Here is a 66,115-nt window from a genome sequence, read left to right as displayed (position 1 = left end):
TCAAGATCATAGGGAGTTGCTGTCCCTCCAAAGCTTTTTTTTTTATATAAAACTAATATAACCTAAATGTTTGAATTTTCTATGTTGGATTTAACTGTGAAAATAGTGTCTATACATTTTTACTATAATTCACACATTCTCATTCATTAGGTAACTTTTGCTGCTTCTGTTTCTTTTCTTTTCTTTTCTTTTCTTTCTTTTCTTTTCTTTTCTTTTCTTTTCTTTTCTTTCTTTTCTTTTCTTTTCTTTTCTTTTCTTTTCTTTTCTTTGTTTGGTTTGGATGGTTTAAATCTTGATGGTTTGTGTCCATTCATGCAATTATGCTGATGTCCAAAAATGGCCAGTGGGTGTTAAGAGAGACACTCATTGGCCACTTCTTATTTTGGAAGACATATTTTGCACTGGCTGTTGAAGAGACCTGTTGAAATTACCTTTAAAAGGCAGTTTCCTATTATCACACTTTCTCAGAACAGCAGAAATGATTAGCTCCATGGTGAGTGTGTCTCTCAGCTAGTCACGGCTACAGAAAGTACTGAAATTTGAAAAGACAACTGTGTTTTAAAGACACAAGCAAAACTATCTAGCTGTTTTTGTTACATTCTCCACATCCTTGTCCTCATGTGGCTGTCTGCTACAGAATGAAGTTGATTACAATAGTTACGATGGGATTCAATTTCAAAGCTTTAAACATTCCTGTGTTTTTTAGGCAGTGACTCTCATTGCAGGTGGATTTTGAATACAATGCTTCCCTTATTATGACTGCAGTGTCTGTCATCTTTCAAGATTAGTTTCCTTTGAAATGTAGCATGAGCTTATTTCTCCTGGATCTACTGAATTAGAACAGATAAAAGCTGCTTCATTGGAAGCATATCAGACTGTATGTAGCTCAGAGAGGCAGACAGTAAAAAGCAATCGGAAAAAAAGGACTAAAAACCCTTTTATCAAAATGCTATCATAGTGTTTATGAAAATTGGCATGCTGGTTTTGACTGAGCATGCTATCTGCCTTGATGTTCCCATCTGGGTCAAGATAACTGTATATCCTTGGGCCTCCCGGAATGTTACCATGTGACCACCTCACTGATTTAGCTACGAGGTGACGAGTACATGTGTCTGCATGGATTTAATGCAATTATATGCTTGTAGAAAGATGCTTTGAAGATGCAGATAAAGGGAGATGTGCTATGCGGTGGAACTACAGTAGTGTGTTCACAGTGCTTTAAACTGTATGGAGGGCTATACAGAGAATCTGCACTGCATTTATACTTTGGTTTTTACTGATTAAGTTGCCATAGAGCAAAGTTTTGGTGGCATGCAGAATTTATTAGTTAAATTAGTCCTGCCTTGTGTAACTTGACAGATGACATTTAAATTTTATTGGTCTACTGATTATGATTATAATTATTGATGTCTAGTTTGGATGTCTAGTACTCAATCTGGCAAGAAAAAACTTTTAAAAAATTAGAAATGACATACAGTTACAGAGGCATTGCTGACTTGAACTGACTACATACAATATATTAAAAACTCAAACTTTTAAGTCACACTCATGAATGAGCTCCTTATGGTGATCACTGCAGTTCATGAGTTGTTATGAGAACCTAATCCTCTTTTTTCAAGCCACATTTGCTTCAATTGCATCCATGATTCAACCAATTAAATTAAACCTGAGGCATCTTCCAACAATAATAAAACTGTTTGCTGGTTTATTTTGATGTTTAATCTTGTTTCGTGCTTTTTGAACAGCATTGCCTTTAAAAAGAGTGTTTTGAGAAATAAATGGCAAAAAACAAGGAACTAATGTGGGATTTCCACAGTGAAGTTCAGTGTGTTGTCTGTGTGACTCCTGAGTCAGCTGCAGTCACACAGATAATACACTGACTCCTTATGGTCTGTGTGAATCCTGAACCACACAGACCAATGAATTACAAAGGGCAAAAAGTAAGCACCAGCTATAGCAGCATTTGCTTCCCATTAAAGAGTTACAGACATGTCTGGTCTTGTTATATAACAGCTGAAAATTTCTGGGAAATCGGAAGACTTCTGTTGCAATCCATACTGGTAAACAGGCTGGAATGAATAGTAACAGTGACTTCAGTGTAAATCTGTTACAGAACAAGGGGATGACATGGCTTTGAATCACACTGGTGTTACCTCATGATGACGGCTATAGACTGGCCAGAAATCAGGCTCACCAGTTGAACATTCCTCTTCCTCTTTGCCTTTTCATGTTCACTGACCTTGGCTATAAGCACATCCACAAGCACACAAGGCCATGTTAGACAAGGACAAAACAGTGATAACACCAAAAAGGGATTAATCTCATATTCATGTAATCTGTCTCATTTTGTAGTCATAAGAGTGGCCATTATAGATGAATATTACTTTAAAATGACCCTGGCTATTTCAGCTGCTCTGTTTGGTATCAGAAATAGAAGTTTTCTTATGGTCTATTAACTTCCATGTTTATTTGAATGTGGACTGCCTGTTGCAACCTTCACTTGAGTCAGACTTTGCCTTCATCTCCTGGAAGTCAGCCCAGGAACAATGATGTGTAAAGTTTGCATAGACTAGTAAATGATACTCCAATTCACAGAGGTTGTAGTACTTGTTTGCCGGTAACCTTACAGATTTTTCTTTCTTTCTAGAGTTTCCTTCTTGTACTTCCCTGTTTGGCATTCCCAGACTGATTCACAGTGACAGCAAAAGAGTGCAGTAATATAAATACTGAAACAAGTATTTAACCCTAATTATGAAAAGCTGGAGTTTTCCCAAGTTGAGGCACAGTTTACACAATAAACCAAGAACAGCTGGCCATTTTAGATGGTGCTTTCCGTTCATGTTTAACTCTGGTGCACGTGAGCTTCGGTCCAGTAAAGCGTTCCATTCGGTGTTTGTGTTTTTGCACGTTTGCATGGCGAGAAAGAGGCAGCATTGTTATATTTACAGTATGAAAGTGTATGTTAGTGCGTGACAAGAGGGGCTGATGAACGGATAACAGCCACAGCAGCAGATTCTTGGCTGAAGTCAGTCATTCCATTTCCTCCCTGTAGGCCAAGGAACACATCATTCTTCAGCAGTAGATAGTAGGTCTGCTGATAAAAAGCTCCCATTAAACAAACACGTAACTAAATCCCTTATTACATTGCAAAATAGCAGGTGTGTGTTAATGTGGTGACATTAGTTTGACATTTGAATCAATAAAAGTTATTTTCAGCAGGTTGTCATCATAAACTGTTTGCTAAACCACATGTGGTCAAACTGCACTGTGAGTTGTCTGATAGCATTGTGGGTTAAAAGGCGGTAACTTCCTGACTTGACTTTGTTCTGCACCCTGTGTGTGCTTCTCCGTGCTGACAACTGATTTCTATATTGTTCAGATAAATAAGAAAAAGACACTGAGTCTAACCCGTGTTTTCATCTTTATTTGTGGGTCTGTGAATCATTTCCTGAAAGTTCTGTTTGGGTGTTGCATCTGTGTGGGCAGCAATCTTCATTAGTGTCCCTCATTTGGTGCTGTCTGGTTTAAAAGGATGCAAAAACAAGGAAGTCAGATGGGAAAACAATCGAGTGAGTTTCCTGAAATTCCTTCAAGCCATCACAAAGGCGAGGGTAGAATACTTCCCAGAAGAAACTTTGTTAGACACATGAGTTATCTATTACAAAAGCTGTGCTAAAATGCTTTATGATCGATCTTAAAATAAACTTTAGTATTTGCAAAACAAAATGTGCAAATTTCTATATTTTAAATAGCTTTAATACACAGACCACTTTAATATTCACAATCTGTTTTTTTCCTGTGCTTTGAACCTGCCCACTTAGGATGATATTCAATGATATTGAATTGCTTCCTCATAATATGATTGAGAAAAATAATTAATTTTTAATAGTTGCTGAACATGCAACACTTTTTTCTGTACAACACTGAGGTGAGATAGTGTTATTATGTCGTGGATGGCTTCTCCAGTCACATTTGCATGGCTTTTATACACAGTATAAAAATAAATAAAAATGCATATAAACCAGTGGGTTTTGCACTGGTTTTGGTCAGTCTCATTGCCTTTAGGCCAATCAGTTTTCTTAGTGCAAGCAAAGGTAACATGCAATCTGTCCCTTAATAAATTTTTTATACACAGCTTTCAAACTCAAAAGTCTGTTTTATATTATGTTTTTTTAAATAGACATTTTGACTCTCCAATCACTGTTAAAGACCTACAGTCTTCATCTCATCTACTTTATATCTACAGCAATTTTTTTTTTTTTTCAGATGTAGTTTCCTGTTTGCCAAGACAACCCCTGCTGTGACAGACAACAAACGCAGTGGTGCAGACAAATGTAGCAATGATAAAAAGTCAAGTCGATTTACCAGTCTTCACATTTCCTCATTTATGACATGCATTGCTGTTTCGATTTTGTATCTAAAAATAAACCACTCCATTCATCTGGTATTCATTGTTGTGACTGCTTTAAAGCTAAAGAACAATGAAGAAAAATTCCCCGTTCCGGGATGTTAGGCTCTTGGGAGTTGGCAGGCTTAATGCATGGCTTTAAAGACCTGAACAAGGAAGATGTTGAAGGATGCTTGTCCACTGTGTGAAACTACCCTGCATGTTTAAAGAGCTTTAAAACAAGATGGATGTGCAGCTTTCTTCCAAAAGAAGCCTGTTCCTGTGAACTACAGTTTGTTATAGGGCATTTATATGCTGTCACCAGCTGACAAAGCAAGCATGACAAATAGTTGTGAGCGAAATAAATGCTTGTTTTGCAATCACTCAGTAATACTGGTCAAAAAGACAAAATGGTTATGATAAAGGAAGCCTTAATGACATTTTCTGTACTTGTTGAATAAAATACCAAAGGAGGAGGAACTTAAATTAAGGAAATAATGACAACAATGTCATGTTTTGGTTTTAGTCAGAATGGTTTTGATGACTTTCCATCTATGCATCCATCCATCCATCCATCCATCCATTCATTCATTTTCTTCTGCTTATCCTGTTCATGGTTGCGGGGGGGTGGGGGTGGGGGTGGGGGGGTGTTATCCCAGCTGCCATAGAGCGAGAGGCAGGACACACCCTGGACAGGGCCAAGAGAGAGCGAGACAGACAACCATTTGCGCTCACAATTTTTTGATGACTTTAAGAAGCTAATTATTTTAAAATGGTAACATTCAAATAGTTCATATTCAAATTACTGAGTCTGTCAACAAAACTGCTAATCAGCTGAGTTAAGGACACCTGAGTTTTATATTTGTATCTTCACCGCAGGATACCTTAACCCATACCACAACAAAAAATCCAGTTATAAGAGTCAGTAAGCCTTCAGTTTGAAATGCTCAGCTGAGAAAAGCTTAGCAAGACTTTATGCACTGGAAAGCCAAGCCATAGTAAAAAATGAATTTAAAATAAATAAATGCAGCAATCTTTAGAGAAACAAAAAAACTTAATAGCTATTAAAGTTGACAGTGGATCCAGCTCAGCGTTTACACAAAGGTGAACTCTTCATTTTGTGGTCTAAGGCTATGTGTCGCTCACTTGTGTAATTAAGATGCAGTGTGCAAACAGAGAGAGCTGGAGCTGTTGAAACTTTGCATGTGCTAAGCTAGCTGTTGCCCCATGCTTCCAGTTCTTGTGTTAAGGTCCCCACAGCTTCCCCTCTACTTTGTATCAAAAGGTACATTGTTTGACCTGAAGGCCTATTTCAAAAAAATTTGTATACAAAAACAAATGTTCATAGCACAGAAAAATCACATGAATCCTGGCGAGAGCATTGGAGGATAAGATTAGATTTAAGTTGGAGTCGAGAACGCCATGAGGTAAAACAGACCCCATTTATAAAAACATCCTCCCGCACTGAAAAGGAAACTTTGCAGACAAAGCTCTGATTATGAGTGACTATCATACTTCCCTTAAACAGTACAGAGGGCGGCTCTGTGCACTGATAAGACACGCTCAGTTTTCAGATAAATACCTGAGCGTTTCTGCCTTATAAACTTGAAGTGCTGCTGTTTGATTTTCTCTATCACATAGGTGAGATTTACGTGTGTGTGTGTGTGTGTGTGTGTGATTTAGGGTGTGCTGAGTTTAAGAATGTAGTTGTGGTGAATTGGATGTCAGGTTTTGTTTTTGTTTCTCTTCCTCCTTCCTTCTCATCATAGTCTTCAAATACCGGAATCTAAGAGATTTACAAGGTGATGAAATAAGTGCTGCTCCCATATGATACATACAGTCATAAACATAGTAATGGGTTGCATTACATGATAATTCTTTATCAAGAGAGGGCACTGTTGGAGTGTAGTGCAGTATTATTGTAACTAATTATCTACAGACAGTAAACCCGTGGGTGTCTCTGAATGTGTGAGGACTGCGGGAAGCCAAAATGATTTCCTTGTTGTTTTAATTAAATTCATTAAAGCCTTAAAACTGATGGAACCCAGCACCTGTTTTTATTGTAGTCCACTGTAATAATTTAACTTTAACTGAATGGGTCACTGTGTCATAGAAAATGTATATATAGTCAAATCAGATAAATAAATGAAAAGATTTTGCTGACTTTGCCCCAAAATAAGTTGTTTAAATTTTTTTTTACTCCTGATGTTGTACTTCTACTCTCATCATTGCTTCTTTGTTTCACTTCTCTCATAGTTTTTCATTTTTTTTGAGTGCTTTTCTCTGCTACAGCTCAGTAAAGTGCCTCACATCTTTACTATTTTAGCAAGTTCTGAAAAGACATTAAATAAAATAATCAGCCAGGCTGATTTACAATTTTTAGACACATTTCACTTGGGCGACCAGCAGACGCACTGTCTTGCTTTTGTGATTACACTTTAAAAAAAGAAACATGACAACATACTTTGAAAATAGTATGAAAACAACATAATTATAATTGGTAAAGTTATGTAAATATGGGGTGATATATGTGTAGCATTACTGGTTTTTGTGGCTGGCTATGTGACAAACCTTATGGCTGAAACAGACCATGGGGGATTTAGTTAAAGAATGGGTTTGTATAGACACTGAATAGGTCAGCAGAGAGGAGTAAGTCTTAAATGAATTATCCTTGAAGAATTCCTCATAAATTTTGGTCTATATGTTTGATTTTTTTCTACAACAATCTGTTCTAAATCTTTGCATCCACGTGCTCAGTTTAATCTGAATGATCTGACCTGTTTTCAGGAATGTAACTTCTGTCTTTCAATGATAACATGTCTCATGTATATGGGCAGAAGTGATGCACAGAGCTAGATTAACTGGTTTTTTTTAGCTGGTTTGCACCATCAGGTATGAGCTGACCAAGATCTCAAGTGGCATACCACGTCTTAAGGGCCATTCTTAATCATGGTTTCTAGATCACCGGTTATATTTAATTCATTAGTTATATTTATGTTCATTATTTCTGTTAAGTGCATCGATGTTGCATTTTTCTAAATATTCTATATGTGTGTGTGTAAAATCTTCATGATCTGAACCTTAAAAAAATTTCACATTGTGCCGTGCCACAAAGCCACAGGTGTGATTACATAATGTGTTTCTGGGATACCTGAACAGGACACAACCGTTCTGATTGCAATTTGGAATATCTGCCCTTTTTCCACAGTGTTAAGTCAGAATGTGGCCTGTAGCTCAGCAGACTCTGTCAGAGGGGGCAACATATAGTTTTTAGGCAAGTTAGAGGCAATTTTAACAGCTTTATTTGTTCACGTACAACAAATAAATGCATTATATGGTATAGACAGCTAGAAATCGTGTCAGATCAATGTATTGGAGCAAAAGAGTGCAATACTTAACAGGAAAATTTGATGGAATAAAATGGAAGTGGGGTGGCACGTAGTAGGGCGGTTGGCACAGTTACCTCACATCCAAAAAGTCCTGGATTTGAATCCATTCTGGGCTCTTTCTGTGTGCAGTTTGCATGTTGCCTGCGTGGGTTCTCTCGGGGTATACCAGCTTCCTCCCACAGTCCAAAGATATACACGGGCAACTGTTGATTCTAAATTGATCGCAGGTGTTGATAGTTGTCTTCCGTGTGAGCCCTGTGACAGATTAGAAGCCTGTCCAGGCTGATATGCAACTTCAGTGCACCACTGCTGACACCTGGTGGCAAACACGACTTACTGCGCTTTATAAACGGCCTAATATTAAATTCACTTTTGTATCTTAATTTAACAATTTGATTTTATTCAACTATACTTTATTGTATATATAACATTATTTAATATAAGCGGAAGAGAATGGATAAATGTATAGATTATTAGCGAAGTTTTTGTCGACAGAAACGTCGTTAACGGCATGACTTCCCCTTTAAGAGCGGTGAGCAGCTGCTCAGCGCCCAATCGCGGCGCGTAAACTGAACTTTGTTGTTGTCAGCAACTAACAGCTAACAGTTAGCTAACGTTAGCCGGACGCCGAGCTAACAGGAACATATCGTGTATCCCATTCGTCCTAATAACGGAGCAGAGTACGGTTATATTTAGGTCGTAACGACCACATCCGTAAGAAGTCGCCTTCATCGGTATTTGGCCTCCGATACCACATAAAAATGACATCTGCACTGGTAAGTTTAGGTTGTTACTCGAGACACTGAGCTGAAGTTCGTTTCTTATTTGTAGTCTCCACATTGTTGGCTGATTTATCTATAGATTCATACCATCAGATAATGATTTTTGTTGTGATATGGACCCTCTCCTTTTGCACGTCGTCTTAGCTTTATTTGTATCAAGAGTAAATTCTAAATGCGGGTAATTTTACGCTAAGTCTGTATGAAATGTCTGTAAAGTCTGACCGTGTTTTGAAGCACAAGTGAAAACTGTAAGTGATAAGTCTCTGAACAGAATCGGGCCATCATACACTGATGTGTCAGACAAAGATGTACACATTAACCGTGTGTGACATGACAAAATTATATATGAACTTTTGTTTTCTTTTCACTTTGTTGTGCCTCATAGTCTAAGGTGAATCATTGCTCGATGTACTATGTATTCAGTGCAAAATATAATTTACATTTATACTAATGTAATAAACACCCTGTGTAGTCATGACATCCACATAGGTTAAATTGTGCAGTTGTCTGCTAACAGCTGAGGCAAAGAGTCTGGTTTTACCATACCTAACAGAAGTCTGCATCTTTCTTTCGTTTTTTTTTAGCCTTGTGTAAACTAAACCTCGCTTAAAAAAAAGAGAGAGAATTCCACAGGCTCTTTGCTGGGCTCCAAATTTTTTATATGCATGAACAACCCTGTAAAGATGTCACTGACTCCTCACCCCACTCTGCTCAGCTGTGAGGCTTCTATGCTGCATGTTCTGCAGACAGAGCTGGCGGTATTGGCAACAGTAGATTCGGGCCATCTTTGGACAAACTGTATGATGACACCATATTTTTAAAAGACGTCTTTTCTACATATTTTTTTCTTTAAAAACAGGCATATATATATATATGTATATGTGTGTGTGTACGTGTGTGTGTGTGTGTGTCAAATAGGATGGGATAACTGGTTAGTTGACTGAATGAATTAGTAATAAAAAATTAACTCAGGTTGCTTTCATTTATAAATCATTTTTGCATTGGTAAAGTGACCATTGGGGTGGACTGGACAAAATTAGCTTGATTTACATTATGTGATTCCTGCTGAACATTCAATATAAATGTTAACTAAAATAATTTTATTAAACTCTTACAATTACATTAAGAAACATTAAGTCACACAACTTAAAACCCCGCTTAAAAAAAATCAAAAGCAAGTAAAATCTGAGTGTTTTAGAATAATGTATTTACGCGAGCAGCATTAAATGTGGCATAAATGTAGATGTAGCTACTGAGGCATTTTTTTTCTTATTTTTGATATGACATACAAATCAACAAGAAACCAACTTCGGCAAGAGAGCAGTTTCTTTATTTACATATAGATGTGTATAAAAAGCGCAATTTAGAAAAAAAAAAAGGTACAAAATTCTGCTAAAAACTAGTAACCAGAATATAATCCGTAACAGTTTCTATGTATTTTTCTTTTTTCCATTTCAACATCTCAACTCTCGACGCCATATTTGTCAAAGTGTCTCATGATAATGCCCAGCTCCAGCTCCACAGTCCCCATGGCTTCGGTGTGCAGTCTGTATCTGTCCGCCCCGCTGTAGATAAGGTCCGGGCTGCGGAGCTGGGGACCTCCGCCGACAAACATTTGCGCCAGCTGCTCTTGCCAGGAGCCGAGCGGCCTCCAGGTCGCACAGTTTATTCGGTGATGTCCAGGGCTGGAAGGGACGTGGCAGTACCCGTAACCATACAGCTGGCACCGTCCGAAAGAATCCTGGTGCCATACCTGTAGGTGAAGCTTCGGCCAACCTTGCAGCCCCTTGGACGCGTAGTGCAGATCGATCGGGTGGCTCCAGTACGCCATGTCTCCGGTTTGGGGGCTATCCACCTGGGTCTGACCCTCCTTCAACCCGGATAGAAGACGCCATGCTCCTCCCGTATGAACTCCCCACTTGCAAAATAGGCTGTTTTGCGGGAAACCACTGGCACCGATGATCTGCCCTATAATGTGTAGTTCTGCCATGTCACAGCGGTCCTCTTTAACCGGAACATGCGGCACCAAAAGTCCTGTTTTGTCTCTCCGATGCTAACTGCTAGTTTAGCGGGTAGCAAGGACTAGCTACACAGCTAACTGTCTCCTTGGTAACTGCCTGCCCTGATTTGAACACGGGAACAGTTCACCCTGAGTCAGGCCTCCCAGGCACCACTTCCTGTGCGAATCCTGCCCAACATTATGAAATAATATTTAGACAACCGAAGCCTCACCTTTATAGAATTGTTGTTCGTTAATAGCAATGTTGCCAGCATTATTCCTGAAGGTCATTATGTGATCGATGAAGATGGGCTGTTGTATCACAAAGGAGTTGCACACTGACAGGTTGAACGCAGGGTATAAAGTAGTCCTTCGGCACCGAGTTGTTTACGGTTTTTGACGTGTTTATAAACGCGCATTTATGTTAATGTCTCATAATCAACTCGTGATGAAGGCTTCAACTTCACTGCATGAAATTTAAACAGTCTTTGGATTCTGTGAAAAACGACATTGTGAAACAGCGCCAGCACGCGGCTGCAGTTCGGCCAGACTGGTATTTTTATAGCTGACAGTTCATCAGTATATAGTCAAACGCAGTTTTATGCTCTGTGGAGTAATTTGAAATAAATCTGAGGCTAAAGATGTGTATGATTTAATTTTTCTTACATGTTGATTTTTATATCGGGGGTAGGCTTTACATAAGCTTTAGCTTCAGCCTACACCTTTCGTCAATTGAATAAAGATAAATGAAATGAAGCATGTTTTACTTTTAGATCACATTATAATTTCAGGAACATATTTGCATTTACTCCATTTATTTGACATCTGTAATGACATTTTATTTGACAAAATTAAGATTAAACATATGAATTTCTTGTAAAAATAGGATTCTGTGTTTTAAATCACCGCCTGACAGTAGAGTTGAATCGACTAACATAAATAATAAATAAATAATTGATAGATTTAACTTGAACTTTAATCATAAAGCTGTGCATGCAATTGGTACCTAGTGTTAATGTTTTAATATATTTAATCATTCATGGTAAGGTATCGTGTGCTTGTTTAACAAAACTACGTTCTTTCTTTTTCTATCTTCTTTTTTTTTTTTTTTACAAGTCAAAGTTGCCAGTACCCCTTATGAAAGTTAACTTCAGTTACTTTTCTTTGCAAGATTGTTGTAGATAATTATATTTGTCACAAGGATAATTTTTCTGCATAAGTTCCTTTAAGTTTTAGACCTGTAAGCACAACATTCTTAATACTGCTATTTTACTTATAAATATGAAGTACTAATAGAAGTACTCATACTCAAGTAAAGTACTTGGATACAGTTATGAAAATTATGATGAGACCAGGTTTACCTTGGTCAAGAGACACAGATGAACAATATAAAATATAGATACCTTTATTACAGGCTGTCAAAGACTACAGCAAGTATTGTTGTCCACTTCTGGAGTTTTAAACTTGCACAGAGTTTCATATGCCCGCTCCTACGTCTAAACTCCAGATAAGGAAACACTGTGTCTCTGCACTAACAAGCAGCCAGGCTGTCATTGGGGCCCACTATAGAGCCAAAATAAACAGCGCCAAACAGAAGGCCTCCCAGAAATAGTGAAACTTTACTGTATTCTGTGAGCCACCAGATTTTGAGACCTGATTAGGGATTTCTGGTTCTTTTTTTCATCCTAATTTTATTTCATATATATATAACTGCTGCTGAGTCATTTGCTAGTATCATGTAATATTTATAGCTCTGTAAGATTCTGTGACAAGAAAAAATGTTTCAATATGTGAAATTAACACAAAAAAAACCCCAGCTATATACATTTTTGTCCCAGTCTAAACACAATAAGAGTCAGTTCAGCTAAATAAATGTATTTTTCCAGTCACTGAATCCGCGGAGTGTAACAATGGGCCGCATGCTTTTGCGTACATATTTGTCAACAGCTGTTTCTCGTAAAGTCTTTTCAAAAGCTTTCCCAGAAGAGCGGAGGCAGCTATGGTAACATATTAATGGCCAATGGTTTTGAAATGAGATGTGTGGGTGCTTTTCACAGCAAACTTTTTGACTAGCAGCCCAAGTGTTACTAATAACAAACACGGACTCTTTTCCGTTCATGTGTCATAGCACAGTGAACCAATTCCAGGAGCCTAAAACCAAAAACAGCTTGTTTTTATTCAGCCAACAATTTGATTAACACCTCTTTATGTTTTTTTGGTGTGAAATGTCAAAAATATCAAAAGCTGAAAGAGCTTTGATTGAGTGAACCCATGCTTTGCTTTGGTGTCATGTATATACTAAACCTCATGTATGTAGTTTTTAGTTTGTCTTTTTTACCAGTTAGAAATTGACTGTGTTATTTTCCCAGAGACTGTACTAAATACAATGTAAAAAGAGTAACTGCACAAAATCAGAGGACATCATTATTTTAACTACAGATCATAATTGTGTGGTTCCTTGCTTCTGTTTCCAGGCCAGTTCTACTCACATCGAACACCCACATAATCGTGATGAAGGATTACTACTTCTTCAGTGATACGCTCTTAAATAGCAAAACAGTTTTGTTGTTATTTTTTTATTTTTATGTTTTTTTAAAATGTGTAACTTGTTTATTTACATTGACGATTTAATGTTTTGGCGGGCCTCTGTTTCTTCTTAGTCTGATCCAACCCTAGAAAGACATTTCAAGGGTCACAGGGACACTGTGACGAGTGTGGACTTCAGCTGCAGCATGAAACAGATCGGTAACTATCTGTTTGTCTGCAAATGTACCTGTTTGCTATTGACTTTGTTTTTTTTCCTGTGGTCATATGTAATATTCTCACTGTCATCTGTGCTTCATCCTCTCCTAGCCACAGGCTCCATGGACTCCTGTGTGATGATCTGGAACATGAAACCTCAGATGCGCGCGTATCGTTTTGACGGACACAAAGACGCCATCCTTTCTGTCCACTTTTCTCCGTCGGGCCATCTGGTGGCCTCTGCCTCCAGAGACAAGACTGTACGTCTTTGGGTGCCCAGCATGTAGGTTTTAAAGTAGCATCGTTCTCTCTTTTCTGTTACACTGTATTTATTTTATTCCACCACAGATTTACTACAGAGGACAATGACGCTGAGTCATAAAAGCAAAAACTACTGAGGGCTGTTTATCTCCTTCTGCCAGCATGGAGGAAGGCACACATTGCTGAACACCTACTGGGTTTTGTTTGTTTGCTTTAAACTTAAGTGATGACTTGTGTGCGTACAGGAAGGCCGAGTCAACAGTATTCAGGGCTCACACTGCCACCGTGCGCAGTGTTAACTTTTCTGGTGATGGACAGACTCTGGTCACAGCCTCTGATGACAAGACAATCAAAGTGTGGACCGTCCACAGGCAAAAGTTCCTGTTCTCTCTCAACCAGCACATCAACTGGGTCCGCTGTGCCAAGTATGAGACACACATTTAACACGATATAATACATACATTTGATTATATTTCCACTTATATCTGACTTTTTAAGTACAATGTAAATTGAGCATTTAACATTTACATTTTTAAACTTTTCTTCCAGGTTTTCTCCAGACGATCGCTTGATTGTGTCATCTAGTGACGATAAGACCATAAAGCTGTGGGACAAAAACAGCAGAGAGTGCATTCATTCTTTCTATGAACATGCTGGGTGAGCACCTGGGGCCTGAATGATGAATAGGACGAACTAGGAATATTTATATTTTTGTCAGTTTTTCTGCTGGTGTTTCTGTAAGGTCAGAAAAAATACAAGTACCGTACTGAAAGAATCTGACAGATTTGATCCCCTAACCATTTTTTTATCCTGTTAAAGTGGTTATGACGTAGGTACTGAACACCTGCTCAGTCATTACATGTGTCCCTTATTCCCTTGTACAGTGTACACTCTGTTACACTGTGACGCTTTAATGTGCCTGTCTTTGATACATTTAATATTAAATTTTACTTAACTTTTTTCATACTTATTTCTGCCTTTATTATTTTTTATTTAGATTTTTACATATTGAGCTTCTTTTATGCAGTTTCTATTTTATTATGATGAGATGAGAAATACTTTATTTATCCCATATTTGGGAAATTCTTTTGTTACAACAGTTGAAATGATGATGAAATAATAATAATCATGGTTAGCCATGATGGATCACAGCTTCTTCAGTGATCACCTCTCCACCACAGCTTCAAAAGTGTCCATATTTTTAAGGCAATTCTAGAGCCAGCCTTCCTGATCAGTTTATTTAGTATGCTGCAGAGCTGCTGCTGCAATGTCCACTGCACTCACCACAACTGAGTGATGGAAAATTTCTCTTCGTTTAAAGCATCTCAGATTCCTTAGAAAATAGAGCCTGTTCATCACCTTTTTGTATAGAGCTTGTGTGTAGGTCTTCCTGTTAAGCCTGTTGTCGATGCGGACAAGTATGGGCACACGCTGGGAAAACGGTTTGGATGGTGACAAAACTTAATTTATTTTGGGTGCTACATGCCACCACAGGAGAGTAAAAAAACAAATTGTCCAAAAAAAAATAAATTTCAGAACTTTTGGGATAAGAAAATTCACAAAACTCTTCAGATGTTAACTGTTTTAAATGAGTTTAATCTGTTACTAGAAACCTTAAATCTTACCACTAATGTTTAAAGCTTCTGTATTTGTCAGATTAACCTTCTGGAATAATTAAGTTTCAGTCAACACTTGTCCAGATGCCTCACTTTTTACTAATTTTCTTTTTTTTTTTCTTCTTCTTCTTTTCAAAAGTTACGCAAACCACGTGGATTTCCATCCCAGTGGAACATGCATTGCTGCGGCTAGTACTGACAACTCTGTCAAGGTGTGGGACATCCGGTCCCATAAGATGCTACAGCACTACCAAGGTAAAGATGCCCATAATATGTAAAACCATAATCATTTTCTTTTTTTTTTTTTTTTTTTTTTTGAAGGAATAAAATCACAATTTACACCCAAATGTGGCATGTTCTTAGATTTATACCAAAACTTTTATTTGGATTAATTTATGACGAGAACATCAATCCTAAAGACATTAAGGATTTATTGGAGTGTTTAAACATTTAAAGAATCACAGTACCAGTCAGTGTTTGGACACACTCACCCATTCATTTGAATAGGTGAATCATTTTTGTGTGTGTGTGTGTGTGTGTGTGTGTGTGTGTGTGTGTGTGTGTGTGTGTGTGTAGCTAATATAAAGGTTTATTCTGAAACAGCAGGCTTAATCATATGCTAAATCTTTCCTGTAGAAATGACACAAGACTACAATCCCAAGCAGTGTTTTGTTTTTGTTTTTTTGTTTTTTTTTTATGTATGACACTTTTGATAAATAGTCAAAGTTTAGGCATTTGCTGGCAATAGATTGCAGTATAGCCAAAGTACATTTGGGTGATTAGGTTAAAGAGAAATAACTGAAATCACAGTCAGACAAATTCATATTCCTGGTAAGCGATATTATTGATCTTTTGCATATTCATTAAACTTAATCTTGATGCCTTTTTGTCAGTCTGCCGCTCAGGCTGGCTGTCCTAATTGCCTCTCTTAAATGGATTTCAGTTGTTAGATCTAATAATGGATAATTGCATCTGTCTGAGGAGGTTTGGTGTGAAGATAAAAGCTTCTCCTCCTCCTCTGTTTTTCACTTTTTTCTAGTCCTACTTTACATACTGGAGTTATTTTCACATTTTGCCAGCTTAAAGTGTAAAAGTGGTGAGCAGTCAATGTTTGACATACATGGGAATGAATAATCAGATGCTTAATGAATATAATGAATAGTTTAAGCTGCCTGATTAGAAAACCTTTAGTTAAAATTGTTTAGGAGAGCGCAAACCTCCACCGAGGCAGCTCACTATCTGAGCAGCATTTACTTTTAAGGGAATTGTATTTTGTTTTCTTTGTTCTTTTTAAACATTACTTTAAGAAGTTTGGAGTGCAGTAAAAATGAGATAAGGGGAGCTCAAGCTTATTATATAATATTATCCTACAGTATGTTTCTGACTAGCTAGGCAGCTCATTCTCTTTCTCTCAACAATGCTTTCTTTAAAGATAGAACACATTTTGAGGTCCACTTGAAAGAAAGGCAGATGTGAAATGTAAAAGTGAGATCAGAGGTGATATTTGGATGCAAACTATAATGTGATATTTAGAATTCCCATATCAATCAACCTATTGACCTTGAAGGAGAGGTCAGAGGTCAAATGTGGCATGATATTTTTAAAATTTTTTCACAGTACTTTCTATATGTTGATGATACACACCACAGTTTCTAAGCTATCAGGCTTTTTGTCCACTTTCAACCAATGATAGTTTACCTTGAAGACTTTGGTGGATGCAAGCCAAATTTTAATGGATTGTTAACATGACCCCACTCTGCACCCCTACAGAGTTTTATCAGAATTTATTCAACACTTTTCGAGCCATCGTGTTTGCAGACAGAATGACGACACACGCACGCGTGCAAACACTATCAAAAACATCACCTCCCTGGCAGAGGTAATAACACAGCCAGTTACCTAATCGCAGAATGTAATCTTTTAATTTAACCATCTTTACGCATTGCTTGGAACTGATTTGGGTTTAATTTGGGTATTTATAATGTTCTCTATGCTTCCATGCCATATGATAGAAACACCCTAGGTTCTGTGCTTGTTTGCAGCTATTCAGCATCTTTTCCCAGCTAGAGGTATCGCTGTGTGCAAATGTGTCATACCCTCTGTAAGCCAGGAGAGGGACCTATTGATTGTTGAATGTCGTCTGTCCTCAATTTGTCAGCCGCTCATTCATGTACAGCGGGATAGTTTAAGTCTAGCGAAGTCGTGATTAGTTTCTTAAGGCAGGTTGATATATTAGTGTGTGGTATGATCTGACAAGAAACAGTCATCCACCCACTCACCACCACCCTGCCTTTTAGAGCAGTGAAGGCCAGATGAACAGGAATGATGATGAACATTTAGTGTTATATATTTTTTGACCATCAGTCAGCATTGACCCTGTTTATCAGTGTTGCACTGAAGACCATCTGTAGTGTTTCTTTTCTTGCTCGCATAAGCTTTTCCTTTCTCTCCTTCGCTGTCATGCTGTCTGTGATTCTGACGCATTCATCGTGACAGGTGTAAAGTTACAAAACCACTGACCTAACAAACAAATTGGCTCACTTTTGAAGTAGAATTACAGTGAATGAATTAACCTATTTTTAACATATTTAATGGGTTTATTTTTTGCACTGAATGCATTTGGTTTTTGTTTGCTCTCAGGTAAATGCAGGCTGTGTGTTTGACTGTGCCTGTTTAAATCCAGCGCATTTCCATATTTAATGTTTTTGAAGTGTGAAATGAGTACCCAAAAAAAAAAAAAGGAAAACCCGGATCAATCAGAAAAGGTGATTGTTTTTACGTCTAAAAACATGTATGAGGTTTAGACCCCTTCTTCAGGTTTGAGCCATGGGTATTTTTCACTGTTATAGCATCTGTTATAAGTTGTATAGATCACATATTACCATTTTCATGATTTTGATCAGATAATCTTTAATTATTTATTGTTTAAGATACAGAAAAGGTAAACATGTAAGAACCTAAAATGCTTTTTTTTCCCAGTGACTTTTTGTTCTACAGTTTCAGTTTGAAGGGTTTGAAGGGTTTTTACAGTAACAAAAGGTCTGTTGTAGTCCTGTTATAAACTGTGTGTGTTTGTGTGTGTTTTCCAGTTCACAGCGGTGTGGTGAACAGTTTGTCTTTCCACCCAGCTGGTAATTTCCTAATCACTGCGTCCAGCGATTCCACAATGAAAGTACTGGACCTTGTAGAGGGCAAGCTGCTGTATACGCTGCACGGACACCAGGTAGACACACACACACACACACATGCGACACATAAATGTTGTTTAGATGTCCTGGAGGCTTAGCTGTTCTGTTTACCCTCTCATTATCATGATGGGTTACTTCTGCTGTTTGCTCCGGTTTTCTGTGTGCGCCCATGTGTATGTGTGTGTGTGTGTTTGGAGACTTTGGTGTGAACATTTATGTGTGAGAGTGTTTGACATCTCTTTTGTGTATGTCTGTGAGTGTGTGTGCGTATGATGCCTTTTTTGTATATGGGGTATTTTAGTAGTTGCCTGGCGAGCAGGCAGCCCACTCATCATGACTCATTCTTGGGTTGCTGGAAGGAAACACTACTGTGTTTCTGCCTCCGTTCTTCTGGATTTTGTTCTCCTTTTCTTCTCGTCCTTCTCTTTTGTCCCATTGTTCTTCTCATACCTCAGCACACTTCTTTCTTTGCCACCATCAAAATCAAACTCATTTTTGTTCTTTTCTTCCCATTTTTTCTTTTCTCTCACATCTGATTTACTCACATTTTGGTTGGCAGAGCCACCTGGCCAGACAGCTCACTGACTGTATCTGTTTGTTTAAACAGCTGATGGACTGGCTTGCTGGCTAGTTGTGGAAATCGGCCGTTTGCCAGCACCACATGTGGTCCATCTGTTTATCTCTGTCTCTGCTATGTCTCTCATTCTGTCTTCTCTGTTCCACCTGTGTGTCTTTCCAGGCACTTGCCAAGACTCTTGTCTCTGTCAAGAATAAATAACTTTCATTATCTCTCTTTACGCCTCCAAATTTGTCATCTCTTATATTGTGTCTCAGTTTCTGTTGTTGTTCTTTTTGGCTCCGTGGTGACACCACCAATCTGTTGGTGCTAGGAGACTAAGAGTGCTAATTGTCTCTCCAATCGCATAGCTAGAGATGGGAGAGACCCCCATCTGTTCAGTGTGGGTGTAAAGGTTTGTGCGTGTATGTGTCTGCTTGTGCTGTGTATTTGTGTAGGCCTGTGTGCATTCACCATACGTGAAAACAAGTGTTTTGATGCTGGATCTGACGAATGTGTTGTTTACCCAGCCTCAGGAGGACATTACCTGACTGGTTTGAATTGTGTTAATTTAGGTTAATTTGTCTCTCTGCTTCACTCTCTGACAACTGACTTTCACAATGCATTCCAAAACTTTTCATAAAGTAGGTCTTCAACTAAATGCCTGAGATAATTTTGGATTTTAAAGACCTCGCGGACAAGATGAGTTGCTTGTCATCCTTAATGGCTTAATCTGCTTGAAACTGAGTACACTGTGGGACATCATGTTGTGTGAGAATCGATTTCAGAAAATAAAGTAACTGCTGCACAGCAGCATATTAGTACCCTTTATAGCTTTTGAACAGCTGTTTAAAACTCTTATAACTGCACTATGAAGACTCAAAGACAGTGTTTTGTTTTGTTTTTTAACATTGTATGCTAATTACTAGCAGTCACAATGTAATATACAGTGTTATATTTTGACAGAAGAGAATAAATATTTCAAAATATTTTTTTCTACCTACCAGTTTTTTTCATTGTGTTTTCAGTAATCCCGTGATAACAGACTAAAAGCAATCTTAATGGCAAATTTATTTTAAGGCTTTCAGATAGGACAGAAGGAGACTTACAACTGACTGGCAATGATGCCAACCGACAGTGCACTAGCACGAAGAGGAGTGTGTTTGCGTCTTTTGTAATATTAATGTACACCAATCAGCCACAACATGAGCTGTCAGGTCTGCAACAATGTTTAGCAGGGTTGTACAGGTAAATAAAATCCATGTGAATGCCAGTACGCAAAGTTTTTGAATAGAACATGGCAGTGTAGTGAGATGTTGTTATCAAAGTGTCAGTAGTTTTTATGTTTTGCTTAATACATGTAATATGGGAAACACCTCTCTGAGGAAGTGTACATTACTTTTCCATCACCCCTGCACCACAGATGTTATAGGACGGTTTAGAGAACACATGCAAAACTTCATGTCTTCATGTTACTGTTACTAATGGTAGTTCAATAAGGAGAGTCTATTGAGATGCATACTTTGAATAATGGCAATTAGATTTCGATGACCCAACATAGCAGAACAGAATCCCCCCAAAATAGTATAAAGTAGGACAGGACCCTCCCGAGTCTAGACGCTGATGGTGATAGAGATGAGGCAGATGGAGGCTTGATGAGGCTCTTTGAGTTACCAGACTGAAGTGGAGATGGGTAGGAGGCAGGTTGCACAAATAGGAGAGAATGACAGAAGAGCATGGCGATTTAAAGCACACGGAATAGAAGCTGAATGGCTCACAGAAGGCGGGCAAGAAAATGATTGGACTAGAGTAATGATTACAGAATAGAGTTTGACAGCTTGGGAAAGCAGAAGTGATGTAAATAATAGACTGGAAGAAGATGAGTGAATACAGATCTTCCTTATTGAACTTATGTTTAAGATTAATTTATAAGACAAATGCAGAGCTTATTGTGGGCTTTTTATAATGGCTGAATTTGCTACAACTCATCCCAAGCTGTGTTGGGGCCTTCTACTTTTGTGTGTGTGTGTGTGTGTGTGTGTGTGTGTGTGTGTGTGTGTGTGTGTGTGTGTGTGTGTGTGTGTGTGTGTGTGTGTGTGTGAGAGAAGATGTCAGACTTTTGCTATAGAACTGCACAAAAAAGACCACATGTGTGATGAAATACTTCTCAAATTTTTCCCAGTGTACCAAATCTGACATGTAAACCTCAGTGCACTGTTTCTGCTCTTTACGGTTTCTCAGTTAAACGTCTGTATATTTGTAATGGTGTTAAGACTGCATAATTAAGGGGGACTAAAACAGTTTTTCATGCTGATATGTAGTACTTTACATAAATGAAAATGTTTTCAAACTGCACTTAAAGGAGAATAAAAAAAAAAAAACCTTACAAAATAAAAGCGGTAGAAGTGTGTTGCAATGTTTGTTAGTCATGCCTTTATAAAGAGCACCATATGGGTCTTGTCTGGTTTCTGCTATCCCTGTTCATTTATCAGAACATAAAATGTACAAGTTAAATGCACTGCTCTATGTGTGTGTGTGTGTGTGTGTGTGTGTGTGTGCGCGCGCATGTGCATGTGTCTGGCCATGGCAAGTGCCAGCCTGGCAGCAGGCATTAGTCAGAGCACAGACAGAACATGCTGTCTGTCAGGCCGTCGCGTTGCTATAGTGACACTGTCTGCTTCTCTCAGGTGCTTCTGGGAAACCATTCCTCACCCAAACCAGCCTGTCTGGGTGCCAGCCACAGGACACAGCTCCTTTTTCTTCTCAGCAGACTCCCTGTCCGTTTCTTTTCCAGCTCTTTGTATGTTCTTTCCTTCGTCCCATCTTTGAACGCAGTCACAGGGCTCACGCTGAGATCGTTGACCCCATTTTGCATCATGAGGTGGTGGTGGGGGGAGTAAACTGAAAGGGAACATGATTTCTGAGTTTTGTTTCCACACATACACACACACACACACACACACACACACAGGTTACCAAAGTCCTGATCCGTAGGTGATCCTTTTTGGCTCTGACCATGTGTGACCTCACACCACCTGAGTCTCTGCTTTTTGTTATTGATTGCTCTGCTATAGCCCCACACACCCACCCCCTCCTCCACAAACACCCACACACGCACATACATGCGCACATTCAAGAGGTTCTGTTGTGGGCATAATTTTGTTTTCCTCAAACTGTTTAAACACAAGGGCCTTGAACACAAAAATAAATGAACTGTTTCCACTTGTCTTTTATTTAATTTTTTTGTTTGGTTTTGGGTTTTTTTGAGTGTGTTCCTGGATTCTGTATTGTGTTGAATTAACCCTCCTCCCCATTGTTTACACTTGCACCTACATTTTTATTCCAGCTGAGTTTTTTGGCAGAAGATAAATAATCTTAGTCATAATATTATAAGTTACTATATATGGCAGCACCATTTTCACATGGATTTTGCATCATTATACAGAGTCTGTTCAATTTATAAAATATTGCTGGACCAAGGTAATGTTTGACATTTGTATATGAAAAAGTGACTTTGGATGAATGAGGCAGCCGTTAAAGTAGTTGCTAGACATGCAGACTTTTAATTGGCTGCTCATTTTAACCTGTGTCCCGATCGTGATTCTTTCAGCTTAAGCAAAGAGTTCATGTCTTGTAGTTTGAGGATTATTTTAATTGTCAGAAAGATATGACTTTACTGTATCATCAGATTCATTTTCCATCTTTTTCACTTTTTACCTCACACCAGGGTCCAGTCACCTGTGTGGCCTTCTCTAGGACAGGGGAGTACTTTTCCTCTGGAGGCGCTGATGAACAGGTAGGTGATGGCAGTCTTTTGATTCTAAATAACCAGACTGAAGGTTTATCATTCTTCATTATCACTTTCATGTAGTATTATTACTTAACAGATTTATATGTGCTTCACAGGTAATGGTGTGGAAGAGCAACTTTGACTGTGTTGAATGCAGTGATGGCGTCAGACTGCAACATAAAACTGCTTCCAGCTTGCAGACACCAACAACTACCTCCACTGCTCACTTCCCCCTTAACTCACATACATCTATATTACGCAGCAAGGTAAGTCCAGACAGTAAGAACATACACTCCAACAAGGCAGGTTTTTTTTTTTTTTTTTTTAGAGCTTTTCTTGCCTTTATTCAAAAGCTGAATAAAGATAGTTAGAAAAAGTCAAATAGTCAGAAGTCAAGGTTCAGCCAGTAGGGTCAAACTCAGGACTCATTTTAACCCTCTGTGGTATGTCCCCTTAGCACTTGGCCATTGAGTGTCACCAAATAACAGCACTTTGATCCAGAATTATGCATAACTGTACAGTGTTGTGCTAAGCAATGAGAATTGAGCACTGTTTCCCTGACAGTTGTGCATTTAAAAAGAATAACAGTACGGCGCCGGGGTGGCTCAGAGGTTGAGCAGGCGGCCACATATATATGCCGCATAGTGGTCCGGGCGGCACAGGTTTGAGTCCCGGCCTGTCGCCATTTCCTGTGTGTTTTCCCCCGGATCTCTCTCCTCCCAATTTCCTCTCACTCTCCACTCTTGATAAAAGCCAAACAAAACAAAACAAAACAAAAATAGAATAACCATAAACTCGTTCTATACTGCGCTCACACTCAGAGATAATGAAGGAGTCAGATTTTTGCTGAAAACCTGTGCCTGTGTAATTTATTTCCACACATAAAGTAGTTCTGGAATCAATAAGGAAATCTATAAGAAATCAGGCGTGCAAGAAGAGTCTGTAATTGTGTTGGAACAATAAAAACTTATCAAGCTCTGTCCCTTGTGTTTGGTTAATTAGTGATTCTAAATTACCTGCAGGTGTGAATGTGATCAGGAATGATTGTACGTGACTTTGGGCTCGATCAGTTTACAAACGCACCTGCCTGTATGATATGGGCAATTTTCCATTCACAGACTTATTTGCAAATAATTTAGTGTGTACTGTATTTTTAGGGCCTTTTTTAACATTAAAAAAGAGCCTTAGCTTTCTTTTTTTCCCCATCCGGCTAATTAATTAGCTTATGCTAACAGTGGTACTGATCACCTAAGGGATCTTCATTTAAATTGTGCTTCAGGTCAAGGTCACATTTGTTGTATGGGGACTTTTCCATTTTCACAATATTCACTCCTCCTCCTACGGTTTTGGTCAGATTTTAGTGAAACACACAGTGATCACCCAAGAAGTCTTCACTTAAATTGTGTTCAAGGTCACATTTGCGGGCAGTAATCTGTGAGTTGTGTTGGCTCATGAGCTGAATGAGCCATTACATCCCTGGTATTTGGGTTAAAATATTTCTAATGCTAAACAGTGGCTGCTATACTTCTATAATACTGTTATACTGCTGTAATACTATGTGGCCATGCATAAGGGTGGTCGTCTGTTTTAGTAGTTTTTCTTCTGTTTGTGATTTCAGGTGGAGAAAAATCCACTTTTCTTCTTCACATGAACAAACAAAGTTTAGTTTTTTACAAGCTCCAGTTTGAAGTGTCTGTTTTAGACTTTTGTAGAGCAAAAATCTAAAACAGACATTATTGGATACTTTGACAGTGGAAATACAGACATAAAGGTTAGCTGCAGTTTAATGCTTTGCCACTTAACCAGTCATGCATATGTATTTTTCACCAGATTTTGGAGTGTTAAAATGTTTTTTTTCTTTTTTTCACGCCCAAGACTTCAGAATACAAATTTTAAGTTTTGTGATAAATAGATAAATGATATTTTACAGCTTTACCCAAATATGTCTACCATAAATGTTCATATTGGTACAAATCTGAAACAGTTGTGTACACACGTTTGCATGCATGTGTGCTGGCCAGCTGAAAAATAAATACGGAGAGACACAAACATGTGCACAGATGCCTCTCAGCTTATTTTCTCCTTGCATATCCTTCCTTTGAAGTTCTTAGGTTTGGCCCAAAGCCACATTCATATCCCACATGCAGGGCAGGAAATGCCTGCTTATTCACAATCTACACTTTGATATGGAGGATGTTCTTTTTCCTCGGTATTTCTGGCCTCTTGAAATAGGGGAAAAAATAAAGATAAATTGGATTATGCTGCAGGTGACTTTTGAAAATGTCGATGATAATGACAAATTCTGGAAAGTGAAAACAAACAAGCAGTCATGAAATATGATTGTACTCACTTATCATAGATCACCTTGCTACAACCTACTGTAATTATCTTTGAAGAAATTTAAAGTACACATTATGCTGCATTTGTGTTTGGATATGTTTATATTTTGTTTTCCTGTATTGTGACTTTATTTTTTATAACTCATTAACAAAACACTTAATTTCATTAGTACACTGCACTGTGCTGGTTCATACTGTTTTTATTTCATTTGACAGCTAAGAGGTTTTGGATAGTATCCTGACAGCCAATCAGTGTCACTTATATTATTTTAAAAAACAGCCTTACTGACTCTTAAGTCCATTTTGTGGGAGTGTCTTCTTCAATTTCATGAGTGTAATTTAATAAAACGTAGTTCTTTGTTTTTTCCAGTCGGAGCCTCTACTCACTGTTATTCCACCACACCCTGTCTGTCTGATGTTCTTGTCCGAGAAGAAAGTGTAGCCGATTGACTGTTAAACAGCTGCTAACTGTAACTTTTAAAACTGCAGAAAACATGCATTTGTAGTGCCATTACTGGGCATTAGTTTCCATAGCAAGCTAATTCTTCAGACTGGTGTCTTATTCAAAACCAGGAACAATGGACATAAATGAATTAGTGATGGAATATTGAATATTGCCCTTTCTAAAATTGATTATAAATGTTAATGTTAGTGACCACCTGTTAGAGGTGTAAAAAAAGTTTACCATCTTAAAACATAAATACCTTTACAAAACGAAACCACAAAGTCATTGTATTATACTCACTATAGGGAGTACCCACTAGCAGCTGACATTACTACAACCAGTTCATTGACTTATTGGACTTCTCTTAGAAATGTAACTTCTTTCTGTTTTGTTTTTCCCTTTTTATTTAATCAGATTGCCTCAAACATTTTGGATTCCTCGATTTTCACACAACAGCAAATGCAGAATTAGGATATTAAAAAAAAAAACAATTAGGTTTATAATACATGTGCATAGCTCCAGATGGAGTATAAATTAAAAGAGCACCAGGGTGTTTTCAGAAAAGCAGTTATGGCTGTGACAGTGGGAGGGGGTTGAAAATTACTTGTTCGGGACTGGATTAAAACCATAGGAGGAAGGTGATATTAAAACAATCAACTGTAGAGCAATGTGACTTTTGTTCCACTTAAGTTTGGCTGGAGCAAAACTTGGATGTGTGAGCCAAGGATAAATGAGAAACAAAGGCAGCAGTGCTGCCATTAGTGATGTTTAAATATTAAAAGCCCTGAATGTGTCAGGCACGCGCACAAAGGAGACGAGTGTCACTGGCCGTCTGGGAAACCCCAGGGAAACAGTTTGGATTTCAACCTTTTTGACTTCTAGTGTTACTTACATCAACAAGGGCACAGCCTAGGTCTCTCTCTCTCTCTCTCTCTCTCTCTCTCTCTCTCTCACTCACTCACTCACTCACTCACACACACACACACACACACACACACACACACACACACACACACACACACACACACACACACACACACACACACACACACACACACACACAACCTCACTGTCTGCTGTTCTTTCTTCTAGTGATTGATTTGCTAGAAGTTTGGATCCATTGGATCCATCCACAGTGAAGCTACCTCGCCTTTATACTTCAGAATCCAGTCTGGCAAATTTCATAGTAAACAAATTAATGTCAAAGGTGAAAAAATAAAATCTGTGTGAAATTAAACCAGTACTGTTTATAATTTCCATTAGAAAAAAACCCATATAAACACAAGGTCCTCAGCATGTTATCTCACTCGCCAGGGTTTCCACCAGTCTATTCTGCCAGTCTCAACAGCCCGCTGAGTCTAAGATGACCCCCTGCTGGGCCGATGCTCTGGCGATCTATATTTTTTCAGACAAACGGAAAAATCTGTGAAGTTTGCTAATGTATTCATTCATTTTCTTTATTTCAAGAAAAAAAAACAAGTCTGCTGTTTATATGTTTACTGTTCCTGTGAACCAAGATTACACATAAAATGAGCCTGAAAAACTTTGAAGATGCTAAAAAAGGGGATTAAAAAAAAAACAGGCACTTAAAACATTTATTTTTATCCATCTGTTCATCCACTTATATCCACTAATTAAGGTAGGGTAAACTCAGTGTGTCTCTCTCTCTCTTTGTCTTCTTCTTGCACTTTGCAATTAGCATTATAGTCTTATATGAATGAAGTACAACATTAAGTTTTATCAGTGAGTAATAGTAATATCTTGTATTCAGCAATTAAGCTCATCCAGTTCAACCTTATAGAAGACCATAATTCCTATAAAATCGTAGCTTTTTTGTATATATTCACCCACATCTGTAATCTTTAAACAAAGATGATATTTATTTTAAAGCTCTATCAGCTTCAGCTAGATTGTGGTAGGTAAAAAAGTGTTTTGAAGTGAGTGCTTAACAAGCAGCACCTATGTGAAGGTGATTATTTCTAACATTTTCCCAAGATGGATAGTTTCAGTACTTTGCTCTCAATGTCCTTTAAACACCTGCTTTCTTAATGCCTTTCATGGAACTTTCACGGCTCCCTTTCTTATGTCTGCCTTTTCTTTCTGTGCTGTGAGAACAGAATTGTAAATGGATTTAATAGCTCTTCCACTTGACAGCCGTTATTACAGATGTGCCTGAAAGGGTGATTAGAAAATGGGCAGCTGGACCATGTGGGGAGAAATGATTACTGCGATGTACGAAATGTATTCTCTTCTTCTGAGAACTCCTGTTCTTGTTTAACCCCACTGAACCCTTTCACTGGGAAATATGATTTCTTTCAGATCCAGCTGTCTGAAGTTTGAGCACTAATGGAAAAGCAATACTTCACATCTGCTTGATTAAGAACCAGCTGTGGTTCAGCTCTGATGTTTGTGTTGGCTTTCTTGCTTCTAAAAAATAATAATAATAATAAAAAAATCATACAATAATAAGGCATATGTTTGACTAATGGTACATGTGTTTGTACTGTGTTTGGCATATTAGTTTTTATGTTCTGGCAAATGCAGATTCTTAATCTAAAACTGTGAGAGCCACCCAGAGAGCTTTATAAGACTGTGTGTTGACTGGTCAGTTTAACCCAAATCATCCACTGGAGGTTTTGATTCTGTTTGATCAACATCCAATCATCAGATAAAATGGGAAAATATAAACTCTGTACCCAGGTCTTGTTCTCATAAAATATGTATCTATTTGGGAAACATAGACTCACTCCCAGATAAATCACTTCAGAAGGTTTTCTCTGAGTCATACAGAAAAAAAAATAAAATTGGTAAGTTCATTTTCAGATTCAAAATAGATAAAATGACCACAGTTATAAAAAAAGAGACCAAGCTTTTTATTTCAGTTAAACAGTTTTGCCAATATAAAAGTGCAGTTACAGTTAGAGTGCACTATCCATCCATCCATCCATTCGCTTCCGCTTATCCTGGTCAGGGTCGCGGGGGGGCTGGAGCCTATCCCAGCTGTCATAGGGCGAGAGGCAGGGTACACCCTGAACAGGTCGCCAGCCTGTCACAGGGCCAACACAGAGAGACGAACAACCTGTCACACTCACATTCACACCTATGGGCTAGAGTGCACTACTGTTTCTAAATTTACTAAATATGCATGCTACCTGCTACTCTTTTTAGCCAAACTTTAAAAAAAAAAACAAAAAAAAAACATAAAAAACTAGTATTTGCAGCATATTACATCATTTATCTGTTTGATTTTAAACTGCAATCATAATCATAATTAACTCACTGTATATAAAGCACACTTATCCACAGAAACAGTTTCTTCCATTCTTACCTCTCCACCACTATGGGCAAGACCAGAGAGCTGCCAAAGGACGTCAGGGACAAGACCTGCACAAGCCTGGAATTGGACTACAAGACAATCAGCAAGACGCTTGGTGAGAAGGTGACAATTGCTGGTGTGATTATTCAGAAATGGAAGAAATATAAAATGACCATAAATTAAATTTTCCTCGGACCGGAGCTCCATGCAAGATCTTGTCTCATGGGGTGAGAATGATCATGTGAAAGGTGGTGGATCAGCCCACAAGTACACAGGAGGAGCTTTTTAATGATCTGAAGACAGTTGGGACCAGAGTCACCAAGAATACCACTGGTAACGTGCTACGCCATAATGGATTGAAATCTTGCAGCGCCCACAAGCACATGTACAGGCCCATCATCAGTTTGCCATATAAATGATTCAGAGAAGGCTTAGGAGAAAGCGCTGTTATCACATGAAAGCAAAATTAAGTTCTTTTGGCATCAACTTCACTCGGGTTTTCGGAGGAAGAGAAATGCTGAGTAGGACCCAAAGAGCACCATCCCCACAGTCAAGCACAGAGGTGGAAATATTATGCTTTGGGGTTGTTATTCTGTTAAGGGTACAGGATGACTTCACCGCACTGAGGGGCCTTATGGACGGGGCCATTTACTGCAAAATTTTGGAGAACCTCCTTCTTTCAGCTAGAACATTGAAGATGGGATGTGGATGGGTCTTTCAGCATGTTAGTGACCCAAAACATACCTCCAAGTTAACAAAACAGTGACTGAAGAACAAGCACATTAAGGTTATGGAGTGGCCTAGCCTGACACCAGACCTCAGTCCCATAGAAAACCCTAACCCATTAAGTTTTCTACAGTGATTCTGGTTGTAATGATTAGGCTACAAGTTTGATTTGACTGATGGATGGAACAGAGACATGTGGAGTTTGTTTGTTTTTCAGACATTTTTGAATTAAACATGTTACTAAATAACAGGGTTAAACATGAACAGCAAGAGTATCTTCTTACAGATTTTCAGTTCAGGTCATTAAACACAATAATGATAGATCCTGCCAGTTACCAGTTGTTACAGTTTAAGTAATGCTGGGAGCTGCACCTGCAAGTGCAAGCCGCCTAGATTTTCCTTTTCATGTATAATTTAGCCATTCATAATTTATTATTAATGTAAGCCCTTTCATCTCTCATATACTGCCACAAGTCTCACACACGTGTTGCCTGAGAGGAAGTAGAGGAGAGAAAAATGTCAACTGCTTGGTTAAATTTGATAGTTTGCTTCTCTTGGAAAGAGTATTCAAAGACTTTATGAGTTTGAAGAGACTGAAAAAGATTGTCTAAGATGGGAAAAGTGGATCTAATGTGCTTTTATAAATTGACTTATGTTCAGAAAAACAAAATATAGTAAACAGGATGTTCTTTGGCTGAAGGCAGCAATGACAGACGTTGCAGAACACTACTGCCCATCATGCATCCAAATATCCCACTGTAGCCTAAATTAAGAAATGCAGTAAATCTGAGCCTATTTACAGTAAATATCAGAAAACTGTCTTATAATTTTCATATCAAGTTGAATGTATGAAAATGCATGAAACCGCTACAACATGGTATGGCACAGAATATAGACATATGACTATATTTGTCTTTGGCTCCAAAGATATGAGAGGACCATTACAGTCTTGTAACATAGCTAATTAAATCTAGAACTATCTGCTCTAAGGAAACTGATTTCACAGTTACAATCTGAAGCGGCAAACAGAAAAGCTCTTATGGTCATTGCACCAGTAGTAATACCTGAGAAGGCACCAGTAGTATTGTGAGTACAGTAACAGTTAGATGGAGGGTAAAGCTGTGTCTGCCAACCATCTACTCCAAAGTCACCACAATTAACAATAATTTATGAATTAACTTGTATTCATTTTGCATCAAGTGCAAAAATTCCCCAACCCCTTAAAAATCATATTTAACTAAAAATTACATTGTTTTGACTGCAGGCTGTGCAAAAAAGCCTTTTTACAAGTGTAACAGTGCAGTTAGTAAACAGTGCATCCAGCACACATAGAGACCGCAACATTTTTTGTATATAATGATCAACGATTTAACATTGTAGGGCACACATGTCAGCTGAAGGCATAACATTTGCCTGGCTTAAACACAATGGCAGAAACCCTGCAGTAACTTGACCACTAATGAAATGTGTGGTAGCCATTTTTAGCTCGTGTTAATTGGCGTTTGGCCCTCCAGGCACAGGGTGCCACGTTTTTGTATTTGCGTTCCCATACACTTCTCGTCACAGCAGCCATTTTGTTTTGAAAGGTGTTAGAGGCGTAATTAATGTGATTAGTAACACCTGTATTTACCTACTATTTTTATGTTAGTGAAATAGGTTTATTGAATATGGCATTTAAGGTGTGGAAAGTAGAGCAACATTAGGTGCAACTCTTTAGTGAAAATGCCAACAGTCTTTTTTTGATGTGCATTTGTGCTGTCTTGGAATGCTTTGTTTTGTTGTTTGTTACTTTATGATATGCCCCAAAGTGTTTGAGATCAACAAGTGGTAAGATGAATCATTGCTTAATAAGTGGAACTTTTGGTCTTGGACAAAATGAGCAAGCCTACATCATTGATATCTCACTATAGCAGGCCCTCGCTGTCTTTTGAGATAGATTAAAATAGTCACTCCAAAAATTATATGCAGAAAATAAGGCAAAATAAGTATGCATTATATCAGAAGAGTTATTATGGATGTATGGTGTTATTGAGACACCACTTTTTTAAAAATTACTTTTTTCTGCCCTTCTTCACTGCAGCATAAGTCTATGGGAGGCTTTTTGTGTTTTCATGTTGTGCGGGCACTTGCATAAATTTAATTTGTTTTTGCTACGTGTTAAACATTTAAGCATTTCAAATTATCTAGTTTTGCTTATACCTTGGAAGCCAGTTTCAGACAAATGTAAAAGTTTTGTGGGGCATTAGCACAGTCAAGTTATTATGCATGGTACTATGCACACAGTTTAGATACCCCTGGTTAAAAATACTCTAGTATAATACACCAAAGCTGCATCAAATTTGACCTTTCTGTAGTTACATTTTTGGTCAAACTGTTGTTTATGTGCTGAAGGAACTTTATAGTAATTTTGCAGGAAGTAGTTTGTGTGCTGTTAAATGTTCTTGCTTTAGATGTTGGTGGACAAAAACATGTAAGTGAGGCTAGTCTGACTATATCTTCTGTTTTGAAAAGGCTAATGGGATTTAACTCTTACATGGGGTCTTGGCAATACTGGTGTTGCTAGTACTCTTGGTATTTTGTGCTAAATAAATATTTACTTTTATTTTTAAAAGTACTAGTTTGCTCATTTTTACTCCTAAGAGCAAGTGGATACACATTTACCTTATACAGTAATATGCTAATAACTCATTAGTATAATGAGTATCATTTTTAGAAATGAGATAATTGTGTTTAAATCATCTAATCAGAAACAGGTGTTTAAACCATCCCTTCTTGTTCTGCTGATCACCCAGTGTTACACAATAGCGCCATTGGCAGAAATTCATTTCACCAGGAAGAAATTGACTAATGAGACAGTAATGCTCTGTTTATTCATACAGAGGCGAAGGCCACCCATGTCCACTGAATCAAATCCACAGGGATTTCACAAGAAGCCAATTTGATACGCTTATCCTTTAATGTACTTGGAATGTGAAGCTTCGTGATAATTTGCCAGTGATGGGAACCGTACCAGGAACTTGTAGGCCTATTTGTTAAACACAGTACGTCAGCTGCAAGATGAGGTCTCTCCAGCTAAAGATAGTGTGTGTGTGTGTGTGTGTGTGTGTGTGTGTGTGTGTGTGTGTGTGTGTGTGTGTGTGTGTGTGTGTGTGTGTGTGTGTGTGTGTGTGGGGTTCGGTCAGGTTGTCTCTCTGCCCAACACAGCTGAGCAAATCTTAATTTGCTGTTGGTTTATGGTGTGAGCATAGATGCATCAACGTGTATGCGTGTGTGTGTGTGCATGTGCGTGTCTGCCAGTGCCAGCCGTTGCTGACGGACAGATCAGTGCTCTCTGATCACATCCGCTCTAATCCTTCCATCCATCCTCCGCCCCCTCCCCCCCATTTTCTGTCTCAAGCTTCACATCTGGGTCTTTCTCGTGCTCACGTGTGCAGACAGACGAGCTGCACACTCACAGCAGGCTTTCCTTCACAGCGCAACACACACACAAACCACTACACCGCGCGGCTCAGCTTTAGGATCTGGAGTGCAACGAGTATGCATGCGGTGGGTGTTCAGAGACTGCAGTAGCTAAACTTCTATTTCCTTCACCATTTTATTACATTATTACTGTATCACCTTTACTGTAAGATGCAAAAATAGTGCAAATTAACATCCATCAATCGCAGATGGTTCTTTTTGCATTTATGTGTGTGCATCTTTAAAAAAAGGCCAGTGATGTTGATAGTGTCAGTGGAATGCATTTGACATCAGGAGCTAAAAAGAAAGGCAGGGGGTGTGACAAAGGAGTGCTGAAGACAGCATAGCAGTGAGTGGAGTTCAAGAGAGCCTAATGGTCTAGTGGAGCGAGTGAGCATCAGTTAGGAGCAGGATGAGTGAAAGGTAAGGAAAGTGGGAAAACAGGGCAAGCACGTGAGCAAAAACGACAACTTGAATAAGCTCTAGAAGCAAACAAGCAAGACAATACTGAAAAGAGCAAATTTAAGAGGCATTAACAGACGCCTGTTAGAGAAGAAGGGGAGAGGATAAGCTGATAAAAACAGTAAAATGAAAAAAGCGAGAGAGGCAGTCGAGGACAGATGAAAAATGAGAGTGAGAAACACCCTTTCTCTTTGAATCTATAGTGGAGTCGAGAGGCATAATCAAGGCTGAGTAACTCCACAGGCTTCATTCATCAAAAAGCATCACTAGCAGTTTCTCATAAAAGGTTGGCTTCACTCTAATTAACTGAGATATCAGCAGCTGGTGAAAATGTTTGTCTACCTGTTACAGTTATGACACACACACACACACACACACACACACACCTACCAGAATTTTTTATTTGATTATTGAGGAGATGATGCTGATGCTTTACACTGTATGCAGTAGCAGAGCAACAAGATCTGTTATCGCCAGCTGTGCCATCTGTGCTAGGACTAGTGTAAAAGAGAGTTATTGCTAGAATGATTGCCATTCATTTAAAGAGAAAATAGAAATAACCCCTAACCGGTCTATGAAAACTCATAGGTGTGTTAAGAAGTGACAGCATTTTGCAGTTTTGAACCTATTTTTCCGTTTTTATTTATTTATTTATTTGTTTATTTATTTTGGAGTGTGATATGAAGCAAATACAATGTCACAGTTTCCATTCATTATCCAGTGGATTTTGAAAGTTTGAGAAGAGAGATTTGATAGGGATGTTTCTCACCAGAAAATGAACTATTATTTTCAGCTTTATGGTCTTTTAAAATGATTTACTGTGAAGTTTAGCAACAAACTTCAAGTAAAATTGTGATCACATTTATTTAGATAGTACATTAGTGGTGCACTTGGATATACATTTAATTCTGTCATAAACAGAATAACACCAAATTCCAATATTTTATGTCTGAAAATGTCTTGACATTTAACTGATAAACCCATGATGCCGCTGCTCACACTACTGAGCTGCACTGTAGGTGTTTGAGCTAATTTTAGCCTGACAGACTGACAGGATAGGCCACTTTTAAGGTGATGGGCTTATAACCATTATATTTTTGCTTATATAGTTTCCATCAACTTTTTTTCCCCTTCACCTGCCTGTCCTGGACACGTCATGAATGATAAGGCATAAATGCAAGGCTTACCTCTATCATTTCTGTTCAAAAGTATCTGTCACTCCCGTTATTCTCTGTGGACCATATAAAGATCAGCAGCAATTTAAAGTGTCAAAAATATAGCCTAAGGAGTACAGAGAGCTTATTACATAACTTTTTTTCATGGCAAATGCTTTTATAATAGCCATACAGCAGGTGTCACTGGTAACATTAATACAAGCTTTTATCTATTCAAGTATTAAACATGTACAATAACCATAACACCGAATCGGCTAAAGGGAGCACAGCCATTGCTGATTTCTTTTGCATTGTTTCGCCAACTCACAAAATTCTAACTACTGTTTTGCTTTAGCTGATTAAATTTAATAAGTTGAGATATGGTGGTGCAGTGATTAGGACTGCCATCTCACAGCAAGAAGGTGTTGTGAGCTCTAAACTGGCACAGGAGTGTGCCTGCATGGGTTTCCTCCCACAGTCCAGAGACATTTGCTTGTTAGGTGAATTGGTGATTCTAAATTGGCCAAGAGTGTGAATGGTTGGCTGTCTCTGTGTGTGTTAGCCCTTTGATGGACTGGTGACCTAACCAGGGTGCGCCCACTTCTCACCCAGTGACAGCTGGGATAGGCAGGAAAGTGAATACAAAAAGTTATAATAACTTAAACTTTTAACTTACTACAGCTTAAGGTCTGTTTGATTATGTTTTAGTCAAATTCATTGGTCTTGCAGTTGAGCAAAACTGCATTTTCAGGCTGTGATTTCAATATAAGCATTGGGCTATGGGAGGAACATTTTACGGGAAGCCGTTTTGCACAAATTAGCACCTTTCATCACATATTTTGTCAAATGCACAACAGCTGCAGTTTCAACCACTTGTAAAATGATTCAGAGAAGTCTTGATGTGGCAGGTAAAAGAAAAAAAAGCATTGCAAAGGCAAAATAGACAATATAAACACACTTCAATAGACCACTTGGCCTGTCAGCAATAAATGTTACTCTGCTGGCCCTGTGTTGTGAAAGCCTAACATTCTGGCATTTTTCATGTTTTAGTTTTATCCATAACTAAGCTGGAAAAGGGATGTATTTAGCTGTTCCTCTGAGACACTATTAGTTCAAGGAGAAGAGAGTTGACATCATTGTAGTCTATGCTCTTAAGTAAAACACTGAATATGGTAAAACATTGAAAAAAAATATCTGTCTCTTGCCGCAGCAAATACTGAAAGAAGAATCTTGAAAAACCCGCTGTGTGTGTGTGTGTGTGTGTGTGTGTGTGTGTGTGTGTGTGTGTGTGCGTGTGTGTGTGCGTGTGTATGTGTGCGCGCGTGCCTGAGTAATGTGATGAAATATTTTTTTTAAGCAGCTCGTGAGGTATATTGATGGCTGGCTGTGTCAGACTAAGAGTTTAATTTAGGCCTCAGGAAATTTTCCACTGTTGGCTTTTCCACTCCAGGTGATTCATTAGAAGGGTGGTTACCATGTTTGTGTGCACATTTACGTGCACTTGCATGTACATTTGTAAGTAACAGGGTTTTCCCCGACCTCACATTAGATGAGGGTGGTACAGAACGTATTGAGTTAGCAGACTGATATATAGTTTTAGTATCAACATCACGACCTATATACTGTATATACATAACATTTTACTGAAAGAAAGTTTTCCAGTGTCTGACTATTCATTTCAATACAACTTAGTTATACTGACATAATTCAGGCTGTTTTATCAAGCTTTTGACTCTGTGCATGCAATGGAAACAATCACTAAGATTTATGAAAAAAAAATTATTTATTCTTCTAAATGTCATAGGAGAATAACCTTTAAAAATAGATATTGTGCATTTTAAAATATTTTGGTCTGAATTTCAATTTGTTTTAAAATAATAAGGTGTAAGATGATTCCTCTCTCTGTTTTTAACAACACCTTTCCCATGATATTGGGAAAACATGGGCATGTGCTTCAAAACTCATCACTACTATATTAAAATACCCTCTAACTGATACATTTGTATTTCAGTATGTTAGCACTGCTTACATATACTCAAAATATTAAAAATAAAAGTTATATCAATAAACTCATGTTAGGCAGCTGGCTCTGTCAATAAATGTTATCTTTAGATACAATATTAATATGCACCTAAATCTTTCTGTGATTTCAGAAGCTTTTTCTGAGGTCTGTTGCATAGCCTATGGCAGTATCATTAATAGGATATAAACCCTGGAATGCACTTAATCCAGTACACCCATCTATCAAGATAGGGTGATTGATTGAACAACTGACACATTTGCAGTTCATTCACACTTCTGTGTGGTTTCTGATTGGTCCACTGAACGTGCTGCTGCTTTGCCACCTGCCCACACACTGAACAGCTACTGAATAGCCACGACTGCAATGAGAACGCATTTACTAAGAACTGTTGGTGAATCTGCTTAAGAGAAAGGAGCTGGTAAATGTGCACATTTGTCTACCTTAATCGTCAATAGGCACTATGTCATCTTAAAAGTCACTAAACCAAAGCTCCTTTGTGACATTGAACTGTCTAAACACAATAGAAGTTCATCGTTGCAATTTTCTGTCTGCTTCTGGCCTACATATTGCTTTATTTTGTAGAGCAGTATCCATGGGCTGCCATTTTAGGCACTGTATCAAATATTTGTGATACTGTTATACTGTTTCTGTTACTGTCACTTTTTAAACAATAACTTTGCATGATCTTTTCTGCTATTGCAGAGTATGTGAGTATGAGACAGACAAGTCATTTCAAGTAATATCTCCTGGGGGCTGTGTACATGACTGCAGGGAAACCCCACCCACCCACCCCCCGCCCGCTTTATTCTGGCTGTACTTATAACCTATGTCTGTGGCAGATGTGATGAACCAAGCAACAGCTGACAGCTCCGCTCATCTGGCTTCATTTAGGAACAGCACAGTTTGGCGTTGTGTTAAGCTTGGTGTGAATAGGCTTCCTGTTGCGTGGTGATGAGTAAAACACTTTTTGTCTCCCTCGCTGGGATTGAGGAGAGGTGACACAATACACACGCGCGTGTGTACACAAACAGTCAGAGGTCTGCAAAGGCAGACAGAAATATAAAGAAATGTATATGTGTGTGCACAATTTTAGCCGCGTTAGACATGGTGATGGAGAAATGTGGTCACTGACCTTCATGTGTCTATGTCTCATTGAATTAATCAGGAGACAGGCAGACGAACTTAGCTTGTGTGTGTGTGTGTGTGTGTGAGAGAGAGAGAGAGAGAGAGAAACAGTGAGTCAACAGTTTGTGTCTCTACTGGTTCCCATTTGGACAGTAATGTTTAAGTTCTTTAAGCTCCAAATCAGTTCTAAGGCTGCCCCCGACCAAAGTTTTTGCCAGTTGACTAGGGAGTTAAAGCAATGAGTCAACTAATTGTTGGATCCTTATTTATTTAATTATGTCAATGTGTATTTTGGGAGGGGCATTTGAACAATGGTTTGACTTCCAAAAAAGAATGTTACAAGTAACATCAGTAACCCTGAGCTTTATTACAGAGAAATACAAAACCATAACGGAAGCCTTTAAAGCCTAACATGCACACACTGGCAAGTACATGCACACACTGGGCTTCCTGTTAAATACAGGGGCAAAATTGGTGAGGATTACAACAAGGGTTGTCTTTTGGTCTTCTTGTACCTTCTTAAAAAGGATCTTATACTTTTTATTTACTATCTAATAGTAGAAGGGATCTGCTCCTTGGCAAACTCCTCACCACTTCCTGTGGACTTTTTCCTGCAGTATTGGCCAAATGCTTAGCCCATCAATTGTGGTCCTCATAGTTTTGCTGCAAACATTTGTTAATTTATTTTTTTGTCAGGAAATGTAATATTAGCACTGTTGTCATTTTATGCTGGTGATTTGTCAATGAGCTTGAATTCAGAACTTTGCTCTCTTGACCAGAGAAGCAATTTTATTTTCAATATTTAATATGAAACTTTTTTAAAAAGACTTTTATGTGATTTTGTGTAGAGACTAAACAAATAACAACCCTGTTTCAGCCATTTGCATTATAATAGCACACTCAGTCAGCAAGAAACACGTAGTGTGCAAAATCAATCTCTTGTGAACTACTTATTATGTCACATGATATCCATGACATAATCATCTACAACAGAAAAGGTTCTCCTTTCATATCTGGGACACATCCAAGACATCAAAGCTTCTAACAACTCTTACTCTCTGTCCTCTTTGTTTCCAGACCTCTGAACCAGCTCAGCATTTTAACAGGCAGGACTTTCAAACTGCTGCCCACATTCAGAGCTTTAGACAAGGTGGCATCCAGAGTAGAGTATCTCATTCCCACGCCTATGGAAGCCTCAGCACCAATTCCTCCCCCACCCATCAGACACAGACCCAGAGTTTACGGCAGCATTCACCCCAAGGTCAAGCACAGTCCCATGCGTCAGGTGAAGGGGTCCCTCCTGGTCTAGCAAACACTCTGGAACACATTATTGGCCAACTGGATATTCTAACTCAGGTAAGCAGAAGTTGTGCTGATCTTTCATGACAGAGTGTACTGTACTTTGTGCCTCCCACCCACACTCTTCAGAAAAAAAAGCCTCATTTACTTCACAACCTGCAGTACACAGACACTGAAGTGTTAAAAACACAACCTCACAGTGTTGTTTGGCACACCATTTAACTGGTGTACTGATGCTATGCAGGTGTGTGTATGGTTTTATTCCTCATATTTATTATTACATTTCATTATTTGAATACAATCATTCTCTACAGAAGGTGAGATGTACTGAGACACTTCACGGTGGATTCTGTGCATTAGCTGTTTCTGCTCCAAAATGTAATTTTATCTACCATCACCTAAAGCAGAAGCTTAAAAAATGAAACTAGCTGCAGGGCTGAAGTCAACTAGCTGAGAAAAGTGTCTGTAATGTTGGTCAGTTGAACCTCTAAGTTCCTAATGCAAGGTTATGAATCTATCCTTTATATTCATTTGGTCATTGCCATCATTTTTTCTTTATATTGAAACAATTTTTTTTAATATACACACACCATGGTGGTGTGATTGGCTAGGCTCTACTATGTGCATATCTGGTGAAGGCCAGATGCAGTTTGAAGCCTGACCAAACCAGAGCATTGAGGACTAAAAATAGACCATTCAGGAAGCTGGAAAAGACAAGTAAACAATTTAAACTCTTCAGACTCTGCTTGTTATCAATATTTGTCTTTTTTTTGTTGTCTATTTTTGTTTAACTTCACAAATATGATTAGTGATAGATACAGAGGCCTTGCAGAATAACAATCAGATACAGTTTAGGGCTCCAGCTGCAAAAGTTTGTACATTTCAACTGCAACTTTATTTTAAGGCTAAGCTATTCAGTTTAAAATTAAATGCCTGTAGCTTTGTTTAATGTGATAGAAACACAACATAGAAAGACAAAAATACAGGCATAAGAAACTTTTTTTTTTTTTTTGCCTGTAGCACAACAAAGAGTTTAAAGTATTTAAACAAATGAAAATTGTTTGGGGTAAAAAAACAGCAGGTGAGGGGAAACAACTTCTGATGTGGTGCTAGAGATGAAGAAGAGGCAGCAGAGAAGAAACGGCACCAAGAAGACACAGATGTCAAGACTAGAATCAGATGGAGCTGAGACAGTAGAAAGATGTTTGGTCTTTGTGTGTACTTCATGCAGTGTTTCAACTGCAAGCTTGTGCACTCTGAGGAAAATACATCATTCATCTATGCGTGCTAGCAGCGCTCAGTGCCTTACTCTCTGATAGTAAGTGTAAATGCTTAATGGCCTTGCAGAGAGACAGAAACACTCCTTGTAAGTGTGTGTGTTTCTGTCAAAGGGTTCTCCCTGGCTCTTTTGCCTCTTCTTTCTTGAGCTTCAAACTATAGTTCAGCATGTGGGAGTGTTTAATATTGGCCCAGAGCTCTTGGGCAGCTAACTAACCCCTCACAGGGGGTGGTGCCAGCCATTTTCTTTCAGACCTACTGTACCCCAGCCCCAATACCAGAGGGACTGTCTGCATCTGGTTTGCTCTTCAGCTCTTTTGTTGTTTGGTTTCATTCTTTGATGGTGGAAAAATGGCGATGTCTTTTCTAGGTCCTGATATTGTTAGTGGAAAATCATGCATCTTGGTTTCTGTAAGCTTACATATTAAATGAGGGAATGTTTTATTCACCTGTAGCAATATTTAATCTTCAGGCTGTCATGGAAAAATTACTGTTCTTCCCATATTGGGTTGCAATAGTTTCCAGTACAGGGTCACCGTATATAGCTTGTAATTTATGTTAAATACATACAGGCAGTAACTGAGGAGAAGAGAAGAGGGCAGTATGTTATGTAACAAGGTCTGGATAGCCAGCAGTAAAACCGTGGACATTGTGGTCATGTGGTCATGTGGTACATGCCTTAACCACTGCCAAATGCCCTGTAATTTTATTCCATCCATCCATCCATCCATCCATCCATCCATCCATCCATCCATCCATCCATCCATCCATCCATCCATTCATTTTCTTCTGCTTATCTGGGGTGGTATTGCGGTGGCAGCAGCCTAAGCAGAGAAAGCCAGACCTCCCTCTCCCCAGCCTGTAACAACAGGCCAGACACCCATACTCCGGCAGCACTCCCCACAGGATACCCAGCGGTACATGGTCAAATGCCTTTTCCAAGTCCACAAAAGACATGTAGACTGGATGTACTGGATAAAGATCTGTTCCAGCATTCCACGACCAGGACAAAAACCGCATTGTTCCTCCTCAAGGTCATGGACAAACTCTCCTTTCCAGCACTCTGCCATAGACCTTCCCAGGGAGGCTGAGTAGTGTGATCCCCCTATAGCTGGAGCACATTCTCCAGTCCCCCTTCTTGAAAATGGGAACCACCACCCCAGTATGCCAATCCAAGGTACCATCCCAGATCGCCACATGACGTTGCAGGGGCGTGTCATTCAAGACAGCCCTACAACATCCAGAGCCTTCAGGAACTCATGGGAAAATCTCATCCACCCCAGGTCCCTGCCACCAAGTAGTTGATTAATTACCTCAGTGACCTCACCGCCAGTAATGGGAGAGTCATTCCCCTTGTTCCCAGACTCTGCTTCCTCTACAGAAGACATGTCAGTAGGAGGTCCTCGAAGTATTCCTTCCACCACCTGACTCCATCCTCAGTTGAAGTCAACAGCATCCCACCAGCACTCTGCACCATGTGAGTAGAGCACTGCTTTCCCTCCTGGGTCACCTGATGCTTTGAGGTAGTCCAAAAGTCTTTTTCCATGGCGTCATCAAACTACTCCCACACCCAAGTTTTTTGCTTCAGCCACCGCCTGAGCCGTGTTCCACTTGGCTTGTCAATACCCATCAGCTGCCTCCAAAGTTCCACAAGCTAACCAAGCCCGATAGTACTCCTTGAGCTTGATGGCTCATTTCACCTCCAGTGTCTTTTCAGAGAGAAGAGGCTTTCTGCTGTACTAACTGTCCTGTCATGAACTTTAACATTTAATAGGCCTGTAGAGTCTGAGATGTGCCTCTTGTTTTTTTATAAAGATGGTCCCACTTTTTGATGATCAGTTAATCAAATATATCTGATTAGTAGCACCTGGCTTTCTTAATTCCTATGGAAGCTGTACGGGTGTACTTAGTTTTTCACAAGACTGCATAGGGTCCTGTGAAAACATTCCTTTTCACATGACTACAAACTTGTATTCTCATACTTAAAAAATGAGTACCTTTGTAGTTTTTTCTTTTATGTACTGGGTCTCTAGGACCTCATGAAAACAGGAAAATCTATGCTGTGGGTGCTGTAAATTAAAGAATGACATGAAAAACACGTGGAAGGAAATCAGAAATCACACACTAAAATCAACACTAAAAAAATCTCAAGAAATACCGCAAACGGACAGAAGAGTCGTAGTTAACCTGGAAGACTTTGTAAGTGTACAAGTTTTAAAAACTTGTACACAAAGGACAAAGGACATGCAACGGACAAAGGACATGCAATGAATGCATTAGTCTTTTTTTTTTCTTTTTTTTTGCTTTGATTCTGCATACATGCCATGTTAGATGTAGCCCCAAAATAAGTCATTCTGAGGCAGGTTCAGTCATTCATTACCTTCGCAATGGATTTGTCTTGTTTTACAGAGTACAAGAAGGCGGTACCTGAAATAATCTAAGTTGCTTGTATTAATTTCTTAGCTAGTTATTCAAAGTCCCAACTTACTGCTGCACATCCTCTGGAGATTAGACAAGACACAGACTGACAGGGCAACACTGTTTATTTCTCCACTATATTCCTACTCCTTTCTAAATCTTTTTTGTGCATTGTTTTTCACTATTGCATTTCTTTGTAACTCTAATACTTGAGACCAGGAGGAAAGAGGATGAATAATTCAGCATTGAACTGAAGCTTCCAAAGACTCAGAGCCTGCTGTGTTAGCTGCTTTTGTCATCTGCCCCCTCCCATTACTCAACTGCCATACCCCTTTCTCTCTCCTCTCCTCTCCCTCACTCTTAATTTATTTTTTAATTTTTTTCTGTGCTGAAATCAGGTCACATTTACATATAATATCATATCTTTGCCCTCTCTTTTATATTAGACATAAATAGATAAAGAAAATGATCAGTATGAAAATATCAATATAAAAAAATTTTTTTTAGAGACGTGAAAATAAATTGTATTTATTATAACCACATTTGTCATCTTAACTTTCTGATTCTGAGTAATGACATGTATCTCCAAGAGAATTTAAATACACTGTTTATGTTGACTTTTTTGCATGGAAAATATTATTATTATTATTTTGTGTGTGTGTGTACGTGAACATGAATCAGTACATATGAAACCAGATAGATGAGAAATCTGAAGTGAAAGAAATGGACTGTAAATTCCCTGAAAGCTCTTTTTCAAAATGTTTTTAATCAGTTTCTGTGAAGAATGGGGTCTTGAACAGAAACTTCTGTTCCCCAAACAGTGCTTTTTATTTTATTTTTCAGAGGAATTGAAGTTCTTTCCAGTGTTTTTGGTACAGGAAAAAAAATCTGATTTGTAAGCTGAGAATTATACCATGTCTCTGAAAGATGCTCAGGTCAATTTGATTTAACACCTCAAACTGGACTGTGGTGAAATAATCAAATGAATTTAAACTGATTTGAGGAGAGAACAAATTTAGAAAGCATTAGAACTTGTGAAAGTCTAAACTGGATTTGAGATAAGGTATGTTTGTATTGATGTTTGTATACAACAGTGTGTTAACAACACGACATCTGTATACAAGCCACTATTTGCTTTTTTGGGAACAATATTTTGGCATTCTATATGTTAACTGTTTCATTTACCTATTTATTCAGCTGAGTCTTTGTCTGCAAAAAGGTTAAAAAATGTTAGCATATGGTGCATTACTCTGAATGAAGACTATCCCATAGATTTTGGACTCTTAGATTTAAAAAAGTCATCTGAAGCCATCAACTTACTCTCAGGGAAATGGTGATGGGCCGTTGCCAGCCATAGCCCAAGGCAGTATGCTTGAGGGTTGTCCTTTCATCCCTTCATCTATTTCAGTCTTGTCCATCATCCTGATATCTCGGGAACCCCTGGAGAGATTTTCTTTGGAAGAAATTTTGTCAGGAATGTACGCTTAGACTCAGAGATGAACTAATTTGAACTTTAAGGTCAAAGATCAAGGCTGTTAAAACTGCATAACACATTTGTGACCATAACTGAAGAATTTATGACGCACAAATGTCTGTTAGGATTAACAGCATCTTATGAGCATGGTTGGTGGATGCATAAAATAGTCAGGCAGTAGTTCCTTTTTTTTTTTTTTTTTTTTTTGTTAAAGACCATCTGTGAATTATATGTTTTTCAGGTGACAATGAATGTTATTCAGCATGTAGCAGAAACTCTCTGATGCCCACAGGTTGCTGTGAAGCTGATTCTTTTATTTAGTTATAATAAATAGCATAACGTGTGTCTCATAATACAATTTACAATCAGATGTTTAAATGTCTAAATCATAATAGAAAATTTACTGTCCTTATGCTCTGCGCAAAGAGTTAAAGTTTGCCATGTCTCTAAAACTTTAAATCCTTTAACGTGTTCTTTGAGCTTAATGCGCTCATGCAAATATTAGCCTTACCTGGTGGGATTTTTAGTGACTTTCTGCCAGTAGTGGATGTGTATATGTACACACACTCCACACCTGCTGATTATTGGTGTGGTTTGATTTCCTTTTTAACCCTATCAGTCAACGTTTTGTGAGATTTTGTTATTTTCTTTTTTGATGCATGTGGTAGAGGTTTATTTAATAAAAAAATAATAAATTTTCCCCACCTCTAACCAGCACTAGTTTGCCTTCTTTTGATTTTCAGACTATTGTAGTGTGGGTCATAACAAAGCTGAAAGACTTTTGTAACAGACGCTAGTAATGCTCAGGGCAATGGAGAGTATGTGTTCTGGAAAGGAAACAAAAAAAGCTATTTCTATTTTTGGGAGCATAAAGATTTAGTTTCCACTCCACATGAAAACTATAGGCCTGTATAATGTTGCTGCTGCCTGGGGACACGTGCAAAAAATCACACACAGAGACACCAATAGGGTCCGAGAAATGGGAAGCCATATCAGGTTGGTGAGTTAAACGGGGTATTATTGATCTGGAAAGCGGAGGCGGGCCGTGGGAGGGAGAGCAAGTGGAAACACATCTCACAAGATGCATGAAATAGCAGGAGATTTTATCTAGTTTGACGACCCAAAAGAAAATACCACTTGCCCACTCATTGTTGAACTCATTGCCTTATGAAATGTAAGTTTAGACCATGGCAGACTTAATAATCTTTGTGAGTTCCTTTGTCAAGTTGCCAGTCTGTCGCAGGGCTAGCACAGAAAGACAGACAACCATTCGCACTCACATTCACACCTATGGGCAATTTAGAATCACCAGTTAACCTAAGTGCATGTCTTTGGAGTGTGGAAGGAAGCCAGAGTACCCAGTAATAACATTAATAACCACACAGAAAAGCCCCAGCCAGATGGTAGAGTCAAACCCAGAATCTTCTCGCTGTGAGGCAACAGTGCTAACCACTTATTTCTCTGAGCTAACATCATTTGCTTGATAATAATATTATAAAAAGACCCAAAAGTTTTGAGTTATTGCAGAGTTTGGAAGACCTGATTCAAGATTCCTTTCCTTTCTTTTTCAGTGATAACCATCCCTTATATCTGAAAATATACTTCTTTTTATAAGTAAAACTAATATTGTTGCTTATTCATTTCTGTTTTCTGGTGGACTTTTCTGGTCCACCCGAAAAGAAGCAAGCTTGAGATGCAAGTCCAAGCTCGATTCAACTCAAACATCTGCACTGATAGCAGGAGAAGCTGAAGACTGAACCTGCTAAAATAAAGTAAAAATTTGAAAACTTAAATTTGAAAAAAAAAAAAAGTGCCTCTTAGCTGCTCTAATGGACATCAATTTAAACTTAAAATATAGGTAGTGAACCCCAGGAAGTAGTTCAGTATGTTCATAAAGAAGGACAAATGCTGGAGAGAGTTACCAAAGTGGAACAGGGGCTTGTCTAGACAAGACACCATGACTTCAGCTCTTTATTTAACATTCATATTGGAGAGCCTGCATGGAATGCCTTTCAATTATTGCACTGTTGCATGAAAATGAAGGTTTTTGTTTCATAGGTATTTGCTCTGCCTGTTCTCTGCATGTCAAAATTAAGTAAATTAAATCTGCATACTCTTTTGTACTTATCCTTTCACCCACTTTCTGTTTCTACATTTTGCACTCAGTCTTGTGATGATAACACTGTTGTAAAACTCTTGCACTGTGGATAATGAGTTTTAAAAAATGACTTTTTTTTTTTTTTTTAAGTGAGGAAATATTTGGTTTTCATCTTATCAAACAACAGATATTAGGAGATTCTGTGGGAAATATTATGACTAAACAAATATTTATAAAGTTATTTATTTGGGGACATTGTTTTAAGCAATATCCTGATTGCATCAAATGATGGTCAGATTGATAACTAACAAAAAAATGTTGATTTATTTTATATATATTCAACACATCATCCTGTAAAGGATCTACATTACTGTGCAAAATTCTTAAGCCACCCTGCATTTCTTTGTTTTGCTAGGAAAATTGGAAATAGGTGCTGCTATTCATTGAGACATGTGCAAACATATACTATATTGTATATGTATTCACTCACACATCCAAATCAGTTAATTCAGGTGTTCCAATCACTTCTGTGGCCATAGGTGTGTAACACCAAGCACCTAGGCATGTAGACTGCATCTACAAACATTTGTGAAAGAATGGGCTGCTCTCGGGGGCTTGGTGAATTCCAGCATGGTACCGTGGTAGGATGCCATCTGTGCAACAAGTCCAGTGGTGAAATTTTCTCTCTACTAAATGTTCCACAGTCAACTGTTAATGGTATTGTAACAAAGTGGAAGCAATTAGGCACATATTGCACAGAGGTTGCCAACTTTCTGCAGAGTCAATTGCTACAGACCTCCAAACTTCATGTGGCCTTCTGATTAACTCAAGAACAGTGCGTCGAGAGCTTCATGGGATGGGTTTCCATGGCCAAGCAGCTGCATCCAAGAATTACATCATCAAGCACAAATCAAAGTGTTGGCTGCAGTGGTGTAAAGCATGCTGTCACTGGATTCTAGAGCAGCAGAGATGTGTTCTCTGGAGTGACGAATCATGCTTCTCCATCTGGCAATCTGATGGACTAGTCTGGGTTTGGTGGTTGCTAGTAGAATGGCACTTGTCTGACTGCACTATGCCAAGTGTAAAGTGTGGGGGTTGTTTTTCAGGAATTGGGTTTGGCCCCTTAGTTCTAGTGAAAGGAACTCTTAATGTTTCAGCATACCAAGACATTTTGGACAATTTCATGCTCCCAACTTTGTGGGAACTGTATGGGGATGGCCCCTTCCTGTTCCAACATGACTGTCCACCAGTGCACAAACAAGGTCCATAAAAACATGGTTAAGTGAGTTTGGTGTGGAAGAACTTGATTGGCCTGCACAGAGCCCTGACCCTTGCTGTTGGCCTTGAACATGTGACTTTCCGCAGTTGCCATTGCATTCACATCTGTACAATGCTATGTGTTCGGCAAATTGCTGTGTTACTTAAGCACAGTTGTTGAGGTTGGAAGCGACTACTCTATGGGTTGCTGTTCAGAGCTTTACCCTGCTCAGCAGTGATTAAGAAAAAGTTGGTCATCTAATTATAGTGACAGAAGTCCAGTAGTGTGACGGGAAAGTCTGCTAGCTGCTAAGCTAACAGCTACTCCATATAATAACAATGCAGTGAGGCAGTAGGTGTGATTGATAGTGATGCACAGTACATTTGAAATGGCATTTCAGCCATCTTAAATACACTGAGCATTGCACAAAAATTTCAAAGCTCCACCTGTCAAATCGAATCAGTCAGCTGAGTTGGTTTGAACGAAGCAATGAAGTGGTTTGAACGTCGTCAGGTACGTCAAGTGAAGAAAGCTCCGGCCCACTGCTTCATAGTAAGTAACCTATTTAGTTCAAAGTGTGTTCGGAAGCCTCTGTGGCAGAGGTAAAAATCACTACTAATTTGTATGCTTACTGAATGTTGCTTTGACTAAGTTATGGTATATGTGTAAAATTTATCTCAGTAGTAAGCAAGTTGTTTAGTTGGTATTTATGAAGTGTAGGTTGTTGTGGTATGCAGTCACTTAAGTCCAGTGAGCTACAGTGAGTTACAGAATGCAAGTAAAATCTTAAACCAAGGTGATTGTTTGTGAGCATTGTCAAGTCTTCAAGTTGATATTGGAGTGATTTATCTTGTTGTGCAACAAAACTAATTGAGAGATGTGAGGTGATACTGATACTCATTGCTGATTCTCAATATTAGAAGGGCGTGTGACTGTTTCACAATTGTGTATGTGACTGTATTGATTATGTGACCTATTTATGTAGGATTTTTTTTTTTCATCTGGCAAAACAAAGGATTGATGGACAAACCCAGTCTGAAGCAAGCCTCCATTGAAGAGTAGAGATTCCACAAGTCCAGTTGATTGGATGGCGAGCCAGCCTACGAGTTTGATGAGATTATCCAGAATTCTTTGAAGACTGAGCTTTGTTCCCATTCCATGGTGGGACGGATTACCTGTATGACCCCAGATTTCAATTTTCACTTCGGGGTGTAGTAGGACAGACAACAGATTGGGCCCCAATGATCAGTCTGCTAGCAGACATTTATTTACACACTTAAATTAGAGACAAATTTTCTTTCATGCATACACTTAATTTTAGTTTTTTTTGAGAGGGGGGGTATTTTGTGTTGTAAACTGCTGTGTCAAGTACATGTAATTGCAGTTGCTGTGTGTTCTTGTGCAAATTTTACTGTGGTGTTGCTTTTCATTATTTATTGATATTTACACCCTGGGCTCCTGCCATTCCTAGTATTTCTGATATTGGCCTAGTGATGTCTTCCTTACTCTTATTAATTAATCAGAACCAGGGTTACTCAAGCTTTCTTGTAATTTCTTTAAATAGTCTTCAGGAATAGTTCTCTGGGATTCTTAGAGGGCATTAAAGCTCTTCTTTGGATGTTTGCTGCCTTTTGTTCTGTTCTCTGTTGAGATGATCCCACCTTCAATAATTTTGAGCTCCGGTCTTTGGGAAGGCCAATCCATGACTGGTAGTGTTCCAATTTGTCTTTTTCTATCCAGATGTGTGTTTTTCTATCCACTGGCAGTGTGTTTGGGATCATTGTTGTGTTGAAAAGTGAAGCCATTGCTAATCAGATTCTTTCAGGATGCTATTGCATGGTGGATCAAAATCCGACGGGACTTTTTTTGCGTTCATAATTCCATTGATTTTGACACGATCCCCAACACCACTGGCTGAAATGCAGTCCCAAACCATGACAGAGGCTCCACCATGCTTCACAGATGGCTGTAGACACTCACTCACTGTTGTACCTTTCTCCTGACCTGACCAACTCCATACATATTGACAATTTAAATCAAAAATTTCAAATTTGGATTCATTGCGCCATAATACCTGTTTTCATTGATTTTTTTCAGACCAGTTCTTATGTAATCTGGCATATCTCAGCATTTTTTCCCTGTTTCTCTTCCTTAAGAACAGCTCCTTGACAGCCACCCTTCCACTAAGGACATGACTTTCAGGAACTGTTTATCTGCTTTAGGTATTTTTTAGGTTGACTACTTCTTCTGTTGTGCTCCACTTTTCATTTAAATTTTTTTTTTAAGGACATATTGCACACCATTGCCAAGATATGCCAAGTTTGGGGCTAGTAGTTCTTTAGAAATCAACCTTATTGGTACAAAAATATAATTTACTTCCTTGTTAACTGTGTTATCTTTTTTGATATATTCATCTAAACAAATGGGAACAAATTAAGTGTCTTAATGGCAGGCTACTAGTAACAAAGTGCCTGTATGTGCCTGTATCATTTGTGTAATTTCTCATCCACTGATGGTTACATTTTGCTAAATATTATGCGAGTGACTCATCTCTGTGCAGCTTTCTAGCAATTTCAAAATTGCCTTCGCTGGCACAATGAGCGGCATACCGTACAATTACAGGTCGAGACATGCTGACATACTTACATGCTCTTACTGGCCCAAACCTGGAGCGCCTAATCTGTCTGGGGGATGTTGTGTTTACTGTTTGATTGTTTCTGTCCTCAACCAAATTCTGTTGCCAAGCTCTTCCATCCAAATTTGCTTAGTAGCTGTGATTATGTTTGTCACCAGGCAACATTCGCTCTGGAAAACAATTATGTAAGAGATGCAGGATTGCTACTAAAATGTTTACAGAAGACTCATTCAGCGTTAATGTAATTTATTTTTCTTGATTTAAAAAAAAAAAAAAAAAAATGCTATGTTGTAGCATTTAGCTCAAATGTATTTTGAAACTGTCATGTTTAAATACTGCTTACTTCCTGAAGAAACTTGAAATAGAAAACATCCTTTACCTGCTTTATGGTTTGAAAATGATTTCAGAATGACTTCTTCCTGGGAGTATATCTCTTCTTTTCTTTGGATTCCTGTGATTGGTTGCCTTTAAAAACAGACCTGTGATTAACTATTCTTTAAATGACATTTATTACAATTTTGTAATGAAGTTATTATTGTTGCAGAGGAAGGAAAAAACACTTGTATGCATGTTTTACCACTGGTCAAAGAAATGGGTTCACTATTCTTAGACTATTTCTTAGATATTAGGGCATTCATCTGCACTCTGTGCTCCACCTGTGTTTGAACTCACCTTCATCCATAATCCATTTTAGCTTGGAAAGTCATTGAAATAAAACAGTAGGTGAAATCTTCATCCAGTTGCATTAATGTAACAACCAGGATTCAAAACCTTACTGTATCTGTGAGGGTTTTGTGAGCTAGTGAGGTTTCTTGTTTCAGTACATATGACAGTTTTCTAAATAACTACACAGGTACTGAAAATCCAAGGATCATCGTGTTCTTCTTCAAGGGCTACGTATCAGGCAGTCTCTAAACATCTGTGGAAAAGCCAAAACCATGACCAGCTTTCTTCAAACAAACAAAATTGTGTTGTCAGCTAATACAGAGAAAAGTACGTTCTAAGTATTTCCTTCCTGGAGATCCACTTATGTGGAACAGGCTGTTGACCTGAGTTTGCTCAAAATTGAATTTAAGCCAAGCTGATATTAATGCAGAAAAAAATTAAATGTATCATAATTGTACTGTACGTTGTTATAAAAGTACACATATATTAAAATACACATGTACAGCTGAACATTCATATTCATACAAACAATTTTACAAATACAGGCATAACCTACATATATTTTGAGAAACAATGAAGAAAAGACAACAGCAGAAAAATCTCTCTCTCTCTCTCTCTCTCTCCCTCTCACTCACTCACTCACACACTCACACACACTCACACACACACACACACACACACACACACACACACACACACACACACACACACACACACACACACACACACACAAAATGAGAACACCAAAGACATCAGCTATCGATCTTTTGTTTCTTTTAGTTCTGTATTGTGTACAGTCTGATCTCTGCAGGCAGTGTTGCTGCTTTAAGCTGCTGTTTGTTCTACACTGTCTGTGCTGTAGAAAAGCTGCCTGGTGCTACAATGATCAAAATGGATGTAACATAGTAACATAGTATGCTCATTTCTAGCCCAATTTATATTCCTGGCCTCTACTAGATGCCCCTATTTATCTTATACTGGGACCTTGGTCCATTAGCAAGGTTGTAAACCTAAAGCATTTCAAAATTTTCATCTTTTTTCTTCTGCCAAGTTATCAGGTGGATTTTAGCTATTCAGATTTATTTTACAGCTGATTGAACTGATCATCTCAGCAGCTGCCTCATGTATTGACACCTAATCAAAGCATCAGATTATACAAAAAGTGGCCATTTGACCACTGGGAGGCGCTGCAATAAGCAAAAATGTGTTTGTTCTTTCAGTGCACAAAGTCACGCTTTTAACATGACCAGATTAAGTTGCCATGGCGACTGAGCCCTGCAGAATCACTTGGACCCCTCTTTGGTGCTTGTAGCTATTATAGAATTACACTTGAGAACTTTTAGAACAGGTTCAGTAACATCAGTGGCGACTGACTCATCTACATTTTTGTTTAGGGGGGGGGGGAGTAAAAATGCCAGTTTCTTTAGAATTTTTTTATTGTTTCACTCTTGCCTAGTGATGAAGACAAGCAGACTTGGTGTTTCATAATTCTTCCAAGGGTTTCTTAAACATATAGTCAATTATTTTGGCCTTGGAGTTTTGAAGTTGTCACTGACTGAAGTTGGAAGTTGATTTTTCATGTAAAAATTGCAAACATTAAGTGGTTGACATCATTTATAACAGAGGCTAGTCTATAGTTATTAATGTGTAATGTAAGTTCTTATGTTGACCAGTGTTGTTAGATGCAACCTTCCTCAGTAATGCCTCCACTCTGCTGGTGACACTTCTGTAAATTACACCTGGTAGCTCCTCTCATATTTGAGCTCAGATGACATGGTGCTCAAATGTATGGGAACAAATACACAACAAATACTGCCAGTGTTGGAGGGTGGTCAAAGGAAAAGTATGTCACACTGTGATCTCACTGCCCACACATTCCCGTCCTAATTCGGAAGGCTACTTTCTTGTATTCGCTGTGTGAGTGAGTGTGTTTATGCAACCGTGTGAGAGAGAGAACAAGAGAGAGTGCGTGCCAGACACAGAGACTCTAGTGTTTTCAGCTCAAGCAGCAGATTTCACTACGATAATCAGCTGGATTGTTTTGCTCGCCCAACATCTGTCTCAAACACACACAAACACAACCATTATATAGTCATTAATGTCAGGCTGATGCTGTGCAGCCCTCTCTGACATGCTCTTTCACTTATACATCTCCTTCCTTCTTTCTTTGTCTTCTTCCGATCCTCTCCTGTCTTCTATTCTTCCTCCAGACGGTTTCGATCTTGGAGCAGCGGCTGACGCTGACAGAGGACAAGCTCAAGGAGTGTTTGGAGAACCAAATGGAAATCGGTCTGCATCTCCAGAGAAGAGAGGACGCTTAAAGTTAGCGGTACCAGAGACACATTGATCTGTGATGTTGGAGGGGGAAATGTGGTTGCATCAACACCTTACACCGTTACTATTAGATCACACTGAAAGCAAGGACTGAAACTTAAATGCACACTGAGCTTTACTGCTGATATACTGTGTCTGGTTGTGTTGCAAAGAGATATTAAAAGTGAAGGAGTTGAATATTAGAAAAGTTTCTGTGCAGCAGTGCTGAGCATGCAGTCCCGTTTCTGCTGACAAAACGACCTGCTGCTACTACTGTCACGCTGTGTGTGTGATTGTGCACAATGGCTCCTTGTACAAGTGCCGACACACATGCACTGTATGTATGTTTTTATCCCAGTCTGTCTCGTGTAGGAGGCCATTAGCCAGTGCATTTTTTTTTCATTGGAAAGTGCATATCACTGTATTTGTCATTTATAACAGGAAGGAAGTGATCCTGCTGCTTTAAGGCAGTTACTCAAGAAGTTTGTTCTCCTCTGGTTCATTAACTTGTAGTCATGTTTGTTATTAATACTTGCAACAAGGATTTTAAATAATACAATAGAGCAGTCATTGCAGAGCCAATATGGTGCCTTTATTTTGTTTAACATGAAGGAATGTCTCTAACTGATAAGTTTGAGGCAGATTTTTATTCTGGTAATAATTTGTATTTGTTTTACTGTCAACAGATTCCATGAGAAGACTGAAATGACAATGCTTTGGTGCCTCTAACAATTGCAAGTGAGAAAGTAATGAAATACAAACTAATAGGTTAGTGATTTTCATGGGAATTGTTGACAATAAGAGAATGATAAAATAATACCAGTCCTCATATTTTATGTTAAAGTTATGGTGCTTTTTACATTGGTTCTAAATTGGATGGAAAATACCTTGATCCATGTCTTTATACCCTGTCAATAAAAGTTTTATACACTAAAAGTACACTTTTAATAAACGTTTGCGTTGGCGTGAAAGTCAGTGTTAGGTGATGAAATATTTCAGGATCCTCTTAAATAATAATGAGTTACATTTTTTGTATCTTGGAGGAAAAAAAAGTGTGTGTGTGGGGGGGGGGGGTTGTTTCATAGTTATTGCTAAATTAATAATGTAACAGGTGCTGCTATGAGACTCGCCATGTTCTCATTTGATGAGCTATAGTCATACCCGGAGAAGTCATGACTTCCCTGTCTTTATTGTGCTGAGCAGAAACATTAAGATCATGGGCTGTGAGCGGTGTCATCCATTGCTCATGGCGAGTAATTTTCAACCTGTTCTTTGCCAGATTTTGAGTGATGATTAATTTTTAAAAGTATGGGGGTGGCAGCTAAATATGCCTGCCCCGCTTGTGTCCAAAATCCTTAGGTTTCACCCCCCAAGTAATTTACGTAACCTGAGCGCTGATGCTAGATCAGTACTTTTATTTTTAGAAGCTTCATTGAAAATGTGCCCAAGGCAGCGCTTAGACACACACTGTGATTTCTCAAAGAACAGATTCGTGTGAGCCATAACAATTTGGTTTTTTTTTTCTTTTCTTTTTTCTTTTCTTTTCTTTTCTTTTCTTTTCTTTTTTCAACAAACTGGAAGTATGATTATGTACAGTAATGAGTCATCTTGAATCCTGTTGTGGAGGTCTCATTGCAGTGCCATTAAGAAGGGAAAATATTAACGACTGTTTCTTTAAGACCCGGCTCAGGCGCTGCACTGATGGAAAAAGAAGAAAAACAAAACCGGAATTCTGGAGCTGCATTGCCCAGGCCCACTCTCTTCCTTCCTGTCTGGGGCCCGGGGACACACATACACACACACACACACACACACACACGCACACATGCACAGACACATGCACTCACAGAGAGACACTCCAGCCAGAGAAAACAACTCCCTTTACTATGGGCCTCAACCAGACAGCCTGCCAGGAGCACCAGTGCAGGAGAGGAGGGGCTAAAAGAGTAGGTTCAATAACTGTTAAGCTCCACTGTATGTGTGTGTGTGTGTGTGTGTGTGTGTGTGTGTGTGTGTGTGTGTGTATGCACTTCTTTTTACCCATCTTTGTGAGGACCCACTTGTTGACCTCAATAGTGAGGAAGTCATAAAGTGAGGAGCATTTTTGCTGGTCCTCTCTTTAAATCAGACCTTTGTTAAGCTGTCTGGGACTTTGTTTTAAAGTTGGTTAAGTTTAGATTCACCTTAGAGGTGAAAACATCAGGTGATAAGTTAATTGGTGGACAGAAAAGTGAAAATACCAGTCAGTCTTTGATTTCAGCTTCACAGTTTTTTTCTGATCATTTAAAACGCCACTTAATTTGTTGAGACACAAGGTCGTGTGGCAAAAAGTTTATAACAGCCAGGATATTGTGGCTGCTGCAAACTTGAACCTGGTTCATCTTTTGCTGCAACACGATGTAACAATATCCACCAAAGCATTGCAGTGGGCGATCAGACATTCCTGTGTAACAGATTACTAAATTACTTAGTTGAACTTCTAACGTTTACCATGTGATTATCAGAACAGAATAGTCTTTGCTGTGGTATTTTCCAGAGAAGCGAAATTCTTTCTCAGGGTAAGATGAACCCTAATAACTAGTGAGGCTATTTCTCGACATTTTATAGTACCTGATACAAAACATGCTTGCCAACAATTATGTGTAGGGATTTAGTTGTGATAGTTAATGTTTTAACAAGCCAGAGAGAATCCACTTTTTTAAAAAAAAGGTCCTTAGAAGTATAGCTGTTTAAATGTGTCTGTGTATAAGCGAGGAAAGAAAAGTTGAGGAGCAGGGCGCTGTAATATGCAGCCCATGTGTGGCCACAAGTGTGTGTGTGTGTGTAAGTGAGTGTGCGTAGGAGGGGGTTGGTGATCCTATGAGGAGAACATCTGGATATGTTTTTCCTGGTGTGCTGTGGTTGCCGCCACTCTTTGTGTGTATGTGTCAGTGTATGTTTTAGTGCTTTACTAGTTCAGTGTGTCAGGTCTTTACATTCTCCTGCTCTTCTTGGCTTTTTGTTTCCTCAAACATCATGTTATATTCTGACAGTTTTATGATGGTGAAATGATAATAGGGGCTCTGACTGCCAAATGTTTCTGCCCTCTTGAAGCAGGTGGAGGATGTGCTCCCATATAGTTCACATGAACTATGTAAAGCCATTTGGTATTCGTAGAACTGCAAGTTGTTTCTGCACGTATCCAAAACACCGAAACACTCATTTCTCCAGCATAGTGGTCATTGTTTAATGAGCTGATGGGGAACTGGAGGTTTTGTAGTTCTAGGAAATAAAAGAGGAATTGACCGAGGATATAAAATACTCAGAACAGTTACGAGGAAGTAAAATAACACAGAACAGCCCAGCATTTTGGAAATGATAGGTAGTGCAATGGACAAAAATTTCCAGTGAATCAGGTGCACTATACATAGACCCAGTGAGATGTTCGTAGACAGAGACACATTCGAGGACTTGACAGAATAATGCAAAAATATTGGATAACCACAAACAATCCCCTGAATTAAAGTTCATAATTTATAAAAGAAAGCCAGAAATAAGCAGTTGATATTTTCCAAAGATATATAACCTAATAACAAAGCTTCCTTTATTTCTTTGTAACCTGGATTGGTTTAAAAAAAATCTACAAAAATATTACATCAAAGGGGTTGTGTAGTATGTCAGTCAGTGTAAAATGCCTGTAATTTGACTGCAACCTAATTATGTCCCACTTTGAAGCAGTGATTGAATCAGTGATTGGTCCTTTCTCATAAATGGTTTAGCACAGTGTTTAAAGCTGAGACAGACCCCCTCGCCTGAAAGTAAGACCACTCTCACTGGCATCATAAACTGTTAATACACTTAAATAACCTTCAAGAACAAAGAGCAGAGATGCTAACCAAATTCAGCTTATTTTAGAACATGGTTTGTCTTGGGGGTTGAAGTTTACAGTGTTTTTAAACCACAGACTTATATATATATATATATATATATATATATATATATATATATATATATATATATATATATATATATATATATATATATATATTTAAATAAAAACACACAGAAAACACAGAAAACACAAATATTTTTTAAAAATCTATCAAAAACTTATTCAAAACTAAAAATTATATTGTTATTTATTAGTCAAATAACTGACTGAATTCACATTTTTATGCCCATTTTTATGCCGGCACCCTGTCTAAGAATACAAGTAAATAACTATAATTTGGCATCTTAATCAAAAAATAATAATGTGCTTTACTATTTTTTTTTCTGCTTTATGTAAAACAGTAAATTTGAAAATTCATGGATACTACCAATACTTATATTTTAGCATTAAAAATATCATTTTGATTAAAGAGCTTGCACATACTGGTGGATTAACTGTTCTGGCAACATTTAAAAAATGATTTTGGTAATAACCAGTGTTGTTAATTTAGGGCATCTGTGGCATAAACCTTACATTGGATGGTGTCTAGTAAATTTGTTCAGCACTGTACTAATCTCAAAAATTGTTGATGGGCCCCTCAACATCACTTCTTTTACGTATTACTGACCTTTAATTAAAAAAAACAAAACACAAACAGCATAGTTCTGTTTTTTTAGGGGAATACACAATACAGATCTACAGGTTGGGAAAGTTTCTCTGCCAACAGAGGTGCTTTCCCACCTCTGCTAACCCGTTTCCTAGGAGAAACAATGATTACTACATTTATCAGAAGTGCTTCTGTGATTACTAAATTTCTGTCTTTCCGCTCCCTTAGGCCCCTAAGTTAGATTTGGGGTAGCTGTCTCCATCAGTTTTTCTACATCTCAGACTGAGAGGCAGACATTCACACAATTTTCACCTGAGTGTAACACTATAAATGTTTTCTAGGAATGACAATGTGCACTGCTATTTTTTTCTAGCATTTAGAGTCCATATATGTTCTTTTTTCTTCTATTGGTTGTGTGTGGATAAAAGAAAAAATGTTATAGGGAAGCTATTATTTCTCCTGGGTAGCTGCACATGAGTCATTGTTCAAAATAATCCTTATGTATCATATACTGAACATTGGTGCATGCTTTCAGTTCATCCACAGTCTGAAACAAGCCATTTTAGATCACTTCCCTTAAAGCCAGCGTTCTCAAGTTTGGTTTTTCAGACATCATGTGACGTTAACTTGTCCGCTATTTTGGATGTGTGACGATCATGGTGACAATGTAGGATCAAGTGAAGAAGGCCACAGTCACACAGGCCTAGAGAGTGGTCCGCAACCATCTGATAACCACCCATCATGAGGGAAGAATGTGTATACCAGTTGCAGGAGATTGTTCACAATTGCTGGGAAAATGATTGCTAAAGTCTGAGTCATGCAGGCCTGTATACTATCAGTGACCCCCTGGCAACCACCTGTCTCTAGTGAAAAACGTATTTCTCAACTGGTTGCCAAAAACCTCCTGTTATTGCTTTGTTCTCTAGCAAATTTCTGTGGTCATATAGTTCTGTGAAAAAGTATTTGCCCCCTTCTTGATTTCTTATTTCTTTGCATATTTGTCACACTTAAATGTTTGGTTATCAAACAAAATTTAATACTAGACAAAGATACAAAATGCAGTTTTAAAATGATGATTTTATTTATTATGGTGAAAAAAATCCATCCAAACCTCCCTGGCCTGGTGTGAAAAAGTAATTGCCCCTAAACCTAACAACTGGTTGTGCCACCCCCGGCACCAAGAACTGCAATCGAACATTTGCGACAAATGGCAATGAGTCTCAGTCAGATTGAAGTCTGAAACTATGAACAGTGCAAATGGAGACAGTTTGCCTTCTGTAGTAAAAGTTGTGCTTTTTGAAACGTGTCGGCTGTAGCACTGACGCACAACTTTTGCATTGAAGGCAAACCTTTGCCATTTCCAGTTTCCGTCACAATTTTTTAGGTTTTATTACCATTTCGTTAGTAATTAGCGAGTATTTGCAGACAAACATGAAACTATAGGCAGCCGTGGCAATCTGCTAGCAACCAAAGCAGTCACTAGGAGGCTTTCAGTGCAGCACCTTCTTTATAACTGATTTCATCTGCTATCACTGTGTATGGAACCAAGAGTGGAAAAAAACTGTCTGAAGATGAGCATTTCGATCCGTTAAGTCTGTGCTTGTGGCTCATAGAGATAACAGAAAACTTGCACATATGCTGACATCATTAATTTAAACTCTGGCCATGTTTAATATAAGCATCCACCACTGTAACAACACATAAAGTGTGTTGTGCCAAAGCAGTGAGACGGCCCTCGTTTCTTGACGTATCAGAAGAATTGAGGTGTTTCAGTCTTGGGAAATCACTTTTTAAAAGATTACTTCTTTGTGCCCTTTTTTTTTTTTTTATTTTTTTTTTGGACATTTCTGTAAAATACAGTTTACTGTATTTTAGTGAAAATAAGGAAAAGCATAATGGGTTTCCTGCTCATAGTTTTGGGGTTGTTAAAACCCTCTTATTCCTCACTCACTGACCTCCTTTAAATCTGTGATGATTCCACTGAAAGAAACTGAAACTGAAGGTCTGGATGAACAGTTTGCTTCTTATGAGGTTTATTCTGAAAAGCTTAGTTTGAGCAAGCTTGTTTCAGATGGTTGTGTTGTCATAGTCTGTGATGAAGGAACATATCATGGTAACAGTTTTTCTTCCAGAGATTAGAACTCTTTATTAACTTAATACCTTAGATGATAATAATTAGCACAATATACTGTTAAATAATTTTTCACACAAACTAACTAGCCAAATGCAGCTTTAATCCTGCCATGTAGTCTCTGACCACTGCTGTATTTTTGCCAAAAAAAAAAAAAAAAAAATCCCCTGTGCCTCATTTCCTGCTTCACCCCTCCTTACCTCCACTTTCAATCCCCTCACTGCCTCCTACTTCTTTCCCCTCTGAGACTGAGCCTTGCTTGACGGCGGTGGCTGAGGTTTGGCGCTCTGCTCCTCCAGCCTACGCTTAAGCTTCTGCTCCAAAACCCTCTTTTCCATTCAATCCCAAAGGGAGTGAAGGGATGTTGGGAGAGAGGTTAATTTTTTTCCTTCTGTTGTAAGACAATATAACAAGAAAGGTTTTAATTTTGTTGACCAACCAGGCTGTTTTGGCAGTCTGAAAAAGAAGCTGCAGTTCATCTAAAAAGCAATTTCAGCTGCCCTCTTATCATCAGTCTATATCTGGATTCATTTCAGCAAACAAAAACTTATTCACATCTGCTGCTCGGCAAAGATTTTCGTTCTCTACACATCTATAATTTGGATTTGCTAAATATATGCAGCAGTTCATGCTGCTTTGGTTTTGAGGAAAAACAGAACACGAAGCTTCCATGTATGTAGTATAACCTGTAAATGCTCCGAAGGTTAGCTCTAGATTACACATTGCTACTCCTGAGGTGACACAAATAAAACCAGCTTGCACACGTTACACTTTGTGAGAATGCTAAGTTTAAAAACAAAGGCCTACTTTACAGCGGACCAACCCATAAAATAAACCTAGTGATAAGTCAGAGAACACCCACCCCTTTCTCAAAGCCTCGCCTCACCTTAAGCTCACCTGACTCTCCCAAGGTCGACTGCGCTGACACACACCCATAATTTAAGAAAGCCATTCACCAGAAATTTAGCTGAAAGCAAAGTATTGTTGCAAAGTTTATGACTTCCTGAGTAAATCTTTTTTTTTCTTCAGTTTCATTATCCATGTTGTTAAATTCCCCCAAGTCCCTGACAGAATACAGGAAACATGACGTTATTGTTGCAGTATCAACTACTATTGTTTTTCAGTTGTTAGTGTAATAATAGGCTATTGTGTAAAATCAAATCCTTCTGTTGTTCAAATAAATAAAAGTGAAGGAGCATTAATAAAAAAGCTAAACAAAAAAATGATGCTTTCAACAAGTCTGTTGTTACAGCTTTACATTAGCATAATTAGATTAGATTAGACTTGATAAAACTTTATTAATCCCTTTAGAAAGAGTCCGTCAGGGAAATTAAATTTCCAGTAGCACCTTTTTTACAGATAAAATAGGCACACAAACACAGCAGAAGTCACAATAAACAAACATATGCATAAATAAATAAATGGAGCAGCATCTGACATAAACATAACACGGAAGGCTGGGAAAAGGTGTTAACAGGCTGTCAGTGGCTTTAATTTATTGTGAGTAGAGCTTTTAGAAGCTTAAAAGATTTATTTAAGTGTCATGTTGCCAAGTCGCAATATATCAGATTTTCTGATATTCCAGAAACTGATAAATATGTTTGCAAGTACACTCAAGGGCTTCAAACTAAAGATTATATGTTTATCTTACAGAAGGGTGCGTTTGGAATTAGGTCATATTGGGCTGGGCATGTATATAAAGAATAGCTGAAAAGTCTAGACCAGGGCTATTCAATTAGCGGCCCGGGGGCCACATCCAGCCCGCGAACCCCCTTTGACTGGCCCACCCCCTGACTGACCCAACGTAAGCTGCAAAAACGCATTTAAATCATATTTGCTGTGACAGTTTTAAAAATTCCCGCCCTTCCTCTTGTACTTGAACGCACCACTAGCAATGCCAGCCCAGAATACTCTCTCCAAGTGCGACAACCGCCAAAATATTATCACTGACAGGTCAAAAACGTAAAATTGACAATGAAAATGGCCGTTTTAACCCTGCTTGGACTGATAAATCTGTTTATTTTACCCCAAAGACTGAACTCTAAGACTGAACTCATTAAGTCAGCATTACTTTGAATATGCAGAAGAAGCTTTAATTTTACAGTTATTAAGTGTTCACTTGGTGCAATTTCTTTTGTTGAAATATTTAATGCACTGCATCAGTTGGTCTTTCTAGTTCAACAAATGCACTTTTGCAAATACATCTAAAATGTTATAGAAGACTTTACTGTTGCAAAAAGTTATTATTACATTTTTTTTTATTAAACATATGTGTGGTGAATAGATGCCTTGTTAAAAATATTCTGGTCAAGGTTTGGACCAAATGTTAAAATTTGCAATGCACTTGAATTATTTTGCTCATCAATAAATGATGCAGTATAGCCTTTACTGTGAATTCCTTTATTTATTTTTATGACTTAGTTCAGGTGTTAGTATATTTAGAGTTAAATCTCAAGAAATAATATAAGTAGGGGTCTTCGGCCCAGTGGCATCTCAAAATTTTCAAATCTGGCCCAGAAGAAAAAGTAATTGAATAGGCCTGGTCTAGACTAACTTATTTTCAGAACTTTTTATTGGTTCTATAGTTCTATTGTACAGTCACTTTGTTAGGTACGCACGTTAATGGAAATATCTAATCAGCCATTCACATGGTAGCAACTCTGTGTTTTTAGGCATGTAGACATGGTGAATATGACCTGCTTAAGTTCAAACTGAGCATCAGAATGGGGAAGAAAGGTGATTTAAGTGACTCTGAATGTGGCATGGTTGCTGGTGCCAGATGGGCTTTTCTGAGTGTTTCAAAAACCACTGGCCTAGTGGAATGTTTTCCCCACAGCCATATCTAGGATTTACAGCGAATGGCCTAAAAAAGAGAAAATATATAGTGAGTGGCAGTTCTCTGTGGTGAGAATGCCTTGCTGCACAGGTTCACCCAAACTGGACAATAGGAGATTGGAAAAATGTCACCTGGACTGATGACTCTCAATCTCTACTTCGTTACGATGGTAGGGTCCGAATTTGGCATAATCCACATAAAAGCATGGTTCCATCCTGCCTTGTATCAATGGTTCAGACTGGTGGTGGTGTAATGGTGTGGGGATACATATTGAACCAAACAGGCATCATTTAAATGCCACAGCCTACCTGAGTATTGTTGCTGACTATGTCCATCCCTTTATGACCACAATGTACCCATCTGCTGATATCTGCTTCCGGCAGGATAATGAACCCTGTCACAAAGCTCAAATAATCTCAGACTGGTTTCTTAAACATGACACGAAGTTAAAAGTCTAAAGTGAGTCTAAAAGAAAGTTGTGTAACATAAGCTCAGATTAGATATTATCCTGTAAGCGTGCATGAAAAAAATAATGAGGAAGCTTTTATTAAAAGTTTGAAAAATCTTCCTGGATTTTTAGAGAAGTTCTATCCACTTGTATTTTCATGCATTCCAGGAGTTCATTGTGTGCTCATATGCAATGAGTGCTTCATAGATAATAAAAAGTAATCGTGACATAGAGCCGCAAAACATTTGCAGTGACCTGTTTAACCTTAAGTCACGTAATGGTATCAGCTAAAGTCTGATTCAAATTTGTGTCATTATTTCACACTATGATGTCAGTGTTATGCTTAATCTGCATTTCTTGAACTGGAGATCCAGGTTTTTTTGTTTGTTTGTTTGGAGGGGGGCTTTTTGTATTTATGAGGTAAGCTCATATAGCTCATTTTTAATAATATTTATATAACAGTTTTAGTAATGAAATCATTTATGTGTTCTTAAAATTACTCTAATCTGGTGTTGGTGTTTGGTCAGCTCCTCTCAGTCTGGAACACATTGAGCTAAAACAGACGGGAGGAAAGTGAAACTGTGGAACAGATCGTTAGGGTGTCATTTGGTCACCTTTGACCATCTGTCTTTATGGCCCTGCCTCTGAGATGTCAGAGTGATATAATGGGGTGAGGCTGAAGGTGTGTGTGTGTGTGTGTGTGTGTGTGTGCAAAAGGGAGAGAGGCAGGGAATTGTGGACTGAGTTAACATACGATGAGTCACCTCTCATCTGCTTTTATAGTCTAGGAAGGTATAGTGTGTTTGCTCTGCAGGTTGATTAGATACAGTAGGCAGGGTTACAGAACAAGGTTAAAAAGATGTAAATGTTCAAATAAAGAGGTTCATTGTTGCTTTTGTTATGTTGACTCAGTGATTTATTAAATACTTACTAAAACACAGAACAAAACCAGTGTGTTTTCTGGAACTGATCCAAACTGTGAGAGCAGCAGTGTGATTTTGAGGACCGGTTGGGTGACTCAGTTTATGGGTGGAAATACTTCTGTTAACTCTTTGATGGTCAAAATGTCTGTCCACTCCTGTAAGGTTTGTAGGGCTTTTATTTTTTGCAATCAGCAAAACTGCAGCCCTTCTGAAGCGTTTTTGTGTTAGCCCACGAGATTTCCCACCTTACTGTGATAACTCTACTTTTTAAAAATTCTATACAAATACTTTGTAGAAGCAAAACTGTGCAAAAGTATGAGGCTCTTAGAGTATGTTTTCAAAAATACAATGCCAGATTCATTATTCAACTTCATATAAAATGCAGTAAACAGATAAAACTCAGTGGACTTCATTCTAAAAACACTGCGTACAAACTTGATGCACAAACTCATTCATTTTTCTACTTGAATTTATTCATACTCTACAAATAAATTTGGAACTTCTTTAGACCATATATGCAATAAATGATGAAGCCTCGACTGTGTTAGAAAATTTACTCGCACATCTTTGATACTGCTACTAATAACAATAGTAATCACGGTATTATTATTATTATCATTATTATTGTTATTATTTATAGTCTTCCAAAACACCAGAAGTCAAAAATGCTCAGAATTAGAATTAAATACATAAAAATGAGGTATTAAATTATGCTTAAAGAACACAAAACACTAAGTAAAATTTGGAGACTTTAAAAAATTTTAAGTGTATTCTCATAGGCACCTTATCATTAAAATATCCTTTCTAGATATTGTCACACAGTATAATTTCTTGGCACCATGGATGCTGGAGCATAGGGATGTTTTTGAAATAAGTGCTGTGAGTTTCTGTCATTTGGTCACTTGCTCCATGTCCATCTGTTTTCTGCTCACTCTTATGGTAGTATTATTAGAAAGCACTGCATCAATTTTCATTGTTATGCAGATGATACTCAGCTTTACCTATCAATGAAGCCAGATGACACACATCAATTAGTTAAACTGCAGGAATGTCTTAAAGACATTAAGGCCTGGATGACCTCTAATTTCCTGCTTCTAAATTCAGATAAAACTGAAATTCTTGTTCTCGGCCCCACAAATCTTAGAAACATGGTGTCTAACCAGATACTTACTCTGGATGGCATTACTTTGGCCTCCAGTAACACTGTGAGAAATCTTGGAGTCATTTTTGACCAGGATATGTCCTTCAATGCACATATTAAACAAATATGTAGGACTGCTTTTTTGCATTTGCGCAATATTTCTAAAATTAGAAACATCCTTTTTTGATATTTTGCTTAATTGGAGGGGAAGGCGAAATGTCAAAAAAGTAACTTAAAGGGCCAAATTGTGTGTTATTTTTTACATCAATTCGTCGACTGGAAGTAGGGGGTGGGGCTGGAAGCGGCCTGCAGGCCGAGTTTGGGCACCCCTGCTCTACACTCTGCATTTAGTCATTGGTTATTATTAATCTCTGTCTCTCTTCCACAGCATGTCTTTCTCTCCCCTCAGCCCCAACCTGTCACAGCAGATGACTGCCCCTCCCTGAGCCTGGTTCTGCTGGAGGTTTCTTCCTGTTAAAAGGGAGTTTTTCCTTCCCACTGTCACCAAGTGCTGCTCATAGGGGGTTGTTTTGACTGTTGGGTTTTCTCTGTATTATTGTAGGGTCTTTACCCACAATACAAAGCGCCTTGAGGCGACAGTTTGTTGTGATTTGGCACTATATAAATAAAATTGAATTGAATTGAATTGAATTGGTCTCTTTTTCACATCAACTGATATTAACACTTCTTTTTTACGTAAGCCACAGTAAGTGTCTCAAGGGAAATGATATTCAGCATCTCTGTTATTTCAGGCTTAGTGTCATATTTTTTTTTAAGAAAAAGAAAACGTTATCATTCTTTGGGAAATACTTAGGAAAGCTAGGCTTTTTCTGGCTTCCTCTTCAGACACTATTGTTTCAGTTTCTTAAGACATTCTTCTTTTTTTTGCCTTTGTGGTGCGGGCTTCTCTCTTACAACATT

At 38.4% G+C, this 66,115-nt stretch overlaps 2 protein-coding genes across 3 annotated transcripts; one reads left to right on the top strand and one right to left on the bottom strand.

The window, feature by feature from the left end:
• The first annotated feature begins 8,345 nt into the window (after positions 1-8,345).
• Positions 8,346-54,105, top strand: poc1a (POC1 centriolar protein A). 2 transcript variants are annotated; one of them, XM_030730471.1, is made up of 11 exons: positions 8,346-8,552; positions 13,218-13,302; positions 13,411-13,582; positions 13,806-13,985; positions 14,110-14,217; positions 15,316-15,431; positions 18,266-18,399; positions 22,648-22,716; positions 22,827-22,976; positions 38,837-39,115; positions 53,096-54,105. In XM_030730471.1, the coding sequence occupies exons 1-11, from the start codon at positions 8,538-8,540 to the stop codon at positions 53,204-53,206; spliced, it is 1,419 nt and encodes a 472-aa protein (XP_030586331.1). In that variant the 5' UTR covers positions 8,346-8,537; the 3' UTR covers positions 53,207-54,105. The 2 variants fall into 2 exon arrangements, with proteins under 2 accessions (XP_030586331.1, XP_030586332.1); XM_030730472.1 differs by lacking the exon at positions 38,837-39,115.
• On the bottom strand, positions 9,921-10,712 carry b9d2 (B9 domain containing 2). The gene has a single exon (XM_030730473.1). The coding sequence runs from the start codon at positions 10,546-10,548 to the stop codon at positions 10,021-10,023; it is 528 nt and encodes a 175-aa protein (XP_030586333.1). The 5' UTR covers positions 10,549-10,712; the 3' UTR covers positions 9,921-10,020.
• Positions 54,106-66,115: the final 12,010 nt, after the last annotated feature.

This window comes from Archocentrus centrarchus, chromosome 5 (genome assembly GCF_007364275.1).
Source record: "Archocentrus centrarchus isolate MPI-CPG fArcCen1 chromosome 5, fArcCen1, whole genome shotgun sequence".
In the NCBI taxonomy this organism is placed as follows: Eukaryota; Metazoa; Chordata; class Actinopteri; order Cichliformes; family Cichlidae; genus Archocentrus; species Archocentrus centrarchus.
This window is presented reverse-complemented; position numbering and strand designations above follow the sequence as displayed.

Excerpts from the sequence above, each read along its gene's own strand:
- poc1a (XM_030730471.1), top strand. Across the intron at positions 13,986-14,109 it reads AACTGGGTCCGCTGTGCCAA|GTTTTCTCCAGACGATCGCT; the intron begins GTATGAGACACA and ends CTTTTCTTCCAG. Across the intron at positions 39,116-53,095 it reads AACTGGATATTCTAACTCAG|ACGGTTTCGATCTTGGAGCA; the intron begins GTAAGCAGAAGT and ends TTCTTCCTCCAG.
- b9d2 (XM_030730473.1), bottom strand. The coding sequence starts at position 10,548 with ATGGCAGAACTACACATTATAGGGCAGATCATCGGTGCCAGTGGTTTC.